The 72089-nt window shown below is 33.1% G+C and overlaps 2 protein-coding genes across 5 annotated transcripts in view; one reads left to right on the top strand and one right to left on the bottom strand.

The window, feature by feature from the left end:
- Nucleotides 1-9878, top strand: part of LOC106742675 (endoplasmic reticulum metallopeptidase 1-like) — a 14065-nt gene extending 4187 nt beyond the window's left edge. For both annotated transcript variants that reach the window (XM_014615871.1, XM_014615868.1), the window contains 4 exons: nucleotides 6950-7155; nucleotides 7230-7363; nucleotides 7932-8107; nucleotides 8228-9878. In XM_014615871.1, the coding sequence (XP_014471357.1) occupies nucleotides 6950-7155; nucleotides 7230-7363; nucleotides 7932-8107; nucleotides 8228-8392 (681 nt within the window). In that variant the 3' untranslated portion in view covers nucleotides 8393-9878. The remainder of the gene's footprint in view (nucleotides 1-6949; nucleotides 7156-7229; nucleotides 7364-7931; nucleotides 8108-8227) is intronic.
- A 24945-nt stretch (nucleotides 9879-34823) lies between these two features.
- On the bottom strand, nucleotides 34824-63908 carry LOC106742669 (glycerol-3-phosphate acyltransferase 1, mitochondrial). Of its 3 annotated transcripts, XM_014615856.1 has the most exons (14): nucleotides 50580-50668; nucleotides 50084-50159; nucleotides 47552-47668; nucleotides 47158-47336; nucleotides 44201-44359; nucleotides 43726-44120; nucleotides 41698-42121; nucleotides 41451-41616; nucleotides 38722-38906; nucleotides 38463-38640; nucleotides 38170-38393; nucleotides 37993-38103; nucleotides 37546-37738; nucleotides 34824-35368 (listed from the first exon to the last, which is right to left on the bottom strand). In XM_014615856.1, the coding sequence occupies exons 4-14, from the start codon at nucleotides 47227-47229 to the stop codon at nucleotides 35181-35183; spliced, it is 2295 nt and encodes a 764-aa protein (XP_014471342.1). In that variant the 5' UTR covers nucleotides 47230-47336; nucleotides 47552-47668; nucleotides 50084-50159; nucleotides 50580-50668; the 3' UTR covers nucleotides 34824-35180. The 3 variants fall into 3 exon arrangements, with proteins under 3 accessions (XP_014471342.1, XP_014471340.1, XP_014471343.1); XM_014615854.1 differs by lacking the exons at nucleotides 47552-47668; nucleotides 50084-50159 and adding an exon at nucleotides 63451-63908 and having other exon boundaries at nucleotides 50580-50698; XM_014615857.1 differs by lacking the exon at nucleotides 50084-50159.
- Between the last annotated feature and the right edge of the window lie 8181 nt (nucleotides 63909-72089).

Genomic DNA, 72089 nt, shown 5'->3' with positions numbered 1-72089 from the left:
AAAAAAAGTGTTCGTCAAATTTTGTAAATGTGCTGAATTGACCGCAAACGTCTTTTTGTGCATATATCTTTTTATTTCAAAATATATCGTAAAAAATCTTGGCATGCATTTTCTCGCTTCTGACATGATTAAACAAGGACAGTCACAGCGAGTAGTTAGGAGCCTTAAGTCCGCGTCACTCGATGCTTGTTTTCATGTTAACTCGCATGCGAACCACCATACTAGATAGTAGAGAGAAATCTGAGAGCAGCCATGCCGGAGTTTTTCAGAGAACATAATTTTCGATGCGCTCCCTGAAAAGGTAACGGTAAAAGTTGCTTGGTTCATGTTTATTTCCACATGATAGTAGGTCCGATAAAGAGTCAATCGCTCTATCTTTATTTCACCATCGATGAGCAAAAATCATACGGCAGTAGGCACGAGGCGAGCTAGCGATAATCTTGTCGCTACGCAAACATCTCTCTATCTCGCCTCTCAAAATGCTGTCCCGTGAACAACGAAAAAGTAAAACGAAAAAGGTGTAATAGGAAGTGATAAATTAGAATTATATTCATACTAATCCTTCACGATCTCAAATGGCCCATATTCCCCATGCACAAGAAAAACAGAAACCGGCAAAACAGAAAAATCCGATTTTCTTGATCATAGTCAATAAAATTAATCTATATCATAAGAAAAATATATAACTATAATAAATTCTAAAAGATTTGGAAGAGTAGATATACACAATTTCATTCGGATACATCCAATCGCAGCGGATCAGTGATTGGATGTGTTCGAAACTGAAACTGTATGCATTCAGAATTCACTCATCTGTTACTCATCTTTTTTCGTAAAGTATATTCCATAGGGAACGAGGCCATTCGAGATCGGAATACATTACTATGAATGTTTCCGATTGGTACACTAAGCGACATAATACCTTAACATTTACTAGGCCTAATGATAATGAGATTTTTCGATCGCGCAATGAATCGACATATTCGTGTATCATGACTGTTGCTTTAGGATCCTTGTCAGTTCACAGAATAATCAACAATCATGATGCACGAATGTATGGATTCATTGTACGTGATTGAAAAATTCCATTATCACTAGGCCTAAAATATTAAGATTATTATACCGCTTAATGTACTCTCTTACTATATCTTTTCCGTTCTGCTTTTTTTTGTTATCCGTGGAACTGCACCTTCGCCAGTCATTCGCGTCTTCTCATCTTCCATACATTATATTATCCGTAATTCGTGAAAAAAAAAGGATTTCGATACTTTAGACGACTTCTAGTAATGAAGTAATAAGACTAACGGCATTTATTTCTTAAAGATTTTATACTCGGTTATACCAGATGTCTGATGCAAGGCATATCAACCATACAAAAAGTATACAACAGATCAAGCTGAGAAATAGGTTTATTATCATTTCGTAAACTACGTAAACTTTCAAATTATTAACAAAAATAAATGGGCGAGTTAGCGCGCATAATGCGATGATAAGCTTGATCTGTTGTATATGTTTTATTATGGTTTATGTTGAACGCTTTATGTCGAACACTTTATATATGAATACATATGCGTATGCATATGTTAGATGGTTGCATATAAAATCGCCCGCAGGCAATAGATAGCGTTAGATACACTATTTCTTCGAATTAAAAGTATTCTTTCAAATTGAAAGTTGGCAATACACACGATGACAGGTTTATAGAGCCAAAACGCCATAGGTGACATTTGTGCGACGCGTTAACATCATATATTTTGATTGTGTTTACAATGGCAAGTTTTGTTCCAAATAAGTCACATTTGCGGAAAGTTATGCTCTATTATTTCCTGACGAAGAAATCACTCGCGGAAGCGCATCGTTTGCTAGAGAAAGTATGTGCCGAACATGCTTCATTGAGTACAACGTGCAAAGAGTGGTTTCGCCACTTCCAAAGTGGTGATTTCTTTATGGACAAGGACCGTGGAAAACCACTTAAAACATTTGAGGACACAGAATTGGACGCATTATTGGACGAAGACTCGAATTAAACGCTAGTGGAGTTGGCCAAAGTATTAAATGTGGACAAATCAACAGTTTCCAGACGACTACAGACGTTGGGACAGGTGCACAAGCAAAAAAATTGGGTACCCCACATCTTGAAGGAACGGAACATTGAACGCCGGAAAGCCATTTGTGAACTGCTGCTTGAACGACAACAACGAAAAGGTTTTCTCCATCGAATCGTCACTGGAGATGAGAAATGGATATATTACGTCCCGGGGAACCAGATCCGTCGACGCCAAAGAGAAACATCCACGCCAGCAAATCATGCTCTGTATCTGGTGGGATCAGAGGGGTGTCGTGTATTACGAGCTGTTGAAACTGTCGGAAATCATCACTGAGAATTGTTGTCGACTATAACTGATCCATTTGAAGCGAACTCTGCACGAGAAGAGGTCAGAATAGGAGAATCGTCATGACAAGTTGATTTTGCAGCACAACAACCCCAGGCCGCATGTTGCTCAACCAGTCAAGAAGTACTTAGAAGGAATGAACTAGGAAATCCTACCCCACCCGCCATATTCCCTAGACATCGCTCCCTCCGATTACTATTTGTTCCGGTCGATGCAGTCAGCGCTTACGGCACAGTATTTCACCTCGTACGAAGGAGTAAAAAAATGGCTGGATGGCTGGATTGCCTCCAAACATGTCTAATCGGAGCATCATGTCTAATAGGACACCAGGCCCAAAAGGAAGATTCATCACTGAACATTATGTTGCTCCAGTCACGATCGATATTTTGATGAGTCCCCACGCCAGACAATTTTCGACATGCTTTTTTGAAAATAACGGCTTGGATATTGTACTACGCCATTTGACATTATGCTTTTCCGAACGACGTTTTAGTGTCATTATACTAATGTTTGCACCCTTTTTTGCCAAAACCGCTTGTCCTCTTTGTAAAGAAAGATTCGAATTTTTCTGAAAAAGTCGAAGAATCACTTTATCTTCCCTGGTTGGTAGTTTTTCGCTTTGAGCCGCGATCTAGAAAGTCATCGACACTTTTTGTTTCTTTATATTGTTTTATCCACTTCCTACAAACTGTGACGACTTATGCAGGTATTTAGCAGCACTTGCAAAATTCATTTTTGGCCCTTTTGGATGACTACACAAGAAAACCGCCTCAAATCGTTTTGTATACGCAGCACTAATCTCTGAAGCTCTGTTCTCTTTAAAGACGCAAACATATCTGAATGAAACTGAGCTAACGCGTATTCAAGAGGACTGTATACATTTAGATTATCGTGGTCTCGCTTTCATTGGGTATCAAGTTTCAAAGATATCGCCGACATGCTCTTGTGACACTGTGTAGATTGTACGTGCCGAGGCAACAAAGACGGACACTTTTCCTTTTCCGAACGCGTTCTTACCGATAAGTGCTGCCTCGTGCGATTGTTCTTTTTCCTCGATCTTTTCCTTTCGAGGTGCATTGCCTTCAAATCATGGTCGATTATGGCGACGATAAATTCTGAAAAAGCTGCTCAAGTTGTTGCTTTAATTGAAGATGGCAGAAGTCGAAGGTACGTTGCTGAGACACTTGATCTGTTAATGTCAAACATGCTTATACCAGGTACTTAGACACCAATTCTTTCCGGAGAAGGCCTGTTTTCGGCCCTGGTTCGGGTCGCCCTCGATGTACCAATGACAACGATGACCGATTTATTGTTTTAAATTCGTTAAGAGAAAGACATCAAACGGCTTTTCAAATTCGCTTTTCAAATTCGAAACAATTTAAGGGATGTCCGTAACAGGAATGTATCCGTTAACACCGTTCGGAGAAGATTAGCGAAACAAAATTTGTTTTTATGCAGGCCAACGACTGTACCTTTGCTTACACGTCGCCATCGCATAGCTCGACTCAATTTTGCAGTTGAACATAGAGACTGGACTTACGCAGACTGGAGCAAAGTGCTCTTTAATGGTGAATCTCATTTTTGTCTCGATTCTCTCGATGGACGAGAACGAGTTAGTTTATCGTCGTGGTGGAGAACGATTTGCAGATTGTACTGTAGTGAGTGAAAGGCATAGCTATAATGGAGGAACTCTGTAATGATTTGGGCAGGAATTTCAGCGAATGCTCATACAGATCTGCATTTTTTTGACAAGAACACAAACACAGATGTATACGTGAAAAGCGTATTCATTCCGTATGTTTATATCCGAGAACTTGTTTATGCAAGACAATGCTCGACCACACATCGCGAGAAGAGTGCTTGATTTCTTCGATGAAGTTGGCGTAAATTGTCTCGATTGGCCAATAAATAGTTCAGATTTAAATCCAATTGAACATTTATGGGACAACCTTAGCAAGAAAGTACGAAATTACGTACCTATTCCTCAGTCACTGCAAGAACTTTGAAGAGTTCTTGAAAACGAATGGAATACAATCACACAGGATCAAATTGAAAGACTAATAAGGAGTATGCCTGATCGCATAAATGAGGTAATACGCGCACGAGGAGGTCATGCCCACTATTAATACACACGCATGAGTGCATATGCGCGCGCGCGTACGCGCGCACACACACACACACACACAATAAAATGCAATTCCGACCAGTCAAACTCTATGCAGTTCATATTGGGAAGAATTACAACCATAATTTGAGTCAATGATAGCAGTCTTAACACGCAATTCATCTTTATTTCGTAACATTGATTACGAAAAATGAAGAACTTGAATTGAATTTTGCCTTCACTTTTGCTTTCCTGGCCTTTAAAATGATTAATGCAAATTATTGAATAGAGAATCGTGCAGGTTGTGCAAATTATTCGTATAGAGATTAATGAAATTGAAATTATGAAAAAACCAAACCAAGCGCAAGGCCTCCTTAGGCCTTGTTGAATCGACGTTGTTACAAATTCGATATTGAATATCTCGGCAACTGAATATCCTAGCACAAAATTTCAAAAAAAAAGTTTGAAAGCTTTGAAACCCTACTTTTCGAAATTTAAATCGCAATTGTGCACGACGATTTTTTTCAAAGTGGCGGATGACAAAGGAAGAGCATGCAAAATTGATAAATAAAAGTTCGAGCTTGTGACGGCGCATGGCGTAAAGTAGATGTCGCAGTCTAATGGGACAAAAAGCATCTAAAAGTATAGAGTGTTTTCTTTAGGGTGCTTCTTTATGGGGCTGGATGCGATAATTATTCGCTGAGTTATGCAAATTGAAAAAGAAAACTGTTTTTTTAATTAAATTTGGAATAACTCAGCGGAAAATGATCGCATCGAGCTCGGTAAAGAAACATTTTAAAGATAACACTCTATTTTTTCATGTGCTTTTTATTGCATTGTACTGCGACATCTCATTCATGCCATGCAGCGTCACTAGCTCGGACCTTTGATCATCAATTTTCCATTCTCTCACTTTACTATCCGCTATTTTGAAAAAAAAGTGGCTGAGCATAATGGCCATTCAAATATCCTTAAGATGGACATTTGAAGCTTTATTTTACATTTTTATATTTATTTTTATCTTTATTACTTACCTAGTTATAATCATTTGAAATTTGGTCAATTTTTCCCAAATTTTTAATGTACCGTTTTTTTGGGGGACTAAGTGTATGTACGTATATACAATACATTAACACACAATACGTTACAAATAAAAAATGTAATATTATTTTATTTACAAAAAAATATTATATTGAGGAAAGAAAAATTTTAATAATAGATTGGCAGAGGCTACCTACATATTTCTTACTCGGGGACGCTTCTGAGACACTCCTCACGCGGCTCGATCTCTAAGGCTTAAGCAGTAGTGGGGAAATCGTGAGCGTCGCGTCTGAAATCGGCTCGAAATGTGCAACTATTTTTATTAATTCTAAGCCCTAGTTTAAAGCTTACTGTACTTATTGTAGATCCGGGCTAATGATATCTTAAAGGCCATCTACAATAGCCATAAAGTATGCAATAAGACATAACCAGTGAGCTAATTGACCAATTGGGTTCATACATTCCAAAAATAAATCGACAGTGATTGGTCAATTAGCTTACTGCTTATATCTTACTGTATATGTTACGTAGCATAAGTTGAGTCGTGCACGACCTAGGGTTAAGTAAGGGAGCGAATCCGAGCAATACGCATACATATATATATATATTGAACATATACCGCAAGAATTCTTAACATGCGTTGTTGTCACAAACACAAATTTTTATATACCGAATATTATTGACAGATGTCAAAACTAAAAATGATGCCTTGTTCAACCATCACAATTGATGATTGTCAAAGCTACAGCTATTTATCGCTAGAGGGCAGGTTTCAAATTATAGACCTAATATATTTATCGAAGGCACTACGTGGAGGCAGTTTATTCCATAATTCTTTTTTATTTTTTATATTTTTCATATATTTGTTATGCCTACTCGGTGGCAACTCGTGGCGCGGCAGCTCCGAATAACGGTATGGCAGCAAGCCGATGCTGTCTGAAGTCTAAACAACAAGAAAAATTAATATCCGATAAAAAATGTAGTCTGAAGACTTACTTGGACGCACAATTCCAGAATTTCTCCGGCGGCGTACGGTGAAAATTGGCGAGTGCGTCCGTGCAAAAATCTATTGCCGCTCAATGTGAGCAGGTGCAATGTTATTTTCATTATAATCATTTTATCTTTAATCATCTCAAAGCACAAAGTTTAAGCTTTAATTGAATCCCTATTAAAAGTTTCTATTACATCATGTTCATTCGCAATATGTTTTAATAATGGCCAAAAACGCGTTTTTTGGCACTTTTGACTTCAATTTTCTAAAAAACCTGACGTGATGCAAAAATTTCGTTACTGGATTTGTATTCAGCGACCAAAAATCGATGGAAAATTATATGTCTTATCCATATAGCATGTTTAATGTCGATCTATATAATTATTATTTAAAATTATTAAAATTATGTTTAACTTACAGCACAGCCAACGTCAGTATTACAATGCAGATGGTAACCTTAGGTACTCCGATACAGGATATTGGATAGTAGATTTAGATATGAACAGTCCACACAGCGTAGAATCAACAGTACCTGAAGTGGCTACTGCGATACCAACAGCTAAAGATTGTGAGAAAGAATTATATTGTGGTTTTCCATATTTAATGCCGGTTACAACTTTCTTATGGTATATATACAATGAAACAAGTAGCACGTTATCTAAAAACAAACATACGAGTTGAGAAAGTATCATTTTACTAGGAGAACAAGTTGGATATCTGGACCCGCCCCGCTCATAAGTGTTCCTACAAATCTCGAGCTCATTTCGAAGACACGATACGCCAATGTCGTCTTAAATCAACAGCCCCTGGTTAATTTCACATTCAACGTTACAGGTAACCAGTTCGCTAACAAACATTTATTAAGAGACACAATTATGTCTCAAGCCAAACGCACGCGCGAAGTAACGGGCTCGCGGCCGACTGTGTGCATTCACGCAATGACACTAGTTGAATGCAGGCAAGATTTCTCATTTTCGATTTTGACTATAACAGCTAAATATCGAAGTCAATCGAACAATGTCGAAATTTAAATATTTAAAGCCATTTTGTAACAAAACAACAACTCATCTACACTTAACATTCTAGAGTTTTAATACACTCGCCGAATTCTATATTTTAAACTTACTCTCATCCAAAAAGCGCATTTCCGCTTATGGTCCTCTATTTGTAAGTTTTTTTTTATATTTTCTTGTGTGTAGAACAACTATTACATGAGAATTTTTTTAATTATTCACGAATATAGTTATTTTGAATAATGTTTCAATATATAAGTAACAATATATATATATATATATATATTATTATTATTATTATATATATATATATAGAGAGAGAGAGAGAGAGAGAGAGAGAAAGAGAGAGAGAGAGAAATTTATATAGATATTAATCTCTAAATTTTTAGGTCCCGATCACATAGGTATAATTTTGTCTCCATACAAAGGTGTTCATCTAGAGAAATGGACTGTATCCGAAGGGAAACCACTTCAAGGTCCTATGTGGAACGACAGAGAGACTTACTTCATCTATTATGCGTGTGCCTCAGATTGTGTGCCATATATATTTTCTATCGAATTAAGTGTAAGTTTAAACAATGTGAATATCTCTATTTTCCCTCTTCAGCATATAGTAGTATATCTTGTGATTTTATCACGTATGATTCGATGACGTTTCGTATGATTTATTAAATTATACATCCAGGTGCCCGCAATGCAGAAAGGGCCGTGTTTATCCATCGCATTAGCTGGCCACTTTTTACACGGTGAACACCAAAGATCTCTAAGATTCAAAACCTTTTTAGCACAGTTCCCTTCATGGGCTGTCATTAATCCTTGGACTGCAACATATACATCATGGGAATTTTAACAAGGATCTTATCGAAGATTTCAGCAAGATGGTATGGTAGACATGAAGCAATATTATCACATGGCAGAACAGCCCGTGTTAATTAACAAACCTAACTAAATGGTACTATGTTCGAAATGGATAACGTAATTTGGTCGCTTAAATATTTAGACTTGGCGTTTAACATTTCTTAGATTGTCGACTTACTGAGTATCGGCGAACATGTTAACGAAATGTTAAAGCCGTAATGAAGAGATGTTCTCTCATTCTGAGTTTATATAAATTTTTACTAGTGTTAACAAAACATTTTTAGTGTTAACAGAATGATGTCAAATTAGCATAAGATGTTAATTTTTATCGAAAACGTAAATAATGCAAACGGGAATATTTCCCCGAATGCTTTTAACAGTGATAATTATCATTACTTTTTCTAAGGACATACGGTAATATTGCATATCATAAGCACATTGTAACAAAATTCTATTTATCAATAGTAGAAATTATCAATCGTCTAAGATGGGCTTGAGAGCACATTATTCTATGCGTTATTTGTCAATTTCTCATAGAAAAAAATAGCGCCACGAAAAATAATCTTTCATCTAAATCTAGAAATTACATACATAACATAGCAACTGTGATTGCATAATGTGCATGCATACATGCATTGATGCGTGAAACACTCTCTTAGTAAACTTCACAAATTTATAGATTTTATATTATATATCAGTACTAAATAATTACTAAATTACCTTCCTAAGTAACAATTAACCATTGCATGAATAGCATGTAATAAATTGAGCATGAATTACACGAGAGCTATTTAAAGTAGACCGTCTTATTTCGGAATATCTTAGAGCAATGTTCAGAATTATTTATTTAAATGAAGCGATTTTCAAAAGTTATGTCTTCTTATTTCCTCTTGCCGCTTTAGCTCGCCTAGCGGGCTATGCAATTGACAGTTGCAGTGATCAGCTTCAGTCAACCGTTGACATTGTGCGAAGTCTGTTCCTAATATCTGAAAAGTTCTTATCGAAACAATTCCTTTATATATAATATAATTAATATATTATAATTTTAATAATATATAAATGTATATTGTTAACGTATAAAAATATATATGAAGGAGTTGTTTTGATGAGTTAATTTGTATGAAGTTTCAGATATTAGGAACAGACTTCGCACAATGTCAACGGTTGACTAAGGCTGAACGCCACAACTGTGAGTTGCACCGTCGAGCCTCCAGCAAGAGCAACAAACTGGAGAGACAAAGGAAAATAAAGGAAACATAAAATCGTATCATTTATATAAATAATTCCGAGCATTCTTAGAGCTTGCGTAAATTCGATAGTTCAATATTTAATCAGCTATATTTGTTATTTGATACGAAATGTGATTCAATGCTGTCGTTTACGAACAAAGTACCTAACAATAACAGGCAGTATAAATGACAGCACGAGAATAATATTTTACATTCCCTTTGTCCTAGTTTTAAAAGAAATGATAAAAATCCTTCATAAATAGAGCATATCAAAAAAATAAAACGTGATGTAATATTTTCAAAAATATTTTATTTTTAATATTTTATATTATATAATTTAACTTTCAGTATTTCAACGTTTTGCATTTAGATATCAATTACCGTATTTTTGGACATAATTGGACATGAGCAGTGAATTTGCTCTCAAACGCAAGTTTTTGATTTCCGTTTCTTTCTGCAACTTGGTACTCCGTGTGAAAATATTTTATATCTTCGCTCATATTAGAAACGTTTTCAACAATTATGTGTATTTGTTGATACACGCGAAACATTTATTTCACAGTAATGTACTTCTCGCAATATGTTCTGCACAAATAATTGCTATTTTGTTTTATTAAATTTTGCTTCACATCACTTAATGTGCAACGTTAATTTTTGTAATTTGAATTTCAATGTGTATTGCTTAATAACTATATTCTCTATGTTCTCTATAAATTTGCAATTAATATCAGTTTCTCCCATGAACACCATTTTAAGTGAGATTTTGTTAGCTGAAGATAACATTTACTAGCAATATTATTGCTACTTAATAGTTAAAGCAATATAAGATATAAAATTTATATTTTTTATGCAAATCAAATTATTTCCATCGATATACTTGCATAGTTCTCATTGCTTAAACGCTTATGCCTATGCCACAAGTAACTCCATATAACTTAGAGTATTATTCATTTTCCGACGCTTCACGAAACACACATATATTGACATAATTATTACTATGAAACTTCTTTAAAGTCTTTGACGAATAAACAATTATCATTAATATTGACTAATAAACGAATATTATAGTGATAAATAGTACAACGTATTTCATATTATAAAACAATAGTAGTTTTATATGAAGCAAGATTATATAATGGTAGTAAAATATATGACGGAATTTTATCGATGATTCTAAGGAAAATTTCACATCTGAAGCATGTTAAAGAGAAAACTTATAAGAACGTGTACGCTCGCGCGTGTGTGTGTATGCGTGTGTATGTTGTGTGTGCGTATGGTATATTTGTATGTTTTTTTAAATTGTTTCTCTTATTGTTTGTTATTATGTGCGTTTACAGGGTGTCTGATGCAAGATATGCCAATCATCACATATTTGTATTTTAAATCAATATGAACAAAAAAGTTCTGTATCATTTTACAAGTAAAAATTCGAATTATTAATGATTGAAAATGGCTATGTATAAATACTTCTATAATTAAAAACTCAAAAATTTACGTGTTATTTGCAAAACGATAAAGGACTTTTTATTCAGAGTGGTTTAAATTTACGAGTATATGACAGCTGTTCTATCTAGCGATAAATTTGAGATTCGAAGTTTAAGGTTCAATATACTGATGCCCTAAGTATAACAGCTGTCAAATGCTTGTAGATTATGTTATTCTGAATAAAAAAGTTCTTTGCCACTTTACACATTTTTTAGTTATTAATTAAAAAGCCTTTATATATGTCCATTTTTAACCAATAATAACTCGAAATTTGGCATGTTTGCAAAATGGTAGAGAACTTTTTTGTTCACATTGACCTAAAATAAAGTATGTGACAATTACCACACTTTGCGTCAGACACCTTGTATATGATTAATACTTTTATATTAGTGTTATACAAAATGTCCAGAAAGTTTTGACGGAGCGGCCATGTATAAATAAAATAGGTTTAAACTGAGTAAGAAAGTCATGTACTATTTTACAAAATTTGCAATGTTAATGAATAAATTAATTTTGTGTGAGTGAGCGCACGAGAAGCGATAGGCTAGACTCCGTAGGCATACAAAGAAAGATTAATTAATTGCTCATTAATTATTGCAAATTTTGAAACATAATATATAAGTGTCCTGTTCAGTTTAATCCATTCTACCTGCATACGGCCGCTCCGTCAAAACTTTCCAAACACTCTGTATAATTATCCATATCTGTTACACATATCTGTTATTTTATGTAACTGTTTATTAATTTTTTTGTAGTGTTTTTGCTGGATAATTTCAATTTAATTAACGCAACATCTCTATTACACAAATCCATATCCATAATTCTACTTGATTTTTTGTGCACAAAATTACGAATAATAATTATCTTATAATTTATAATTATAAAATCAATAATTATAAACAATTTGCATTTTATTCAGACAACTTTAATACAATCGAATGTTGAGATTTATTGTTTCCTTTGCGTGCTTTTTTATATCTACATAAAGCACTTTTATGTGTTCTGTGATTTCTCGATTAATTGTCACGGTAATCACCATCGATAAGTTAGCAATAGGCTGATTATTGTATAGTAAAAAGTTTATCATGCTGTTAACAGGGTTTTCGTTTTATTGTTAGGAATAAAACGAAGTTAAATATTAAATTAACGAATTTCTCCGTCGTTGTTTGTCGCTCGAATGAATTCCAAACGAACGAGCGCACTAGTTTTCGATGTGAACAAACTTTTGCATCATGCACAAATTGAAGATAAAATTGTATTTCGATAACTTCGTTTTACGCCAAATGTTTTCGCCGGCCAAAGGTAAAGAATCCATCCATTGCTAACAGTTGTATAATTGTGATCGCTGATCATTTCTATCGTCCTACTTCGCCCTACTACGGGGCAGGATAATACCTTTGCGATAAATTGCGATACCGTGGATCGCGCCATTTGATTCAAGGGATTAAGATTTGATAAGCGATGCGATGCATAGTAATATATGATGCCACTTGTTCGCGAATTTATACAGACATATGTTCCTGCTTGTGTTCGAGCTTTAAGTTGTTGATATATATATTGCAATATTGTTATTTGGCAGTTGTTGTTACATGATTAAGAGATAGTTCGAAGAAAAATAAAGAATTAACAATACTACAAGGAAAATCCATTTTTTTTATTATAATGTTTCATTACATTTTACTGTTACCATTCAATTTATCATGACAGCAGCATAATTCGAACTTTTGATAAATATTGTACACACAAGTATCATGCTCTGATAAATTAATATGTACATTATATGAACTTTAATATCTTTCGTCTTTTCATGCGTATTCATAGTATTATTCGTAGCTTTTTCTCGAATCTTACGTAAATTAAATTTCGTACCTGTATTAACGTTACGAGTCTAATCAATGCAAAATTGTTTTTGGTTTTTGTTACTCAATAAGTCTTTTGTTCACCAAATCAATTTTCTGTTTCCCGTAGTTGTCACAATGACAATGACGCTATCTAAATGTTACGATCGCTCTTATAATAAAAGAATTGTATAGTGGTGGACAGAAAGGTTGCAACACTTTTTTTTATAAGTTTCGAAACGCATCTCGTGTCCAATATGAAAATTTGTTTCTTATTTTTATGAGATACATTCTGCTCTTTGGATGAGATGCGTTGCAAAAAAAAAATCTTTCTGTTCACTGCCGTACAATCAATTGTAACAATAAAGGCGTCCAACGTGTTGCGACACGTTGCAAGTAATTACTATGTTTCAAGTTACTCAAGTAAAACTACACACATGGACGCGCATGTGTGCATAATTGATATATTAAGTGTACAAATTTATTCTCGGCCCTAATATTAACCACTTGCGCTGACAAGAAATTCACAGACGCGTGTGCCAGAACGGTCCAGCGTAACTCGCTGGGAGGCGTCACACAATGTTCGATGCCTTAGAGAAATCGGAGAAAGACTTATATCTTCTAAACTAATTTATTTTCGACCTAGGACTTCTAATAGTTCTTTGAAGGGAATATAACGCATCGATTGATGATGAAATTACATAAATACGAATAGTAAACTTGTTTATTAATAATCATGCAAAGTGTGGTATCTCTCAAAACAGTCTAAAACATGTAATGGAACGAGGCATTTCTTACATTCCCATGTAGTTTCACTGCGTTTTTTGTGTTTGGCACACACTCTACACCTTCGCTGTGGATTTTTTTTGGCATTTGTGGGTGGAATATTTCTCGGGAAATGTCCCCATTGCTTTACCTCTAAACGATTGGGTGTGCTACCAACAGACATCCTTCCACGTTTTTTATAATCGGGAATACATACAGCTTGTAAAATTTGCTCTGCCACATCTAATCGAAACTTCGAAAAGGAAAATTTCTTGCTTTTTGTTACATCCATTTTCTTACGGAATAAAACATAAGAATTAAAAAGCGCAATATCCGCTAAGTAAAAAAATGTTCTTTTGTAACTTTTTACATATTTTCTCATGAAGGAAAAAGAAGATAAGTAACTATCTTGTAAATTCACCCCACCCATGCCATCATTATACTCTAAAACAATATTGGGTTTTGTAACAGGGCTATTATTATTATTCCACCTCTTCTTTTCCACTTCCACCATCTCTATTTTCGAATGCTTTGTGGATATTACATATATGTCTTTTTTGTCTTTCCATTTGGCAATTAAGATGCCATTAGACGATCTTGAAATCACATCAGATCGTTTCAGTTTTGCCTCTGCAAGTTCTTTGGGCATATTCTTCCTATTATACCTCATTGTTCCTATGATATTAGTTTTTATAGATTGCAACTTTTCAAATAGTCTTGGCGAAGAATACCAATTGTCGAGAAACAGAGTGTGTCCGTAACCAGATATTAGTGTGCACATAAACATCGTGACATTTTCCGATGCACTTGTGTCTGCATTTTTATTTCTATCTTGACCCATGTATATCTTAAATTGAATGCAATATCCCGACTTTGATTCGCATAGTTTATAGAATTTCACTCCAAAGCGGGCTCTTTTCGATGGATTATATTGCTTATATGACATGCGGCCTGTATACTTCATTAGCGATTCATTTAATGATACATTTTTCTCGGGAGTGTAAATAGTCTTAAATTTTTCATTGAAATAATCGATTATACTTCGCAATTTCCATAAACGATCATTATTATTGTCTACAACTTCGTTGTTAATAAAGTGTAAAAAGCGGGATAGTTGGGCAAATCTCCAAAATGGCATGGTTTTTCGAAATATCGGAGTTTCGATTATGCTTCTTTTTGACCAATAAGCTTGAATATTGTTTTTCTTCACTTGCGACATCAAAATGCATAAAGCAAAATAAGCTTTTATTTCGTCTACATTCGTATCTCTCCAATTGTCTTCATATTTTTTTAATTTGCGAGTTCCATTTTGGAGTGTCTGACTCGCGTAACGATTTGTTTCTGTCACAATGATTTGCCAAAAGTCTTCCGTTAGTATTTCATTTGCCATTTGTAAAACTGTGACATTTTGCCCAACTGGTATATTTATTTTTGAAATTCGTGAATATTTCCATATTTTAGCTATATTTTGGGTGTCTTCCCATATCCATTCCTTAGATATAGGATTAATTTCACAATCTTGATTTCTGCTTTCTTCCTCGTTATCAGATAATATTCTACGCCGATTTCGAAGTGGAAAAACGATTTCATCGAAATCACTATCACTCTCACCACTATCTTGTTTCCTTTTTTTACTTGTCGGAATAATATCGTTAACTTCACTATCGCTTTTCATTTTAGAATATAGGTTATATATTGACAACTGTACGCTATGCAGTGCAATGAGAATCAGTGCTCTGGCAAAGAATCTCAGCCGAAGTGCCACGCACGTCGTTTTTGTTTCTGTAACAATTGCCTGACGACGTGTATACCACGTCGTTGGCGATTTTGCGACAAAAGTATAACGACGTGAGTAGCACGTCTTTCCAGCGCAAGTGGTTAAATCAATTGTAACACTTATTTAAGCGGAAAGTTTTTGTCGCCAACTTTAGGGCTGTATAGTACCAACACAATAAACCATAAAACTGAAATATATAACTGACATAACCTCAAATACTTCACCGTGAGCGCAGAAAACACGATGGCGTCTGACAAGCAACACCAGGCATTGTTCTTCGCATTTCAATTAAATAAAAACACGTCCGTGGCAAAAAAAATGATTTGTGAGGCATTAGGGGAAAGTGCTGTATCTTCTAGCACGTGTAAAAAATACTTTTACAGGCAGTAAGCCTAAGCCGTTCTACTGCACGATAACGGGAGGCCACACATGGCGAAAACAACCGAGAACACGCTTGATTCGTTGGGCTGGGAAATTTTGCGGCACATTTGGCGTATTCACTAGATCTAGTTCCGTTAGATTTTCGCTTGTTCTGGTCCCTCCAACACTACAGATTCCCATTTCAAAACGTTCGAAGAGGCCGAAAAATGCATTATCGATTTTATTGATTCTAAACTGGCGTCCTTTTACCGAAAGGAGATTCGTCATCTACTCGAAAGATGACAAAAATGTGTAGATGCTGCTGGAGATTACTTTGTTGATTAAAATGTATTCTGAGTTTATATAAATAAACGTTAATTTTCATTTAAAAAGGCCAAAAATTAATCTGTATACCTAATATTTAATCGTAAAATCACATTTTACATTAATTTTGATTACATTTACATTAATAATGATTAATTATGTCACATTAATAATTATTAATTAATTACATTTAATTATGATACGCCTATACATATTGCATACAAGGAATAAAAATTTGGTTGAATTTCTCTGGTAATGAACAAATCAAACGCATTTTGACGAAAGAAATCGAAAAATTTTTAATTCTTACAAATCAAATTCGGTTTTTATAATCAGAAATTCTGTTTCCGTCAACTAAAACGCGTTGTTCATTGTTAGGTAAATTTAAACAAACTTTTCTCGTACAATAAAGTCAGAAAGAAACTTCACATTTTTTCACATAGTGAAATCTTAAATAATATTATTTAAAAGTTACAAGTTAGGAATATTCACTAGGGAAATCCATATCATGATCCTATTTGCATATGATCTTTTTAATATATCCATGGGATCCATGGTGATCAAAGACACAGAGCCGGCAAATGCCTGTTTCTGTCTTGCGTTTCGTAAGAAATGTGTCAATATTGACACATCGGCATTCTGTAAGGCAAGTATGATTTCCTGGTCCGTTAAAACGATCCGCGACCGTCGTGTCGTCGCACTGATCTCTGCGTCGTGTCCGGAGGATTACAATTGTACATTAACTTTTTATCCGCGTAAATGTGGTGTTATGCGTACCGAAATTACAAACCGCTCGTGACAAGCAGATTTCGTCCTGGTGGAGCAACTATTTGCTATGCAATTATGAGAAAAGTTAATATTAGGTGAGAAGAGAAACTGACTCTTGACGGTAAAGTTGTTGCAGCAACAGCGATCTTAAAACGAGACTCTTCGGAAGAATCGACCAGCGAAGTAAGTAAAACATTGTTTATACGTGAAATCACGAGGAATATATTCTCAAAGCACATTTCTAATGCCGAATATTCTTATCATTCTTGTCCATCTTTCCTCGAGCTGGCCATCCCATCGACATTCAATACATTCTTTGTATCAGACAAGTCGGATTTGAGAGAATATCGGCCTCGAACAAACATGCCGACATTGTTATTATGTTATCACGTGACATTTGATTACATATGCCCGATTACGATAAGATGCGAGTGGGAGCTTGGGCGCGGTATTATTGCGATAAAGAAAAGCCTTTCCAATGCCGTGACGTCACTCTCATGTTCCTCACTCAAGTTTTACATTCAGAATAACAAAAAACATAAGCACTACTTTTTTCCGACGTTCCGTGATTGAATTCTTATTCCGCACGTTCTCACCAACATACTGACGGATTCAACAAAATGTGTTGAAAAATGGAAGAAATTTATTTAAATACATAAGCGACTTCAATTTCTTATGGTTCAGTGCTCTTTAATTAGAAAACATTACATACTGTAGAATTGAAATATAAGAGTTGAAGCAGGAATTTCCCCAGCATGCACGTTTAAAAGATGTCTTTAAGATATCTTAAAGATGTCCTATTGTCTCAAAAACATCATAAAGACGTCTTAAAACTTAATGTTCTCTGAGTTCAAAGATGATGAATCAGACGATATCTGATTTCGGGGCTCGATGCCCAGAAAAAAATTAATCGAAACGATTCCCCCGTAGGTGCTACAAGCTATTTGGGAGGACTCGTTTGGTATTCCGGTGAAACGATAAAAATATTACATAAGTACATTTGCGTTGTTGTGTCTCGCTCGCGATTTGTATTGACTTATCGCGTTCGATCGCACAGCTATACGTCCGCTGTACGCGAACCAAACACGAGGTGTCAATTGTAATCACGACGATCGTAATCCGTTTATATCCATTCATATTTAATCCATTTATAACTACGCGTAAACCGAAGAAAATAAATTGCCATTAACTAAAATTGGATAATCACACACATAGACTTTCTTCGTAACGTGAGCGCTATGAGACGCAAACAAATCTTGTCTCCAGAAAACCTATAAAGCAATTTGCATGATTTACAAAACGATTATATGTAAATATGCCACGGCGATTTCTCATCATCTAATGATCCAATCAAGCCATTTTCAAAATGAAGATGGTACACAAACTCGGCTCTGCTGACGAATTTTCGGGAAGGATTCCCACTGTAACAGCGTTTACTGGACTAATTATTCAATCTGCCGTTCAATTTTCGTGTTCGTGCCCGTCTGTTGGTTTAACATTTTCATGAGAAATGCGATTAGTTGTGTACGATGCGCAGCAATCAAAATGTCAAGTGTCTCGGTTAAACTGGCACAAGAGAGTCTATCGACTGTTCGCTAATTAAGACACCGTGCAATTATGAACGGCTTGTAAAATAGTTTGTTGGCCATGGATAACGCAGGTGTGCTGTTTATCACCTGGTTTTCAACTGGACTTAATTACCGCTCCTTTAATTACTGGCGCGCTAATAACAGACGACGACGAGACATATCTTTCCATCGGAGTGACGTCGGTTATTTTGAAAATCATAATACTTCGGCAATGATTGTATTTACTTTTTAGACGACACTACCTCATTTTCTGGCCTCATTCATCATCGCGAATCCACTTCCCCTTTTCGATTCCTCGCGGAGCAACGTCAGGCTTCTATGTCGACACTCGCACTCTACATAACCGTAGCTGCTTGTTCTGTAATTAGCACATGAGCGGTCGTTTCGGTTTAGAAAAGCTGTTCCACAGAAACCTCATTTGCACGGTCTGCTTGTACCGAGACTTCTGCCCTCTTATGCAAATTTCTATATTTTCCTTCTCGTTAAGCTCGCCGATTTTAGACATTGTTCCAATGGAAAATGGCAATTCTAAAGATAATTATATAAAAAGATATTTTATATAGTTTCATTTCAAACGACCGACTATTTTTCATCTTTACTTTATCTTTGTTATACTCTCTATATACGCCTTATTGCAATTGTGCTGCACTATTCGTTTATTTTATTATTTGTTTGTTCATTGTTAATTTCAATCTTTGTAACCCTCTTAAACGCGATGTGTCTCACCTGCAAGAGACAAATATTAACGATCAGAGTTTCACGAGTAATATATGCGAAACGATTCTCGACGAAGCGTCTCGTAAAATCTAAAAATACATGTCGAAAACCATACGTGCGCACGCAGCCTCATTTATTTCGCCCGCGAAATTCGCGAAGGCCTATCGGACTTTTCCAATTAAATTCGCAGCCAAGAAATGCCGTACGAATATAAATATCGGCTCGCAGATAGCTCGTGATCGTTGGCAGCCGAATATTCCGAGCCGGATGGAAGGTGTACACGTAGGTACGTTCCTTCGAGCGACTGTGTGCGTGTTTAGTCGTTGAGGTAGCGTATGCGCGCACGTGTTTCGCGTACGAATTAATTATTTCTCTAGTGGCGCTTCTCTCTCTCTCTCTCTCTCACTGTTGAATACGGCGCCGACTATACGGCGATGATGGCAGCTGTCGCATTGTTACCAGCGGAAACTTTCTCCTCAACGAAACACTGTCATTGTCATTCGAAAGCGTCTTTGTTAATCGTTTATTAACATAAAGAAAAACAAAGTTATATTTATTTGTTAACACATTGCGTACGGCACTCTACTCGCTCAACACGACAATTATATACACATTTATTCGCTAACCATTTGTTTCGAGAATACATGAGACTTCGTTACCCTGGTAACGTAACAAGAAAATCTATTTTTAATTCCTTAAATCATCGATTAAATCGAAGAAACCTGAAAACGAGATATCTCGTCGCCCGGCCACAACGTTCGGCTTACTAAAAACGAGATTTCTCGTCACCCGTACGCAATGTGTTAATATACGAGACTCAAGAATTTCTTTTCGAAGCATCTTAACACGTTTTGAAGATGAAGATTATATTGCAAAGGTATGAAAAGCCTCTCCCACGATTGTCTCGAAATAGATTTATTCTGTTCAATTTAATTGTACAAGGTGAGCTGTCTGGTTATATTTATCCTGCACAAGTAAAAAAAATAATATGTAATAAGAATAAGTCAAACGAAGTTATTCTCTCAGTATTGTCCTTTATATTTATAAAATAAACATTAGGAAAATCTATAAAACTGATCTCATTAGAAAACTCTGATGCATGATTATTACGATGAACGACTGATCGAATCAGTTATCACTATTAATTCATTTTTACAGCTTGGAATATAAATAGAATATGAGCGTACTTCCACACAGACATGGTGCATTTCGTCACACGATAGTAAAAAATGTTTCCAATATATGCACCATTAGAGTTATAGTTTGCATAAGAGTACTACTTCCGTACGACGAGTTATCGAATGTGGCGAATTAGTTGTCGTTACACTAAAAAAATATTTTATTAAATCCAAATAAATTTCATTTGTTTCAGAAAAATAATTTATTTCAATACTCCTAACTAAATAATTATTTCATTGAAATTAATATATTTTATTAATTAAAAGAAATGTTTCTTAGAAAAATATTGTTTCAGATTGAAAAAATGTTTATTTGAAACTTGAAGAAATAAATCTTCAAGTAGAAAAAAGAGGTTATTAATAAAAAAAATATTTTTTAATATAAAGAAATATTTTTTAATATAAAAAAAAATATTTTTTTAACTACTAGCTAATTTTTTTAAATCAAAATTCTTATTTATATTACATTTTTTTTTGTTTTTTCTTTGGAGGTTAATGCGAATGGGAATTTATTATTTCACGCGTTGCTTGATTCAATTAAAATTCTATTTGGAAAATTTACTTATCACTGTAGAAATTCAATCTTGAGATCTCTGACTCTTGAGTTGTTCACCTTACTTATTGCCTCTATCACATTTTGACTGACGGATTTCATTGTATATATGATATGTACAATGAAATGTCTGTCAGTCAAAATGTGACAGAGGCAACGTGTGCAAAAACAAATTATTTCTTTAAAAGAAGAAAAGGCGTTCTATTAATAGGTTTTATTAATTTCTATTAGATATAGATGAGATTTTAATTTGTTCTCACGACAATATACAAACTCCTGAACGTTTTACAGCGTGCAGCTGATGTAGATTGTCACAAATGATGATTTAATACCTAAAAAAGAATGAAACAAAATGACTAAATATGTGATACTTTCTGCAAAAAATGTCGATGAAATTACTAAACGAGTTGTAGAATTATTAAATATAATATGGACCAGGTCCAGTTGAAGACGGCGTATTCGCGCTTTAGACCAGGATCGAGACGGTGATCAAGGTGCATGGTGGTTACATCGAGTGGGAAGGAAAATTCCTTTAAGATTAATATTAAAGCATTTCTTTGCATCTTTAATATTGGCTCTAATAAACAACTCTTCCGATAAAAAATAATGAATACATGAAGTAGCCCGAGCTTTAAAGAAATAAAATCGGAGAAATTGTATCGAATCTATCGAAAATGCTTGCTTTTTTTCAAAATGCTAAGAAGACAATTTATAGAAGTACAAGCAATTCAAATTGTTGCCCTCCTACTGGAAGATTTTAACCAACGTTATGTTGCAAGACGTATGGATATAAGTCAATCAGTTGTTAGTTGAGCTTAATCTCGTTTTTTAGAAACTAAGGATTTTGTTAGACGAAGAGATCAAAGTCGTTGACGTGTTACTAGCGGGAGATTAGACAGACAGATCGTCAAGTCGGTTCTCAATAATTTTGTTATTATGTTGTGCGAATCAAGTGATAAACGAAGTTATCGTAAATTAACAAAGAAATCGCGTTAGTGATTAGACCATATGGCAACGACTGCATGAAGCTGGTTTAAGATCTAGAAATCGCGTACGTGTTTTAGCATTAACATTAATTTACTATCATGCTCGTCTAGAATATGCAAATTCATACATAATGGACTGTACAACAATGGACGAGTATTTTATTCACTGATGAATCGCGTTTCACCTTATCCGAAAATGATCGTCGTATTAGAGTTTGGCGTCGACGCGAAGAAAGGTATGAACGATGTTACGTGGCAAGCATAATAGCTTTTGGAGATAGTTCTATGATGGCTTGGGCAGGAATTTCTGTTTTCCATCGCACAGAATTTTTGATGGATCATCACTAGGGTTTACTTTTACGCGTTATGTTGGCAAAATTCTTCGTTCCTACAGGATGCGCCAGCTAAATTGGGACTAAAGTTACAGTAAAATTTTACAGTAAAAATTGTTTATTAAATAATAAATGAAACTTACAAAAAATGGCTTATGTATATTTTGTTTATGGGATACTTTCTATAAATTTTTTCTTTATATTGCATCAGCTGCCTCCTGCCTCGATCACCGCCTCAATCTTCGGCCTGAAGCGAGAACATGCTCTCTGCATTTGATCTCGGTCTATGTCTGCGAATGCCTATTGAATTGCGGTCTGTAGAGATGCCACATTAGGGTGTCCCGAATTATTATTGACTCTCTCAACAACGCTCCAAACGTAGTAATCCAATGGATTAAGGTCTAGACTATTTGGGGGCCAAAACGCTTCTTGAGCGAGCACAGCAACAAGCGGCGGCGGGCAACTCTCTTAGTCTTGGCGTCTTCCGAAATGAAGATTCATTTGTCGTACTTTAATGACGTAGGATGTGAATCTCAGATCCTCCTCAGCAATTCTTCGCATGATGGTATTCCTCACACCCAAAATCGAAGCCAATTTTCAGAACGATATCCCAGGATCCTTTTGAAATCAAATCCTGGCCTTTTTCCAATGTCTTAGGGGTCCTTGATATCCTTTCACCTGAATGTCTCTTCCTTACCGATGATATTATTGTGTTGGATCATCGATCCGCCATTAAGTCCAAATCTATCTGACCGTCGAATCTTCTTGACCGTCAATTGAAAGATTTTCTCAATTAGCTTCAAAATTTATAAGATATGGGCGATATTCTCCAACAAATCTAGTGTGAAATTCCACAAAACTTAATCCAACGATTTATCAATATACGGGAACGCTGTCAAAAAGTGATTCTTTGCAAAAATAGTAACATATGTTCTTAAGCGCGCGTATGCACATAAATATACACACGCACGCATACATAATACAATAGAGTGTGTTTCGAGTCATTAAATACTACGGAAGTGACGAACTATAGGGTCCTTATCTCTGCTGTGACACACACATATACACGCACATACGCACAAGGTGAAAGTCCGACTGCAGTAACTTCCTTGTAATACACCTTAATACACCGTAATGCTAATATCGGCGGCAGAATACAGGTTTTCAGCGAAAAGATCTGAAAATTTACTACTCACTTCCAATTGTCATAATTCAAGAATCGTAGCGTAGCATAATAAAAGAATCGTAGCGTAATGATTGAAAAAGAGAATTTTAAAGAAAAAATGTAAAATTTTACAATGCAATTAAAAAAATTTGGAGCAAAAATTTTGTTCTCCCCGTATATGTCATCAAAGTTGAATTTTTATCTTCAATTTTGTAAGGTTTGTTTCAAATTAATACCATTTGTAGTAAAATATTTGCAGAGTAACGTATCTCAAAGTATTCAAAAAGCTGAGCTATTAAGCTTTACAACATTGTTTTGAACATCGCTTTGCGACTGTTTTTCGCAAAAAATTATTTTAAATATGGTTCTTTTTAGTGTTGATTTTAAGTAATATTTTTTTGTTAAGAAGTATATAAGTTGTTATTTGAGAAGTGTATACATATATATAAGTTACAGAAATCAGAGCATTTGTAGAAACATCAATAGCTATCCGATCATCGAGATAAATCGACCGTATTTAAGAAGTATATGGGTGAGCCGTCGGACGGGATTGAAATTACAGAGCGACGCGAACGTGTGAAGTGAATATTTTTTCTCTTTTCATATTACAAGTATATTGCAGTTATGTTCTCTGGGAATTCTAAAGGCTTTCTTCCTTTAAAAAAAAGCGTTTTTAATGGTTTCTTATAATAAATACTAAAACATTTCTAAAGCGTTCTTTTGTCGGAAAAAAAACGTTCTAGTGAACGTTTTTCTAATAGACATTTTAATTCATGAGAAACGTTTCCAGATAACAATTATAAAACGTTTCTAAAATTTGTACATGTTACCTGAGTTGTCTATTATTTTAACATGTAAAATATGTCATCAATATTCAGTAAAATTAACATCCATAATATCGACACTTAAATATAAAATCGAAGTATGTGTTATTTTAAAACTTGCATATATTGAATATCGACTCAACAGAAAATATTGAGATAATATGAACATAATATGTTAAATTAACATACGGCTATGTGAAAAATTTAACATAGTTTTAACAAAGATCGATTTTAACACAAGTACAAAATTTTTTACCGTGTTGGAGCGACTAATCCCGAGTAGCAAAATTAATTTCATATACGTTCTTCAAATATATGTAATACGATTATAAAATTAAACGTTACTTATGTTAAAGAACGTATATAAAAAAAAATCTGCTATCTGGGATGATGTAAGCTCCCCGTCTAGCTCATCACAGAGTTTGCAACATCACTAATCACTGCCAGAACGATTCGAATCTGTTTTAGTCGAAAATTTGATTTCTACTCAAGACTAGGAAAAATTCCAGTATGTCAAAGTGTAGTGCTGCAGGCGTACAAAAATGCTACGTCCTCCCGTAAAATCTCCGTATTCCTGATCATTGATAAATGTAGAGCCCAATATTAGCGTGTGGAATATATCGAAAGCTAAATATATTAAAATTATAGCGGTTTCAATATTTTCGTTTATTTATTATGCTACTACAGAATGACGTCTCTATCTATCTCTCTCTCTCTCTCTCTCTCTCTCTATGCGAAGACGTGCACTTATGCGCACGAAATAAGCACGAATGCGAGCTATGTACACGTTATGTGCACAATAGGTATGATGTCATCGGTTTGTGCTCGGTATTTGGTACACGGGTTACGCGTGATTGGCATGAAAAGATCGCGTAGAACGATTTAGTCAGCCGGTTCTTCGCCATATCCAGCTACCGACGGCCACACGTGACCCCTCGACGGCGCGGCGGGTCCACTCGGTACCGGAAGTCACGAAGAACATTAGGATCCCGCGGGCGTGCGTGGCGTATGCGTATGGTGAGTTCTTCATTCCGGTGGGGTCCACCGAAAACTGCTTTTCGATCGCGTTTCCGGTTAGAATTCAACCTCGTTACCCGTTAAAAAATCATTGCTACGAAGAAATTTCGCAAACTTCCGATAATTTTAACCCCGTAGAAAGAAATTCTCCGAAATTACATTGAAAATTAATCGATTCTGGTTAAAATGGATCTCAAACATCACACTGATAACATATCTTTTTTTTATTTCATAGAGCAGCCATAATAATCTATAAGTAATACAATTAAACTTAAAATTGGTTCTTTAAATTAGTAAGGTTAAATTATTAAAATTAGAATTAACCAGGTAGTCTACAGGATATGTTTTGTTTAATAATCGTTTACCTTTTCATTCCTTCCGCTCTTTTCTGAAAAAGATTAATGTTAACGCATGAATTAGGATGATTTTTTTTCAAATTCTAATTAAACTAATAAACTAAATAAACTAATCAACCAATCAAATTAACTCAGTCAGTAGAGTTACCAAAAATAGAAAATAAAAGACATTTTATTGTTAAAGGGAGTTCCTGCTCTGGAAGAATAAAAAATCGATTTCTTTCTTTTTGTACTTTTTTTAACCCTTTATATGTCCAGTATAAGTGTATAGAAGGATTTTATAAAGTTTGAAATATTTTCAGAACTTAACTTTTATAACTATAAACTTTTGAATAGAACGAAGTGCAGAGTTAAAACATTGGTGCATTTATAACGCGGCTATAAGATGGCTAACGTCCTCGAAGGAACGTTTGACATGATATCTTATGATAACATCAAACCTAGTTTTTAATTATTTGTATAGCCAGATAGCCAGATATGCAGAAGCAGATTTCGCACAGTGTAATCGTCTACTGTAAATTTTGTTGGCAATTTATTAGCAAAAATTTAATAAGATCTATTAGTAAAGTATGATGATAGATTGACGGCAAAATCTGTCGTTCCGTAATCACTTAATTATATTTAAATGTATCATATTACAGGTCCTGCTCGGTTTCTGTCACCAATCTAATATGTCAAGCTATATTAACAGGCTCCATCATCAAAACATGAACTTAATGCAGACACAGATAATTCAGTAAGTAAGAAATCATTAACATAACGTTATTACAATATTTTAAAGTTTATAGAAAGTCACACTTAACATCGCTCATGATTGTACATGATGATCATTAGGAAGGAAGTTGCTGAAAGTAAATATTTATAACTTTCTTCTGTCTAACTAATACGGATATAATCATGTACCCAAAATTCGTCAGTTTTATTTCATTTCGTTGTAAAAACAGTTTACGAAAAGAAATATGAGTGATCTTACAGTCGTTTTTAGTGTTTTATGTAACGGCGCGTAGATATTACGCCTCTATCATATCGCGTTGTGTTAATTGTCCAAGATGTTCTCGATTTATCTTTATACAGAATTATTGATAATTTTGTCACATATGGTACATTATATGACCGAAGGCACGATTTACCTGGACCCTCGTATACCGTAACGACAGAAGAAGCTATTGAAAACATCGAGAAATATTATGAAACGAATCCAAATTCTTCGGAAAGCTGCTCAAGTTCTTAGATTAAAACGGGAAAATTTAAGGAAAATCGTAAAAAATATTATAAAACTACACCCATACAAATAAACGACGCATCAATTGTTAAGCGCAACAGCTATGGAGAAGCGAATACAATTTGCAACGCAGTGACCGAAATATTTGAAAACGGGGATCTTAACGAAAAACAAATTATTTTTATAGACGATGCCACTGAAAGTCTCCAATGGCCACCCTATTCACCGGATTTAAATCCTTGCGATTTTTTTCTTTGGGAGTATATGAAAGACAATTGTTATGCCCAAACACTGCAAACACTAGATGATTTGAAAATATCTGTTCAAAAATGTATTCAGGTCATTTCTCCATTTATGTTAGAATATGTTTTCCGTAGTTTTCGAAAACATTAATTATTGTGAAAATTCAGATGGTCATCATACCGAAAACATATATCACTAAATCACACCTATATCCGATTTTTCATTCTTTTCTATTATGTTTATTTTTATAAATTTATAAAAAATATTTTGTTTTGCATTACACGGCAATAAAATGACGGGTTTTCTTTACAAAATAGTGTTTAATTAATTTAATTCTGTCCACTTATTATAAAATAGCAGCTATTTAGTTTCAGCAACTTCCTAATGGTCACCTTGTACCTGTGGAACGAGGATTCCTAAGAATGTCGTGGGTGCAGGTGGCCGTGTATGCAAGAGTGTGATAGTTTCATTAGCACCTTGCTTCTGACCGTACGTTTTGCGCCACCGGTGAACAACGAAAAGCGATGATCCGCGATGAAGAGCGGTGAGAAGAGAGGCCGGTCCGAAATGCTTCGACTCCAGCCAATAGGATAGAAAGGTAAAAGACTTCATCTCCCCTCTTAAAGACTACTTTCGTGTACGCAAGTACACATACGTCCTTGCTCCGCGTCTTCGAAGGTACAACGCCCACGCAATCAGTTCTTTGGCGAACCTCCAACCTCGTGCAAGTGTAGGTGCTTTCAAGAGTACTCGAATCGAATTAAAATGGCTTTTCCAAGCTCACCATTATCCGTCGTCAAAATCTTCTTTGTGAAATATTATTGGGATTTCAGCCGTCAGGTCCCTTCGATAGCCCTTATTGATATGTTTTTTTTTAATTTAGGAGGGTGACAAAGTCGGTGGATGTTCAGCAACTCGGAAAGTGATAGGATATCGTGGATTTATTAAATCGTAAGTATGAACGAGAATAACAAGAAATCTAAAAAAACAGACTTATTAGACGAGAATAAAATAAATAAATAATAAACTTAATTCGTGATAATAAAATATTATATGTGAAAAATAAATTTCGACATTCACATTTTACATAGCATAGTGTAAATATTCCTTTTTTATTTAAACATATGTTATCGATTAAGTTTGCTTTTTTAAACTGATTATTGTCATTTTATAGAATACATACAAAACACAAACATTGTCGTTTTATGCAATTAAAATTTCGTAATAACTCTTTCTTTGTTAACTGGACGTCTAGAAGGCAAGATGTCGGCATAGACGATGTTGTTCGAAATTCGGCTGTGTCACATCCAGCCAACCAAACGGCCAGACGACAACATACGTTTTTTTATAAAAAAATAAATGCGAGAAAGTTATCTTTTCTCCTTATAGTGCCCAAATATAACATGTGACCGTACATTCTTTCACAAAAATATTTCTCTAACTATCGCGCACTAATATTCGGATAATAAAACATTAAGAATATCAAAAATTTATAAGATTTTTGAGAGATTGACTACATTTTCCTATTTATCAAATGCTTAACAGAACTGAGTTTTTATCACTATTCTTTTTTGCTCAATGTTTACTTTTTCTTTCAGCAAAGAACATTATGTACAAGAGGTAAGATTATTTAAAACTTACCCATTACTACAATAAACGCTAAGTTCAAGAATAAAACAACCCAATCGCTTAACAGTTTCCCTCAACTTCTTATAGATATTGTTCAAAATATTGTCCGAATTGGACTATCAAAAGACATAGTTGTGTCTCAAACCAAATGCACGTGCGAAGTAACGGGCTCGCGGCCGATCTTATGTATTCACGCGATGACACTAGTTGAACGCAGGCAAGATTTCTCGTTTAACTATAACGGCTGAATCAATGAGGTCCTGGATAGGCTCAATCGATTCATTGTGTTTATATTCCATAATAAAACTATTTTTACTTTTGCCTTATGTATTCAAGAAGTTGTACTATTTTAGCTCAAAGTTCGAAATTGTGAATTTACGCTTGAGAAACATCCAACAAATATCAATTTATTTCTCTTACTCCTTATAAGAAAGTGCCACGGCTCAGCCTAACTCGAAATCTTGATCTCGATACGAATTGTTGCCCATTTCAACTCTCTTGAATCTCGCGCAGTTTTCGCGATCGGCTGTCATTGTCGAGGTTAGACATTTTTATTTTGACAGTTTGTACATTCACAACACAGACTTCTGTATAATGCATTAGGCCACGTACTGCTGCTTATCAGATATGCCCAATCTTTATGTACAGAGTGTTTCAACAACAAACGACGAGTTGCTTGCCCAAAGGCGCGCAGGTACAGATGATAATTCCGGATTGGTCGATATAATCACTCACATCTTTCCAACGAAATTCTAATGTTCCTAGTTATCATGATTTCGGGTCCGCATCATGATCGGTTAGGAGCCGAGCAACATTGTGTATATAAAATATTTAAAAGTATAAATACGAAAAAGGTATGAGGATTAAATAGAATAATTAACCCTTAAATGCATGAATTTTTTTTATTACTGAATTATTTTTTTTAGGTTCATAGGTAGTCCCAGAAAATGAGAAAAATATTTAAAAAAATCTGAGGCATATGTTGAGCATTGCCTTTGTGCCTTTTGGATTATATATTTCGTTCTAAGGAAGAATTTGGTCTTCCACGTTTAGGTGTGCCTTTAATCTCGACAAAAAGGAAAAATAAATATGTTGCAAATTTGCAACACTATACATTTAAGGGTTAAAAATAATAAATAATTAAATAGAATAATTAAAATTAGTAAGTAGGTAAATAAAGCAACAAACTTTCCTCTTTCATATTTTCTTTATCATTTTTGACGTTGCCAACTTTGACAGAAGTTAAAGATTGCAAAAAGATGAAAAAGAAACAGTTATCCTCAAACAAATATGCAAAAGTATGAATCAACTACAAATGTAGCATAAATGAATCACAATTTAACTGACGACCACTTTTAAATATTATAAGCGGCAGAGATTTTATTTATCCTCTCTAAATTTCTTGAAGATTTACTCCTAATAAATGAAAGTATCATTGTGATCATAAGAGCGAATATTTTATTCATGCTAAAAGTATATTTCTCTCTGTATGCGAATGCATGTAGCAATAATTCATTAAAGTGGAAACATTCTTATTGCACGAGACATATATTTTACCAGCAGTTAAATAAAATACATAATTAATATATTGCTTATTGAAATTAAAAATAAAAATAAAATATAAGTATAATAATAAGATAAATATGAAGTAATTCCTAAATAAGTGTGCTTCTCCAGACCTTACATGAAAAACACGATAACGACATTATCTCGAAATTCTTCGTTGTTTTATAACATATTACTGATAATTGTCATTTTGATATATTTTTACACAACTATTTTATGATATAATTATATATAGGCAACGAAATTTACGAAATCGACAACTATCAATTACGTAATATAAGATAGTTGCCCTGGCGCAATTACATTTATGTTGCGTTTGCAGTTTATTCATATTTTTGCATATTTGTTTGAGGCTGATAACTGTTTCTTTTTCATCTTTTTGCAATTTCTAATTTCTGTCAAAGTTGACAACGTCAAAAACGATAAAGAAAGTATGAAAGAGAAAAGTTTATTGCTTTATTTACCTATTTACCAATTTTAATTATTCTGTTTAATCCCACGCTTTTCATATTTATATTTTTTAATATTTTATATATACAAAATGTTGCTCGGCTCCTAACCGATTATGATGCGGACCCGAAATCATGATAACTAGAACTTCGTTGGAAAAGTATACGACTATATCGACTAGAATTATTTAGACGCACACATCTTTGAACAGGCAACCCTTCGTAATGAGTCATACGTTGATGCAACATCCTATACGTAATTTGTACATAAGTTAGAGTGTATGTGCGAAATAAGAGCACAAAGAATAGTGCTGTCTTCTTGTACGACTATAGGTTATAAAAGGTTTAAAAAAAGATATTTTGCAGTCTTTATGGTTTATACATCGACATTCTTTTACCACAAAATGTCTTAACGGTATTTTCTTACAAAAAGCAGATCAATTAATATTTTAAAGTTTATACAGAAACTTCTTGTCACATGTTCTTGATCTTCCATTACGTGAATAATCTTTTACACTTCTCGTTCTTTTCAAATACAGATTGGATACAGAATCGGATGCTTCTTTTGAATTGCTATTTTTAAATTGTCTAATTGTTGACATTATTTGTCAGAGTTAATCGTTTGGCCAACAAAGAGCAACTTGAATCGTATTTATCAATTCCTGTTCAGATATCCTTATATGGGATTCAGTCCGGGGGGTTAGAGGAGCATCTGTTTTTGAGTAACCAGTGTCTACATCGATCATTCTATTATTGCTGTCAATGTTTGGTGCAAAGACCTAACTAGGTGAGTAGTAAATGTTTCAGCTTTCTTCAAATCGTTCACCGTCCAACTCTTGTCAGCTTTCCATAAAGATAGTGAAATTTCTTGGGGTTGTTTTATTTTCCTCGTCGCCCTCCACAATGAGTAGCCCTGTAGTCTTTGTGGCATCAAGATTACTTAAATAATGTTGAACCCCATTGTTTCTTTCATTTACAAGCATTATCTTGTGGTCTTTCGTTTCTAGGTTCAGTTGTTTTTTGATTTTTGGACATCTTGTTCTCTGCCACAATTTACTTATTTTCCTATTTTTGGCAATTTTTTCCCTGATATTCTGTGAGCATTCATAGATACAACTAGTCTCAGCAGGTTCAGGAGTAGCTTCCCTGCTGCAGCCTGCTACACACAATCGTTAAAGTACTGTACTACCTCCATTAGTTTATTGTCATTATCTGCGAGCATATCAATGTTTAGAATGGTCGATACAAGTTCGCGGAATAGACACCAGTCCGTCCTCTTATTGTGGAGTCTGCAGGGATACTCTTTAAGTAAAACTTGGCTGCACAAGGTAATTAGAACAGGAATATGGTCAGACAACAGGTCAAAGTTAATTTTACAATCGATATATTGGTTGGAGATGCCCTTGACAACTACAAAGTCAATGAGATCAGAAACTCTATTTTTGTCCGCTGGCTAGTAAGTGGGTTGTCCAGTAGAAATTACTTTGAAGTTCAATGCATTAATTGTATGGTATAGCTCGCACTCTTTTGGTGTAGTTAGCTTAGACTCCCAATGTATATGCTTGGCATTAAAATCTCCGCCTCCAATGAAGCGCAGCCCAAGTAGTTCGAATAGCGTTTTGTAATGTTCTTCCTTATTGCTAAATTTAGGTGGGCAGTAAATCGCCAAGAGTGTAGCAGAACCATTCCAGTTCGTAACGACTATATTTGTGGCTTGGATGTGATTTTCTCTTAAGGACTTTGCTGCATGGTGTCTAATGTTACCTTTAATTATGACAGCTGACCCGCCATGTGCAGAGCCACTAGGGTGCATAGTATGGTAAAACTTATATTTTGACATAGAAAAAAGTTTTTATTAGTGAAATGGGTTTCAGTTATCAGCATAACATCAATGTCATTCATCTTTATGAAGGTTTTTAGCCCAAGCGCATGCTTGGCTAGCCCATTGGCATTCCACAAGGCAATTTTTATTAAGTTGAATGTAACTACATATTGACAACTAAGTTTGTTATTAAATTTGTTATCTTGTTCATCTGGTTCATTAGTTCCTTGATTAATGTCAGCATTTCATCATTTGTTCTATTGCCGTCTTCTTTGACTTCCATAGTCTTATTGTTCGTTTGTGATTTTCCCTTGCATATGATATCCCCGGAGTACCTGGTTCATCTTTAACTTACTTATATTATTCTCCGTATTTTTTTGGAAGGTTTCCTGTACCATATTTCTCGCCCTAAGTGGGGGAAACTTAGCTTTTTGAAGTAGTTTATATACGGTGCAACCCCCAATTTACAAGATAGTTGCCTTGACAAAGCACACACTCAATATTATCAGATCTGATCTTCCTAGGGCAACTTACTGTTGGATGATCTTCAGCGCATTTTACGCGCCTAGGTTTCCTGTAGCAAAATTTTTTCATATATCCATAGCGCTGGCAATTTGCACACTGAGGAATTTCTCTTCTTGCTCGAGGTGGTTCAAAAATTACTCGGCAATACAAAATGGATGTGATATTATAAATATTTTTATTGTTAGGCCCAGGTTTCAAGTCTACTATAAATATAAGCAACGGTACCTTTGTTGTCCTATGCTTTATATTCCATAAGTTGTCCACACTATGTCCTAAATCTTCTAACTCTTTTTTAATGTCATCTGGATTTTTTGTAAGGTGTATTCTTTAAGATAAGGGTATTCTTTAAGATAACTTTAAAGCTCCTATCTTGTTTTAGCTTATATATGTGAAATTCTGTGTTTTTAGTTTTCAGTTCTCTGACTATTGTAGTGTAGGCTTCTATGGTCTTTGGTTGAATTTTAACCTGATCGGCCCTCAAAACTTTTATTTCATAATTACCATGTGCTTTGCAGTTGAGTAATTCTATAAGAGGCTGGGTGTTGCTGGCTCCATCAACAAATATGGGCGGAGATTGGACTGGTTTTTCTTTGGGTATTTCAGCTTCATCATTTGCATCATCCAGAGCTTCAAATCTATTCAACGTTTTGATTGGAGCACTTAGCCAATTAACTTTTGCTTGCTTGAGAGTTTTAGTGGTCTGCTCTGGACTATTTCTTGGAGTCTTCTTGGTGTCTCTCTTACTAACTTCTGTCCACAGCAGACTCCGTCCTTCTTATAATTTATTAATTCTATTAATTTATTAATTAAAAAAGAGTGAAAACTATATTAGTAAAAACACTAGTATATAAGATTCTTTATTCACTAGATAATTATAAATTCACAAAGCTTTCATGTAATATACACAACTAAGTTTTCCAAACTGCATTTTAACTTTGCATCTCTATATAATACTCTTTATTATGAAACAAAACTTTAAGTATTTCATTGTGAGTATAAATTGCACGCTTGCAGAAATATTTATAATATATTATAACGTACTATGTTGTAGTTTTTTTATAAATTTCTTTCTGATAATAAAAATATACCATATATAAAATGTTTATCGTTAGTGTCTCATCCGCTATATATTTATAATTTAGGTCAATGTGAACAAAAAAGTATCTTGTATCATTTTACAAATAGTAAAAAGTCTTGTATCATTTTACAAATAACCATATATATTTTTGAATTATTAATTAAAAAAGATAGAGGAAAACAATCACGTCCTCCGCCATTTGTATCTTGCCGCTAATCGCATCGCGCACAATTATTTACCCATTTTCTTTAATTAATAACTTAAAAATGTAGTTGTTTGCAAAATGGTAAAGGACTTTTTGCTTACATTGATCTACATTTTAAGTATATGATAGATGAGACACTTATATAGCGACAAATATTCTATAAAAAAATATATGTAATATTATACACACAAATTTCATATGCTTGGCAAATTCTCCTTGCTAATGCACAGATGATAAAAGGAAATTCGATATGTTATGTATCCTAATTAATTTAATTTACAAATATATTATTTCATGAAAATCGTGTGCATTATTTATAAAATTTATGATTTTATGTTCCTATTCTCTTAAAAAAACTTACTATATAAGCTTATAATCACAAATATGGGATCAAATATATACTAATAGTACCAACACTATCTAGAAGAATATATTCTCCTTTATCTTATATTCATATAAATCTTATAAACATAAGAGTTCATAATGCAGGTGGTATTTGTCATAGAGTATACATATATTACATATGGTACTATATATACATATACTCTACAATGATTTACATAGTACTATACATACATAATTGCTATTAATTATGTGTAATATATCCAATCCTACCCTAAGCCACTGGGAAAGGAAAAAAGAAAACAAAAATATACATATCATTTGCTAATCTTTTTGCCAAATATGTGTCAATGAAAATCCATGAAACCAAAAACAATAGTGATCAGTCAGAAAGACTTTTCGTTTAGAAAAAGTCGCACAGAAAGAGTCCATGTTTTTAATCCACGTTTCTGGTCCACTTGAAAACCGCTACAGTTTCATATATATTTTCTGCTGCTTGGTCCTTATCATATTCCTCTTTCAAGTAGAACATTTTAAGGCTCTCCTGCATGTAACACTCCAAGACGTCCCATTTTTCAAAAAGCTTAAGGGAATTTTTTATCGGATCAACACATAAACTTTCCCCTATATGAAAAGAAAAATCAATGATATATTCTGTGAGTATAAAAATATTTTAATTTTTATAAGATCAAGAAGTCCGATACAAAATTAATCCTCCGTCGGCAATATGGAGATTTAAAAGATAGCCGATTTTTTAATTTTATTGAATTTCAGGATAACTGGGGATAGCAGAATTCGATGGATTTTATAAATCCTTACAAATTTCTTTTTGATTTTCAAAACCAGAACAAGTTAGCTTACAGCCCAAATCGAGATCTGGCCTACCACTCTCTTCATATGCGTGGTGACGCACACTAATTATACACAGGCATATGGGACTATAGTTTGAAACCCATTTCGAACGGCTATTATTTTTGAGAGAGGTTTTCGAGGCAATAATACTCTTTCGGTGATTTGCCAGACTTCGGAGAGGAGACACAAGCGTACGAAAAATTGGTTGGTTCTGCTGAGGATCGAACTAAGGATCTCTGGCATACCAGACTAGTACGCTGTCTGTTACCGCGACGCTCGCGCTCAAGAAAACAACCTTATAATGATAATTTTATAAGATTTGAAATGAATTAATTGTAAGGTTTGAGCGCGAGCATGGCATAACAAACAGCGCACTGGTCTGCTATACTAGCAGTCCCGGATTCGATCTCGGTAGAAACCAAAATATTTACGCTCGTGTCTCCTCTCGGAAAGAAGTGGCAACCTATCAAGAGTACCTTTGCCATGAACATCTCTCTAGAAAATTTGCTGTTCGGAACTAGCGTTAAAACAGTAGGTCTCACATGCCCATGTATAATCCGCGTGCGCACCACAAGCATGTAAGAGAGGTCATCACAGCCTAGCCACGGGCAAAGGACTAGGAAGAAAGTTCGGTTTAAAAATGTTATCTCCTTAGAGATACAACTGTGAATCCGCAAGATGTGAAAAACGATATTTTAACCACATATTATAATTAATTTCAAATTTTATGAAAATTAAAGATTTAATCAGAACTTTTCAACTGAAACTGTTCGGAAAAAATATTTAAAAATATTCAGGAACACTCGGAAATATTCAGAAATTTTCATTCTTTTTGTCTGAATTTTTCTGAAAAATGTTCTAATTAGTATAAAAGATGGGAAACTTTCTGAAAAAATCTTAAAATTTTCATAGAAATTCTAAGAAATAATATGAAAAATTTTTAAATATTTTTTCATCAGGGAGATCTTCAAAATCTCAGATTGCTGACGAAAGGAATTAAATTATACGTTGTCGCCGGAGGATTAAACATGCTATTTTATAGATGGACATTCTTATACAATACAAAACTATGACAAAAAATTTTACAATGTAGATAGAAAAATTTTTCAAATTGTTTTACAATTTATATTAAAATAAATAAAGATTGTGACAAACTTTTTTTTTGTATAATTTTGCAACGAAAAAATACTAATGTATAAATATAGACACATGTTAAGACTAATGTTTAAACATATATTTATATACAGGATGTTTCAAATAAGCAAATAAGTACAAACATTTCAAAAGTAAAACGGTTTCGTGAAAAATGTTTCAAATGAAAATTATTTGGCATCAAAGGGAATATCAAACTATGCAAACTATGTGTTGTGAAAACTTAGGACATGATTCTACCTCACGACTACACGGATACATACTATATATATGTTAGTAATAGCAGCGAGTTCACTGTTAAGGGGTCCACGTTCCAAGTTTTCACAATACTGAAATTATGACATATATATAACCTTGTACATATTTGTTATGGTCACATCGAATTGTTTAAATGAAAATGTGATTTTTTTAACACAAGTCAAATGCATATAAATATGTAATATGACTCGATTATCATTTTATATAATCGATTTGTTATGTAAAAAAATTATATTCTATTTAAACAATTCAAATATTTTTCACCGAATCATTTTATTTTTAAGATGTTTGTATATATTTTCTTATTTAGAATACCCTGTATATAAAATAATATATAAAATAAAATTTACACGCGCGCACACACACACATGTAAACATACATTTATATATTATTTTAAATATATATTTGAAGCCGTTTAGGTGCAAACTTTTAGCTGCAACCGTTTAGGTGCAAACTTTTAGCTGCAACCGTTTAGGTGCAAACTTTTAAATTATATTTGACTTTAAGATTGCTGAATTTTCATTACATTACAACTCACCATAGCTAAATGAACCAGTATCTAAATTTGTTTTGATTTCACTCAACACTTCCTGAATGAAATCTCGTTCACAAAGTGAATGACCAACCAACTTTCTTAAGTTAAAGGCACTGCATATGTATGTGTCGATTAATGGCCGTAATATTGTATGCAGAAACTCCATGCGCGTGGAGTGTTCCGGCATTAAGCTCAGCTAAAAACATAAAATGATATGCACACAAATATGAAATACGATCGCTTTATCCCACAAAGACAAAATTACAAAATAATTTGTATTAATTTTTCTTTGTACGAAAAAAGTTAATATAAAATATTTTATATCAGTAATGTTTATATTAATTATTAATTGGCATTATTTTTTATGTTAATGACAATGTGATATTTTTTGTAAGTCTTTGTGCGAAAATTCTAAATTTATATTTAGAAGAAATTTGAGAAAAAACTTACTTTATATTGAACTTTTTGAACTTTCTGTTCCCTATAGTATTCTTCGTCTGAACTATCGTCGAAACTTTTTGCATATCTTTTGCTCCACAGTTCCTCTTCAAGATAAGTTTCCTATATGAAAACCGTTATTTTTTATAATAATTTAGATGATATATTTGGTTTGTTGAAATGCCATACCTCTTTCTGAGTGATAATGCCCGTATATGATAAATTTTGTATCGTTTCGACAACTACGTCTCTCAATTCCTGGCAAGGTCTGCAGAAAATAAACTCATACCTCAGAATGTCGCATAATTTGAGTGCTCGTTCGATCAAACTATGTTGATATATTGTAATATTGTTTTCGGCAATTGCGACTGGATCATTAATCTCAGATTGCAATTCAGCATACAAAGCAGTTACTGAAAAATATAATATCGAGTATGTCACAAAATTGCAGTAAGACATGTTAATTGTTGGTTATGTCTTACTTATTATGCTGTCCATAACGTAGTGTACCAACATGGTGTTGCTATAGTAGGAGAGCTCGATTACGTTTGGTAGGGTCAACATGGGACGGATTGCAATGATGGATTCGACGGACTGACCGTCCACATCTGTAATCTCCTGTCGCTGTCGTGTTACTAAATCAGGACCTAAGATATCTAGCTGTAAAAGATACAAATGAACAAATTTATCTCTCATCAATAAAATTTTGCTTATTTTATCTGTTCCCTGCTAACTACTAACCGCATGTTTAATAATATCAATGCTCTCTCCACAAAACGCCACATCCTTGTTGCTTCGTTCCAACTCTTGTCGTATCAAATCAAACGCCTTAATTAATTTGTCTAACGTACAACCGTCTCTAAATCTACTTAATAGTAAAAATGCAACAACATTAGTTGACATGATGGGCGTGGATTTAGATGAATCTGAAAAAAATATGATTGCAATAGGAGTCAGATTATTAGATTTTTTTAAACCAATTAAGAACAAAATTCTTTTATATAGAAAGGAAAGTCTACGATCATTAAGTTTCTACACATGCGTTAGATAGTAATATATAGTCTGTGGGCCAGTCTAATATTGTAAGACATCAAAAGACACAGTCTCGAGCCAAATGCACGCGTGAAGCAACGAGCTCGCGGCCAACTGTATGTATATTTACGCAACGAAACTAGTTGAACGCAGGCAAGATTTCTTGTTGCAGTACTTTCATATACATCAACAATCACTTTCGACTACGTTGAAACAGCACTACTAACCTCTATTAGTCAACAGCGAGAATTAATTTAAGTACCTAATATAATAAGATCAGTAAAGAGAATTGTTTTATGCTTATAAAATACGATGGGTTAGAGATGGGATCTTTTCTATTTTTTTATAACAATGAATAATTCTGAAGTAAATTCAATTCAAGGCAACCATTTATCAGATATCGTGTTCCACACTTAATCGTACAGTCTGTACTTTGTATTGGAATAAAAATATCACATTTAAAAAAAACTTTATTTTCCTAATAATATAGATTAAATTTTTAATGTGGAAAACTATATATATATAGGATATTCGAAAAATTCGTTTCAAATTTCGCGCGTTCCGCGTTGCTATGGCATTCAGTGAGAAATAAAGCGCTTCAGCCGATTTGGTGTTTGATAACAAATATTCCCGGATTTGTGAGCCCCCCAAGAGAAACTTGCAAGTCTTCCTAAATGCAACTATTTCGGCAGAAATCAGGTGGAAGGATGAAAAAGCAAAAGGTTCACTTTCACTACGTGATGTTGTATTGTTTCCAGTGTAGCTTCACAACTTCACAGACCCTGAATGAGATGTCCTTTGTATATGGAGATGCCTGCCATCATCCATCAGACAGTTTGAGAGTGGTATCGAAGGTCCGAAGCTGACTCTTCATCCAAAGAAGTTTCTTCTAAACATCTGGTGAGATTTTAAGAGCATGATGTATCATGAACTTCTTCAGCCGAACGGGACAATCAACGCGGCGAAGTACAGCTTCTAATTGGACGAACTGAAGGTTGACGAAGGCTGCCATCGCACGGAACCGCCTGAATTGACCAACAGGCTTGGAGTTGTCTTTCACCATGACAATCCCAGACCTCACGTCACGATGTTCATGCGTAGGAAGCTGCTTCCTTCGAATGGGACATTCTTCTTCATCGTCCATATTCTCCCGATCTTGCCCATTTGACTACGATTCCTTTTTTTGAAAAATTTCTTCGGGACAAAAAATTCGGGCTTTGAAAACCCTCCAAAATTCGCCTCAATCAATTCCTCGCCAGGAAGAAACCTTCGTTTTGAATCAAGGACATCATACAGATACCCAAAAGATGGACCAAAATCATTGAATAAAGCGGTACATATTTCTTTCAATAAAGTTACTCCTTAAATAAAATATTGCGTCCTAAACTTTCATAGAGGATTTGAAACGAACTTTCCGAACGACTTAATAGATAGTGTTTGGAGAAGTGTTAAAAATTATTCAGAATTCTTCAGTTTATTTCTGAATTTTCCTAAAAAACGTTTCAATTCGTATAAAAAATCTGAAACATTTTGAGAAAATCTTCAGATATTTAGATACTTTGAAAAATAATATTAAAAATTCTGAGATATTTTTTTACCAAGATATATATTTTTTATATTTTTTATATATTAATTTGGCAGAAAGAGAGAGAGAGAGAGAGAGAGAGAGAGANAGAGAGAGAGAGAGAGAGAGAGAGAGAGAGAGAGAGAGAGAGAGGAAAAATCATAATTAACACTTTGCAGTCCGCGGCCCATCCGAAGGCATAATACGCAAGTAGCCGCGCTTATTTGGTTGATTTTCTTCTTATACAAATGTTGATATCTAAAAAACTATTGAACCTAGCGTATTCAAACAACTTTCATCGTGAAGTTCATTCTTTTCTTTATTATTAAACACTATAAAAGTTAACTTTTCTGTGAAAGCTTTACTTTCTGAGACCACCAATATCATGGTCTATTTTGTGCTGGAAAAAAATCAAACATAAATATAATCGACTTTTTAAGCGCATAAATTATATCAAGAGGATTAATAAAAGAATAGAAAACATACTCCTCTTCTCGTTTACATGCGCAAATATGTAACACAAACTCGTTTACTTGCAAACATTGTTTTTTTCTCCGCGGATATAAATTAATATTCTCATCGTCTGATGATTCTGACAAATTCGTCGAGGAATTTTCGATCAACTTGAATCGAAAAACTAGCTCTAAAAGAACCATCCTAACACTTGGAGCGATTGTCAATTGTTTTGACATAGCTACGAATCGCTATTCATCTGTTTTGCATGTTGCCAGTTGCTTAAAATCGCATTTGTTTCGATTTATAGATAAAATCAATGTTGTCAGGTCGCGACGGCACAGTGCCATCGACGGACCGCAAAGTGTTAAAAAATAATAATTGTATAGCCAAAAATAATGATTTCATCATTTTAACTAACCGTATACAATGTGTCTGGCAATTCTGTCTACTAACTGACGGTGCTCCTCGACAACGATGTCTGTACCGTAAATAGACGTACTCGATATGGAGGATTTTAAAGATCCTTCCGATAAAGGTTTTATAATCGCTTTGTTCTGTTGAGCTTGGAAAGTCTTCACCATTTCCTGCCAGGAATCAGAACCTTTTATATTATTTATTCCTGTATGTTATGAATTTTTTTAAACACAAAAAAGAATATCTTTTACCCTAAGAGAAAACGGTTGGCAGAAATCAATCTTGACGATACCATAATGACCTCTTAAAGTCGACCACATGGCCTTGATCGTCGATGCAAAAGTTTCCATTTTTTTCGGTTGCCCTAATTGTTCTCGAACAAAATTTCCATCTACTAATCGTTCATAATTCATTGCTACAGGTATCAACAATGCATCTTCAATGGTACCCTCCATGTACGCATCAATAATGACGCTCAAAATACCACCTTTCGGCATACAAGGCTTGCCAGTTCGAGTGCGGCCACCTTCCACGAAAAGTTCCATGTTGTGTCCAGCCCGTAAACTCTCCATGATGTATGTTTGAAGAATTGTGCGATAAAGAATATCTTTACGTCCTATCACTGCATCCATACGACGTTTGATGAAAAAGGCACCCAGACCTCTTAAAAGCCACCTGTCAATTATACATAAACAAAGAATTAAAATAATTAAAAATATATAAAAAATATAATTTTTTCATTGTTGGGAAAAATAATAAGATTATTTCAAAGCAGATTTTTCGAATTTCATGCAAGATAAATTTTTTATTGCAGTAGGTTATATTATTTATTAGCGCGATGATTGATTACGAATTATACTTACTAATTTAAACAAAACATTAAAATCGAAAAGTATATTTAAAATTTATCGAATTAATAAACATGAATTGTACAGAAACTTGTGGAAGTCAGATATATAAGCGCGCCAAATGCGCGTCACCACGCATTTTGCTTTTCGAAGTTAATCGCCTTAGACCACACGCGATAGAGCATTCATTGTAGAAACAAGTCTCGAACAAAGCAAGACACGCCTTGTATCGTTTTAATAAATCTTTCTTTATATCTGTTAATCGCTTATTCCATCCAGACCACGCAATTGTCTTCTACATTATTTAGAGATGGTCAATGTTGAAGATCTCTTATCAGATCACATATCCGTACTGATGACAATAAACCATACGATCATACGTAGAAAAAAGAGACACATGCTCACTAATAAGCACATCGATTAGGATAAATTCAGAATGGAAGTGGATAAATCAATTCAGTTGAAAGTGAGACTTAAAATCACGGAAGAACTAAACGCACAAGCGCAAAACTTTATAGATAAAATTCATAAAGCTGCGAGCAGCTCAACAACTCCTAAAAATACATTGGCTCAAGAAATTTGCTACCCTACAGAGATCAGAGAAATGATCAAAAAAAGAAGAAAGGTACGCCGAAGCTGGCATCTATTTCGGAATCTGGAGGATAAGAAATCGTTTAACCGCATTAGTAATCAGTTGACTCAAATAATCAAGGACTTCAATGACAAAAATTTTAAAGCATATTTGGAAAATCTCTCTGCTGATATGGAAACGGAATATTCCTTATGGAAAGCAACTCGTAAATTCAAACGACCTCTTTTCGAAATTCTCTCTCTTAAAGACGAAAATGGAAGCTAGGTATGAAGTGATAAGGAGAAAACAGAACTATTTACTCGTTACTTGCCAACGGTGTTTCAAACCCACGACAATCGAGGATAGTACCGAACAAGTCATATAATAATAATATACAGATCAAATATATAACATCCAAAGAGATAGCACAAGAAATTGACAATAATATGAATCCCAAAAGAGCACCTGGCATTGATGAAATCTCACCTAGAATACTAAAAGAATTATCGAGAGAGAGAATAATAACGCTTACGTACATATTTAACGCATGTTTACGACTTAAGAATATGCCTGACTGTTTCAAAACAGCCTAGATCATTATGCTCAGGAAATCAGAGAAACCAAAGGAAGAGGTATCTTCATATAGACTAATATCATTACTACCTATGACATCTAAGCTATTTGAAAAACTGCTCCTTAAGCGTCTAAAGCCATTGTTAAGTATACCGGATCATCAATTTGGTTTTCGGAAACACTTTCGACCATAGGCCAAGTGCATAGGGTCACTTCGGTCATAGAAAAGGCGTTCAAAGAAAAGAAATGTATATATCATATTAGTTATATTATAAACGATTACTCACCCGAAAAACGGGATTCTCAAATTGTCCCCAGCCGCAATTAACGGATTCCTCATATTATTTACGACCATAATGAAACTGATCATTATATAATCCAAATGACTGCGATGTAAGGGCAAAAACACAAGCGGTAGGCCAGTGTCATTTGTCTTCTTCAGTAATTCTACTTGAGAAGGTAAGACGATGGCCGATTGTATGAAACTAGGAAGTAATTTATACAGCAGCCATGCGACTATCTTAAGAAGGATGTCACTACATCTGCTTTCCATCTGCAGTAATATGTTTTTGGCTTTGATTTTTGCCTTTGCAAGTGCTTTCTTCTCGTTACAATTCTCATTGTTAGCTATCTCACAAGCAGATAAATTGATAACTTCTTTCAATTTTTCATTATTCAGTACCTACAATAGTAGTAATCTGATAATAAGTTCAACAAAGTCAATTATTTGCGTAAGAACTTCAATATTACATTAAAACTTACTGTTTGTGTGACCATTGGATAATCGAATCTCTTGAAGTTAGAGACTTGTGATACATAATTGAATACTTTTGAGAAAAATGTAGAACCTGATTTCACCACTAATATATTCAAACCGAATTGCTGCCGCTGCTGTTTAGTCACGGCGCTTACTAATGAATCCTGAAAGGTAGATTGATATTAGTATATTACGCAAAGGTATATAAAACCTGTAAACAAAAAAGACAAAATGATGAAAATACCTAATATATACACCGAAAGTAGATAACTTCTACAAATTATGTTACTTATTTTATACGTTTGCTATTTCATTTTACAAACCCTCATCACAGTCCACTCTGTATTTTTTATATAATAGTGTAAAATAAGCTTAACTCGTTCATGTGGAAAACGAGATTCTTAATGCATAAAAAGATTACCGCTGTTAGATATGTGTGATGCTGGTAGCAAACGTGTTACATTTCTTATTAACTTACATTTTTTGAATATTCACGAACAATCATAATACGCAATCACCGTAATAAAAAACCACATGGTTCTTTATATATTTCTTTTTCACCAAAACATCGACTGTGTTTATTATCATTGACTATATTTATTATCAATATGATCACACATAAAATGTATCGTTAGTATTACTCAATTGATTTCATCTATGATCATACAGAGTGCGTCAGCTAAATCCGGACAAAATAAACAATGTATTTGTTTATTTATTTTATTTTAAACAATGTATTTGTTTATTTATTTTAACAAAAGTTTACTGGTCAAAATTACATAAAACCTTTTTTCGTGTCATTTGAAAAACCATTATAGACAAAAATTACTCAATATAACCACCGTCTGCCGCAATTACTGCCTCGATCCAGGGCCTGAAACGATTGCACGCCAGCTGGTCCATATTGAAGAATGCTGCTTCAATAGGGGCCTGGAGAGATACCACATTAGGATGTCTCGACTTGTTAGTGACCCTTTCAATCACGCTCCACATGTAATAGTCCGGATTTAAATCTGGATTATTCAAAGGCCAAAACTCTTTGCTCCAAAATATGTCGACGTTGACTTTTTTCATTCTAGCAGCCTCAGACAGCATCTGTCATACCTTTATGACGTACGACTTGTAACGTAGGTCCTATTCGGCTATTCGGCACATAGCCTCACTCACACCCAAAATTGTCGCCAATTTTCTGAGAGACTGCTCTGGATCTTCTACGATCAGCTCTTGGGTTCTTTGGACAACTTCCGGGGTCCTTACCGACTTCTCCCTTGTATTTGCTCTTCCTCGACGAGTTTGCGGAACCTTCTTCGGACTTCTCCGAAGCCTTATATTTAGCGGAAACTTCGTAAACTGTCGATCTCGGATATTTGAAGAAAATTATTTCGGCCGGCATATGTCCAACGCGAAGACTTTCAATAATCGCCGCTCTTCGGTTATATTCCATGGTCGATCTTGACTACTCAGTCATTTTGAAGTTATATTCGTTCATAACATTGTTTTAGCTTACTCAAACACAAATATCAACTTAGCAATGAAGTAAAATATGGCAGAAAATTGAAATTGAAATTTGTCCGGATTTAACTAACGCACTCTATATATATCTTTTACACACAGCTATTTTATAACTTTATCTGTCATCGAATATTTGAAATGACTAATTAGAGTGGGAATTATAAAACTTACAAATTCATCTATAGTATTGTTATAATCGCATACTTGTAACTTACAAATTAAAACTTATTAACAAAAAAATACAGAGAGCGCCTCATTGATTTTGATCTCTTTGCACGTAGTGAATCTACATAAAAAGCGTCCAAAATACATGACAAATTTATTTCCACGTGTTAAATGAGAAAAAATAAAAAAAAAAATTGTAACAACACAGATCGATCTTATGTTCTTCCTACTGTTATTTATTACTAGTCTTGCTACTATTGACTGCGCACGCGGCACTACTTAGCTAGCTTCCTTTCTGTCGGGTTCTTGGTGCAAACTATTGAACACTTAAAATTTTAAACATTAAAAACTACTATTTAGAAGGCGCATTGGACAAAATGCTCAAACACGGATTTACTTATTTTTAATGTAGATTCATCAAGCACAAGAAGATCAAAATCAGTGAGGCGTTCACTATGTCCTCTCTTTGCAACTATAATCCAAAATATTTATACGAGAATAAATATTTATCGATGTCTTCTTCCTTTATAATAAAGCTCGAAAGTCACTGCGGAAATTCGTGCGCAAGCAACTACAAAAGAAGTTCGGCAAACTTTTAGAAGCTGAAGGTGAGCTTTATGGTGCTGACATAGCAGATTAGAGATAAGATCATTTTATAAAAAAATGTCATTTGGAATTTTCTTTTGTTTTTCTCAAAATCATGTTTTCCAAGACGGGTGTAAATTTTTCTATGAAACAAATAATCTGATCGACTCCATTTTTGGCAGGAATATTTTTAAAAAGATTATCTATCGTATAATGTACGATTTTTTAAATATATTAATCTGTTTATTTATAACAAATTTTTTAAGTTCTTATTTTAAGATTTTTTTTTTTTTTAATCGAGTTGCTTCCCCATATTTCTCGACAAAAGTCTTACACAATAGCTACTATATCTGTTTACAAGAAAATATTTTATTTTTTGATTTCAGAACGCCTCCGCCCCCGGAATTACACCCGTCCGATCCCGCCACGACAAGGGAACTTTACGGAAATTGTTCTATAGCTTAAAATTTTAGTCAATCTCCTTAAAAATGTGCAAATTTGTAGTTTAAATATTGCATATCATACCCATAAAATATAAATTAATTTTACTGTAGTTAATTTAAAAAAAAAAAAATCTTAAACTTGTGCTTATTTTAGACCCTATCAGGGTCTAAGGAATCAGACCCCTTAAATGTCGATGAAAAGCCGATCGAAAATTGCTGACAATAAATTTGACGGCATATAGACACAAAAAACTTACTCTGGAAGTAGGAGTACAAGTATAACAGCAGTAGCGTAAAAATGAGGTTTTTTGCTTCATCGTAGGCGTCATAGGTTCAGTCTCTTTGATTTTGAACAATGAACTCTGACGTATCTTTCGCGACTGTTCCTTTTCGTGGATCTTCCTTCTCTGGAACTGTTCTCCAGCTCTCCGGAGACCTGTCGATATGTTTCAGACTTAGACAAAGAAAGTTTATTTACGACGTATTTATTTGCACATGCCAACACGTTTTACATTTTTGTTCCTCACTGACTTAAACTTTTAGTCACCCAAAATTTGGAATTTCCGATGCTAATCTTACATAACATTAATAGAACATCTGGGATTCTTCTTATTAAAAATATTAAAAAATACTATTTCGATAGTTAATTACTTGAGGGCTATGGCGGGGGCTATAAGGACTATATCCACAGAGGCGCTAGAGGTAGTCCTCAGTGTATTCCCTCTGGAGATAATCATCACCGGAGCGGCAAATACTACAGCATATAGACTGAAATGTCAAGGGAAATGAAAGAACATCTGATTGGAGCATACTAGGCTCAGATGGTTGCAAGAATATCTCCTCATTTTAAAACAGGACAAATGATCGAAAAAATATCTGTTGGACAAAGGCTTCAAAAGGCTTCAAAACTTGTACCTAGAGTACTTGACTAGAGAAGACTGGCTAAGGCTATGCCGAGCAAACAATCACAACACTAGTTAGTGGTTCACAGACGGTTCAGGATTAAATAATTGAGGATAGATAACACCACTGCGAAAGCTTACATTAATAGAATGGGAGAAATACGATATCCACAGTTGAACACTATAGCTAGACATATTTGGCAATGGTGTGAGAAGAGAAACACATAGATTTTTGCGACTTATATTGCATCTAGAGATAATATAGAAGCAAATAAGGGATCACGTATTGCTAAGATACAGAGTGGGAATTAGCACCATGGATTTTCGATAATATTACTAAGGAATTCGGACAGCCAGAAATTAATTTATTTGTGTCGAGGACAAGTGCGAAATGCGAAAAGTTTTGCTCAGAGAGATCCATTGCATAGAGATCCAGAGTCATAAGCTATAGACGCTTTCACAATAAATTGGAAACTATATAAATCTAACGCATTTCCGTCATTCGCGTTGATATTACAAATATTGAGAAAAGTACAGTTAAATCAGGCATAGGGCATAATGGTAGTTTCGAACTGAAAAACACAATCATGGTTTCTATTATAGAAAATAATGTGAGTATGTCTACCACTTTATTACGGACCGGATAAATCTATCTTACTGTCTCATTGCAGGATACTTCAACATCTGCTAGCGTTAAAATTAGTACTAATGGCCGGAATCTTACCAGGGAAGCGTTCAGAAGACAAGATATTTCAGAACAATTGAAAGAATTAACTATATTTTGTATTGGCAAAAGATATGATGCGATCAACCCGAAGATTAACCAAGTACTTTTATGGTTAACGGAAAAATATGAGAATAGAGCTTCGTATAGAATAATTAATACTGCTAGATCGCTCTCGCTCTTCTCGCTCTGCGGTGAGAAAATAAGCGAAAACCCGATTATATCAAGACTAGTAAGGAGAATCTTAAATAAGAGATCAAGCAAACCTAAATACGATAAGATATATGATCTAGAGCCAGTTCTAGGAAAACTAGAGAAGTATTATCTATAAGAAGATTTAGATATAGTAAAGCTGATCAAGAAATTGATGGTTCTTTTGGCTATAATTATTACATAACATAAATAAACGTTGCACTCCATCAAGATGAAGAACATTAGGAAAACTCAACAAGGATATGAAATTAAAATATCAGACGTAATAAAGACTACGTGCCCAGAAGCATTCTAGTCGTTGCTGGTGTTACTACGGTTTAATAATAAGCCAAAAATATGTATGGCGAGAATGTTAGAAGTATACATAGCAACTATAGAAAAGGTTCGCGGAGGAAAAAAATCTTTATTCATCACAACCAAAAGACCTTATAAAGAAACAACTAAGGGCACAATTAGTCGATGGATTCAATCCTTTTTATTTAAATGCAGTGTAGGAGAAGAGCTCGCCCCACGTTAGGCACGCTTTAACGTCTGCCACGTGGAAAAAAGGGGTAGACATAACTGTTATTAAATGTTTAGTAGAGTGGTCGGAACGATCACGGACGTTTGATAGATTTTATAACCGTCCAATCGTTAATAAGAGAACGACATTCGCTGAGACAATAATAGCACAGAGTTATATAATACATAAATTATATATACGGGGTCTTTGAAAAATATGGAAACGGTCAAATAACTCGTCAGGGATGCATTTTAGAAAAAAAAAATGTTACAAGGGAAGTTGTTGGGTTTCAAAAAACCTATCTAATGGTTAAGGTCCATTTGGGCCCGGACCTAAAACTTGGGCCCTATGAAAACCAAATAGATTTTTTAAAATGGCAGTTGGATCAGGCTCCAAATTTGGGCCTCACTAGATCCAAATCCTCTAAAGGCAGGAAGTCGAATAACTCGTCAAGGATTGTATTTATGAAACAAAATGTTAAGGGGAAAAGTTTTTAGGTTCTAAAAAGTCTGATTGATGAGGTACATTTGGTTCTGGGCCCATTTTGTTCTGGTACTATTACGCTGCAAAGTTGGGCTAGTCTCAACATTTAGGCCTTGCGTAGTCTAATTGGGGGCTTGACCCAACTTAAACTATATATTTGGAAAGAAAAAATCGTCAGGAACACGAATCAGCTAAAAAAAAAAACTGATATTGCCATTTAAAAAATCTACTTGGTTTTCATAGGATTCAAGTTTCGGACCCGGGCTCAAATGGGCTCAAATGGCCTTAAACATTAAATAGGTTTATTGAAACTCAACAACTTCTCCTATAATATTTTTTTCCTAAAATGCGTTACTCACCAGTTATTCGACCGCCCCTGCCTTTGGAAGATCTGGATCTAGTGAGGCCCAAATTTAGGACCTAATCCAACTTAAGCTAGATGTTTGGAAAAGAAAAATCGTCAGGAGCACGAATCTGTCATTAAAAAAATTGGCATTGCCATTAAAAAAAATATACGATCGTTCGATCGTAATTATGCAGAGGGTCTCGTTCAAAAAGATCACTGCCCATCAAAAAAAAGGATAGCTTGAAAATTAAAAGACTTTCCCCGTCCCCCAACAACATAATGCAAATACTTTAAACTTTATGACGAAGAAAATGATAGAACTTAAAGTAGTAGTAAGGTCTACCAACACTTTTTGAGAGCTGAAGATTGTGACGACTTCTAGCGACATAAACGGTATACCGATTTTTAGAACCTACTAATCTTTTGGAACGAGAGTCTCTGCATAATTACGGTCGAACAAGCCCACCGAAGGTACAATTAAGAAGTAAGAAAAAAAATATCTCCGTTACCATCTAATGAGAATCGAGTGGTCGTTGGTTTTGCATTTCGTGTTATATCTGTTCTAGTTTCCCATTTGGCATACACCTCTTGAAGGCGTGTAGAAAGAACATCCACCATATTATTGGGTCTGCAAAATGATATTTAAATCAATTAGATAAAAAGAAAAATTTTAATTTAAATAAAAAATAACTAATATGTATGCTTCTTCTTAATCCTTTAATAATAATACATAATAATACATAATAATACATTTAATAACACATAACTTCGTAATAAAAGTTTATAGAAACAAAAGTAATACAAAAAAATAATAATTTCAATGAATTTAAATCAATTGCCGTTAATATTTAAAATTTTTCTAAAAATTACATGAGGTAAAGATTTAATTAAACATACTGAGACTGTTATATTATATTATAAAAAGATAAAAAAAATGTTGCAATGCTTTTGGAAGACTATCTACATATATCAAAAAGTTAAAACAGAATGTCATGTTACGAAATTAGCTGTTTTAACACAAAATACGCACAAAGTTTGTACAATACAATTAGAATGTACAATTCATAGAACTATTTTTTACAGTCGGTGAATAGGCTCTATGATTAATTCATTGGTTATCGAATATAATAAAAACGCGATACACATAGTACACATCTTGGGCATCTTCAATGATCAATCGCAAAAACAACAATTCTAATGCATTGTATGAAAAATAAAAAAAATATAAAATCTGTCATGGAGCGAATGTTAATTAATGAAAGTAAAATCTTATAAGACATCTAATGATGTTTTACTCTTTCATTAGAAATGAGAAATCGTAATAGGAAAATCCGAGGCATAATTGGAACACTAAGGTTTGAACAAATTTTAAACATATTAAAAATAAATTAATCAATTTGCTTTTACACACAAATATTCTTTGAACTATCCACTATAAAAAAAAATGTTGCAATGCAAAAAACACAAATTTCATAGCGAAAGAATAATTTAAAACGACGAAATTATTATTTTACTGAAAGCATACATTTACTTCATTGTTTCTTATGCGGGGTATAATGGAATACTTCATAAACTGTTTCTTTCTCGAATATTAACGTTCGAAATTTTTTTTAAGTGATTTAGAACATATAATTTATGTAAAGTGACTTTGGTTTTATGGAAATTAAGCCAGAAAGTCTTTGTTCTATGTTAATCATATATTCAGAGAATTTCTTTTCTTGTTCTTCTGTAAATACTGTAAATAGTGTTTTAAAAGCGCTTATATTTGTAACTTTTACTACTTTGTAATTTTACTACTTTCACAACTGTTCTTCATTTTCTTAACATATCGTTGTAATCGTTTTGGGAACTCCAAATATAATTGAAACTTTACGATAGGCCATTTTTCTGTTATACCCCGAAATATATAAGTTTAAGCAACATAAAACATCACAGAAAATCAATATTTACATAGATTCTATACTAAAGTGATAAAAAAATATCGTTTAATAATATAATGTAAATATATCTGCGGTAATAAAAAAATTGAATTTTACTGTTGCTCACTTTATGAAAATATATCAAAGAAATTGCGACTCACGAGAAAAGGACACAGTGGGTGCCTGGCCGATTTTGGTCTTCTTGCACGTGGTAAGTCTACATAAAAAATAAATAAATCCCCTGTCCGAGTGTTTTGTCCGATACGCTTTCTACATAATTTTTAATGTTTGAAATTTTAAACGTTCAGTAGTGTACGTCAAAAATCCAATAGAAAGGAAGTTAACCCTTATTGGACGCTAGCTTTTTATGCGTGATTCTCACTAGGTTGTAGCTAGTTTCGGTAAATATGCGAACTTGTCACTTCCTACGTGATGTACGACCGCAGCGACGAAGTATTGTTGTCACGTGAGAGGTAATTTATGACCGATAAGGGTTAACAAGCGGTGGTGCATAACGCAAGCAGTAGTCGTAAAACTAGTAATAAGTAATAGGAAGAATAAAAAATCGAAACTGCGTCGTGACAATTTTTTATTTTTTTCCTCTTAATATGTAGAAATAAATATTTGGCATATATTTTAGTAAGCATATATTTTAGTACGCTTTGTGCAAGCATTTTAATTAATTAAGTAAGACATTTTTAATATATTTATATATTTTGGAAACAGATTCACTTTATTTTAAAGGTGTTTTTACCGATGATGACAGCAACTATAGCTCAACAATAAAAATTATTCCTCTTCATTGCACTCCGTACTGTCAATCATGCAAAGTTTATTTTTTTTGACAAATAAAAAATTTTATTATATATTTAAAATTGTATTGGAAGACTCTAGAAGTAGTTTTGTAGAAATTTTACAAAGGAAACGACATCTACAAAATTATCTACAAAAGACGATCATTCTGTCCAACTTTCTGCTCTAACCTTTGAATGTAAAATTAAATATATGTAGTTTTGCATCCAAATTAATTTTCGAAAGAAATTTGTTTTCGAATGTTAACACATTAACGGCGGGCGATATTTTGTGTGATCATAAAAACTTTAAGGTACAGTCGAGCTAAATTGTTTTACTACGACTCCCGCCTTTAAGCCGCAGTCGAGCTAAATCGTAGTACTACGACTCCCGCCCTTAATGTGTTAATAAAGTTTATTTTTCCAAAATTATCCGATAAATCAAATGTAATTGCATGGCGTGTGGTTCCTTTCTGTCGGGCTGTCGACAGAAAGGAACCCAGCACAATACTAGATGCTTGAAAACTCAAACATTAAAAACTATTATTTAGAAGGCTTAGACAAAAAACGCTTGAACACAGGTTTATTTATTTTTTATGTAGATTCACTACAAGGGAATCAAAATCGGTGAGGCGCTCACATCCTTTCCTTGTAAACTTCAATCAATAAATAGACAAATAGCACGATGCAACTCTCCAACATTCGCGAGAAATTTATATGAAAAATTTCTCGCGTGCTTTACTACCGCTTACAAAAAAAAACCTCAACAACTAACGAACGTAATAGATTAGCAGAGGTAACAGGTTGGAATGCTATATTTTGGGTTTGTTTTGTCAAGTGTTATATACGTGATGTTAGATACACGCCTATATTTACTTTTCCAAAAATTAAGACAAATGGATCCCAAGGAATATACGTATATAAAGATATATGCATGTATAAATATGTTAGATGTTTTTAATTTATTTAAAAACAAAATGATAAGATTTATTAATCAAATATAAGTCAAAATTATAAAGCTTTTCAGTGAAATAAAAAATTACATGACATAATTATTTTTATGCTAAACAATGAAATTATTTGAAAAATTAAACAATCATATTAGTTGATTCAAGTATATAATGGTATATAATAGTCTATTTGGATTATTGTAATAGATAAATTTCTCCAGATTTAGCAAACTTTATTAAATTCAAAAAAATATTTTTCTCTGTCTATGCGTGATAAGCATTTTATTTGTATTTTCAGGAACATTTGCCGGAAATTTCTTAAATAAATACAGAAATTGGAAATGCAATTATAATGAAAACTATGACTTTTATTTTAAAATATAATATAGGGAATGTAAGTCAAAGAAAACACGCTTTTTTGTTATAAATGAATTAAAGTTTATTTCAAAAGGTTTTCAAATTAATCTACGATCTCTCATGCGCGTGTGTATGTGTGTGCGTGCATGTGCACGCGTGCATCGGGTGTTTATCAATAAGTCAGTAATATTCGGAAGATAAAAAAAAACTTGAGAGAATAAAAAATACCGATAAGACATCGGCTACCGTGAGATAATTTTAAATCAAGAATATTGATACTTTTCAATTTTGGAATATCGAATTAATTATTATAGCAACAGTTGTGTGTATATTGTAAAAACAAATAATAATCATACGTATTACCGATAATAGATCGAGGATACATTCGATGACTTGGTCGTATTTATGGTACATACTAACAAAAGGAAAGAGAGTTTGGACTTGTTCAATGATACTTGTCAAAGTCCATATTGATAAGCCTATCACATGAACAACACATGAAGAAGGCCCGGTTACTGCAATAACAAACTCAACAGAATAAACAGAGCTGGTTAGTTTTGTTCTTTTTCTTTTCCTTCTTTGATGCATGGAAATGTAAGAAACGATTAGTAGAAGATTAACATCGCAATCGTTTATAATTCAAGATATATAAATTGCGGAATTGCAACAAATTAACAAACGGTGCATTGAACAGTATATTGAAGAATAAAATAGAAAAATGTGAACGTGGGAACAAAGAAAAATTCGTTTTTTCTCGCTTATTTTCGAAATGTTGCTAATTTTTTTTAGTAATCTTAATCAAACTTAAGGTAAACACTCAAGAGTCTCTGAGATCCTAATGAAATCCCAGAAAATAAAAATTTAAAGATTTGTTATTCTTTGAGCCTTATAGTTTTGTTGATAATAATCAAAATTTTAAGCGCCAAATTTTTTATAATGTCTTGAAATGTATCCTATGAAAATCATAAAGATTTTTCCACTTATCAACAAAAAAGTTGTGAATTTTTCGAGCAACTTTGATAAAATTACGTTTTCCTGAGATAAAAAAAAGTAATTCATGTTCTGTAACGTATGTTTTCCAGTACTTCTTATGATTTTAACTTATTTCTGAGTGAATAGACATATTTGTTGATTAATTTACGATCAATTACAAAATAAAATAATCAAAATACGATATTTTCTCGAATACTGTAATGGAAAGATTGACAAAGAGCTCCTCCTCCAGACCCCAAGATAGTAACTATGTATACAAAAAATAAATATATATAAAAGCAACAAGATATAGTAATATCGTAAATATTTCTGAAACTACATATAGTATATCCCAGTGAAAAGGTGATTGGTTCTATCTCCAATCTGCTTGCAGCACCATCTCTGAATCAACACATGCGTTACATAGTGACATATTTTAACTATCACCATCAAAAATGTCAAGGCGTTAACACGTCTGGTTCATGAGTTATGATACGAAATATGACAATATCTTTTATACATTTGTCGAAAAAACATGATAGAACAACGCACGAACATTAAATTTTGTTTTAAATTTGGCAAAACTGTCACTGAAACGTTTGAAATGATTCAAACTATTTATGGCAGCAAAGCCATAAGTCGCAAGAATGTTTTCAAGTGGTTTGCAAGATTTCATAATGGCAGGAAGAGCATTGAAGACGATTCACGGTCAAATGCCAATCAAAAATAATTCGAAACGAAGAAAATGTTAAGGACTTCTTCAAAAAAAGTTTTACGATCGTTTCCAGCGGTGTATTGACTCACAAAGAGTCTACTTTGAACAATCGATAATAAAAATAAAATATAAATAACGCCTTGTGTTTCATTTGACATCAGTCATCTTTTCACTGAGATATACTGTGTAGATATGTGGGTGTGGCTGCGAGACAAAATTCGCTAGACGAATCGGTATTTGTTTGTTAGCTTCTTGCCAATTCTCACGGAACGTGCATGCATGCGGAAGAAGGAGTTATTTTCTTTATTTCTCAAGTAAGTTTCATTCAATGCACAAAATCTGATATATTTTTCTTTCTTTATGGTATGTCGAAGGTATAATGTATTATTTTAATACATTTTAATAATTATCTATGTTGACGATTTGCACATTTCAATCGGTTTTCATCTAGATATTTACTTAAAAAATTTACTATCAATCATAAAATATCATGAGAAGGCAATAGTAACACTAATGTCTGGGGAGAATTATAACGTTAAAATCGTTCCCGTACTTGTTTAGTTTTATTTTAGTGTTATTTTTTACAATGTTATTTGTATTTCTTTTCGTAGAATGCTGCGAACAATAAGAAAATGCAAGAAACGTAACGGAACACAAAAGAAGTGTCTTTATACGAACAGATGTTAGAAAATTATAAAAAGCCATCCCTCATAGAAATTTTCCAAAATATAACATAGATGTCGATTAGAATATCTAAAGTTGTTCCAAAATAGATTATTATCCGACTTTGATACCAATTGAGATTCCTATTCTTATCCTAAACTTATAAATTATATTTTGGAATTTAATTGGGATCCTGATTTCTAAAAATAATGATGGATTCTAGTTGTTTTTATTTCATTTTATCATGGTTAATTGTATCATGGTTAATTTCTTTAAATATTTTCTTCTAGTCCTATACTTGTGGCCAGGCGTAAAGTGACTTTTCACACATGCCTGTAGTGTGCATGCTGATGACACAAGCATATGGCACCTTCAGTTTAAAGCCGGTTCCAAACGGCAATGTTTTTAGAGAGGTTTTTACTAGGCAAGAATACTCTCGGTAGTTTGCTATTGCCTTCTGAGAGTAAAAGGCTCTGTACTTTTGATAGACGAATTGATGTTTTTGGCATTATGAGAAAATTATACTCAATAGAGAGTAATTAAATTATTAATATTATATTACTAGATTTATTTATTATTTAAATACAATTATATTTCCTTCTCTGTTTATTTCTAGTATATTCTAACATATATAATGTAAAAAATAAATTTTTTCTTCATTTATCCTTTCTTATTCATAACTGTTTAGTAGATAATAAACAGCAGTTAATATTACTAGTGTTTACGTAAGAGAGACTTTGCCCCTCCCCATTGAGTGGGTAATCTAACCAAACCCTGACCTTTTATTTCTTTTTGTGAAGAAACTTGAGAAGAATAGATAACCTATGGATAATGCATATTATATACAAATACCTTACTAAATAATTTCCAAGTTCTCTCACAAAGAGAAGCAAAAGGGTAAGATTAAGTTAGATCAGATTAATTTGCGGGGAGGGGCGAAGCTTCTAATACTACTGTATACTGTTGCAAATACTAGTAATATTCTCTCCTGAAACTTCATTTTGAGTGATCTACATTGATAAATACGGAATGAATAAATGTTATATTTTTCAAACTTCTTTTTTTTTTAATAACTTTTAGTGAATAGTAACCAATGATTAAATCTCCTAAAGGTTATTCAGGAGAATGATCTCTATAATATATGTTAAGGTCAAAGTCATAAGAGGTGGGTTTCCTTTCGTAAAAGTTTACCTTAGTCAGTAAACAAATTAATCGCAGACTGCGTGCAGATTGGTAAATTTGATCAGAATCCGACATCATAATCATAGCCATCCGTGTTCGTATTCAGCTAATGTTTTGACGACAGAGTTTGCTGACAGGCAATCTGAACAATTAGCAGCAGAAACCGCGCAGAGCTGTCGCCAAACTGCCCACAACAAAATATGCTCGGTTTCTGTCACCAATCTGCAGTCAGATCGCTATAGATTTTGCTCAGTTTCTGCCGCTAATCTGCATGCATTATCTGTCAATAGGCTCTGTCTTTTCTGGCAACAGTTTGGCAACATAATCTGATAGAACAAATCCTGTTAAATTTGTTACTTTTCTGTCATCAAAAACTTATAGTAGGCTCTGCTTGAAATCTGTTGATGCAGGTTTGCTATCTGGTTTGCTATGTTGTTCAAACTTTTTTTGTTCATAACTTTTTAATAAACAACGAGCCGGCTTAAACTCCCTACATGTTAATTAGGACCATGTCTTTGCCAACACATGTCAATATTGTTTATTTTTGAGAAAACTGACTTTATGTAAATATTAACCACAATATACTTATAAAAATATTATTTGAGAACTTATCGATATCAGTAGCTTCTTTAATACTAGAACTACCGAGAAAAAAATAAAGCTATTTCTATAAAAACCAGTCAAAATGACTGGTCTTTAAAAAATATGTAATAATAGAATATTTTTATATTTATTAATTTATTAATATCTTACAAAAGGAACTTAAAGTTATGAAATTACAACTATTTATAACAACTGACTGACTGATTATAAAATATAAAGTAATTATTAGATATCAAAAGTTATGATTCGCCACATTTCTTACAAATGTAGTTTTTCTTCAAAGTGCATTTTTCGTATACATATTTTTTACACATATTACAAATGATGGTAGTCTTATTATTATTACAATACCCTATTTAATACCATTTGCGTGAACAAGGTGAGCTTTTTAAAGTATTTTGGATATCAGCCTCTCATGACTCCATTCCTGATCTTACATTTTCAATGGCAAGTTCACTTGCTAGTTGAAATATAAAGTCTTTTCTATATATCTTCTCACCTGTTGTTTCCCTATACAAGATCCAGGCACTTATGTCAGCTAAATCTAAAATGTAAAAAACTTGGAGTGGCCATCTTCTTGATCCTGATTTGACACTGTATTTTTTTGCCATTGGTCCGTAATGTCTACGCCAAATTTAGTTTTATTATAAAACTCAACTGTTTCAGGTAAGCTCCTGTTACTTTTTTCAATTATGATGGATTTATGTTTCGAACTCAATATAAAAACTTTCTTTTTCGGCTTACTTTTGTAAATTGTAAGAATAATCTCATTTGATCTATAAAACAATGATGAAAAACGAACCATTGTATCCTTCTTTGTTTTACACATTTTTGGTAATCCTCTTTTGTTGCCGCGTATAGTGCCAATCAGTGTAGTTCTTTTTGAAAGCAATTTAGATGCCAACGGTAAGCTTGTAAAAAAATTGTCAGTTGTTATGGATCTTCCCTTCATAGTATACGGTTCGATAAGTTTGAGTACGACAAATTCACTAAGAAGTTGCGATGTTACTCATATTTCATCTCTTCCTAGATAAAGAAGCTCATTTAGAATATATTTCGTTTGAACATCAGATGCCAGCCAAAATTTAATACCAAATTTGTCAGGTTTATTCGGCAAATATTGCGTAAAACGGCATCTGGCTTTATTTGGAAAGAGTTGTTCATCATTCGTAATATTTTGTCCTGGCTTGTAGCAATTCTGACTATTTTGAATAAACCTATCTCATACTTTTGATATCAAAGCAAATTTATCATTTTTTAAACGTTGACTTCTATCATTCTTTTTATCGAAGCGAATAAATTTCAATATTTCGACAGATCATTTCGACTCATGGTATCGGAAAAGAAGTGTCGTCCCCATTTTCCATAAATATAACAGTTTCAAATTATTTGCTTCGTATGCTCCCCGTGCATACAAAATTCTAATAAAAGCTTTAAATTTTGGTGAAAATTTAACCGCGTGAAACGGCATCCATGCTATTGTTACGTTACACCACGTCTATGTTTATATGTCTATGTTGCATCGTCAGATAAGCCGTGGCGTGCGATAAAATTTTCTAACAAAGAGCTGATAAATCCATCTAAATATCTAATCAACGGTTCGAGAAACAGATTATAGGATACTTTTCCACTTTGAAAATTAACAGTCAAAATGACTGGTATTGGTATAAGTAGCAATGTTACAAAATTATTTGGATTCAATGTACAAAAAAAAATGAAATTCATTATATTACACCTTTAGTTATCCCTGCAAAAGTCATTACATCATTGAGGAAAAAAAGTATAACATGAAGTAGAAATTTTATAATGAAGTTGTAAAACCAGTCATTTTGACTGATGTGGTAGTTCTAAACGGTCTAGTGTTAAACGCCAAAATCATTTAAATATAAAACATTACACAATGACGTTGCGATATATTAACGTCTATAATATTACGCTGACATGGGCCTTCAAGATGGCAATTTATTTAAATTATGTGCCCGATATCTTGAAAACATAATCGGTATGTATTCGATAAATATGAGAAAGAATAAAATCGATTGATACTTATAAATTGAAAGTACTCTTTTCGCATTAATTTCGCCTAATATACACATCCGTAAGAGTGTTATTTCATCCGATTTCAACGTAAATAGATCAATAGATCAACGGTTTTATCTACATAGTGTCAGGTCAGGTTATCAACATCTGGATTATTGACGTAACTATGATATGTACTTATTCGTTAGTTTTGTCAAAAAGTTTAACTTGTCAAAAATTATCAGTTATATATCAAATTATTTACAATTATATACAAATATTTACAATATATACAAATAATATATGCAAATAATGATTATCCTTGAACGATATTCATAATTTGATCCTATACTTAAAATTATCTTACGTTCATCTTATATAATGCTATATAACCAATGAACTGCCCTTACAGCATCTTAAGATAAACTGAAGATGATCTTAAATTATAAGATCGGATTATAGCATAGAGAGAGAGAGGGAGAGAGAAAGAGAAAGAGAGAGAGAGAGAAACGTATATTCTATGTGCGTTGTTGCGCATAAAAACTTAAGTTTCACTTCTTATTGAGCTTCTATAAAAATACTTGCTGCGTAACAATTAATAGTAATGCTCTCTTTGTTTTATTTCTTTTTCAATTCTATCTTTCCAGGAAGAATATAATAGCATTTTTTAGAAAAGTGCGTTAAAATGACTATAAAAGTTTTTTAAACAATATTCTATCATTCGAGATTAGTGAAAAATCTATTAGCTTCTGTTATTATAGACGGTAATGCTATTATAAATTAGTGTTCAATACTAATGACCGTACTAACACGCGCAGCAATTACGTATAACACACGTCGCGTCGCCATGAGAAACGAAAATTGCTGTACCCTTGTACCAACATAGAAATTATGATCAACGATGATGATGAGATAAGGAGTAATAATGACGAGGAAGGTCAAGCCGCATCGATCGGCAAAATCACACGTAATATTCTTTTCGATATTTATTTCAAGCATAATCAAAAGCACCATTGGTAATCGTCAACAAGAATCAAAAGTGTGTTTGCAAAATTATCCAGTCTTTTTTTCAACAAAATTTGTGCTGTGTTGTGTGGTACTACAATAAATAGTAATAGTATTTCAATTTTATAGCAACTTATAAAATTGAAAAATTGTTTGCAAACGATCAATTAAAATAAAAGAGAGATAGCGATAAGTTAATATAAAACTGTGGATTTTAATTATCTGAGATACTTCAAAACTTATCACGTTAACGATGTTCGCTTAGTTATTATAAGCGGTAATTGCATAATTTTTTTAAATTTCAGTTACTAGCAAACATCGCTGAGGCAATACCGAATACTACTATTATTTCATATACTGTTTTTAATGTGTGATGTACTAGTAAATATTACTAACGTGACATAAAATACCAGCTTCCAATGAAGCTTCTTCGTCGACCGCAAACAGGCAATTGAAATACCTTTTAATGCACGACTGACGACAATATGGTCGAGAGTACATTTGCACTTAAAAAATCAAGTTCCCCTGTCAGATCTACTGGATCTTCATTCATCGTGCTTCAAAACAATCGAAACACTTTATTTAACAAATGTTAATTTTAAAAACAGTTAATTTTAAAAACAGTTTCTTAATAAGATCGTTAGCACGGCCTGGAATTTGATGACTGAAACATTATTAAAAGTAAAACTACAAGATAATAACAGGCAAAAAACTTTTGCAAAACAAAATGAAATTTGGAAAATGCTAGTCAATCATTTAAATGAAGTGAAATTCCTATGATTGTTTATTTATTGTTCATATTATCGTGCGTGAATTCCTATTCATAATGGGTCATATAAATCCAATAACACGTTCCTGTATCAGAGTGACATTTTTCTTATTTTTAATGTTATTTAATATTTAATATTAAATTATTATAATTATAATATGTTTAATATTATATAAGTGATATATTGTATAATATCGTGTATAATAAAATTATAATAAGAATATTATATCGCAACATTGTTAATAAATGGCTGGAAATGAAAATGACGGAAAATGGTCGAAAAGCAATTTATGATAAATATATGTTTGAAAAGATAATAGACGCTTTGTATTAGCGTTATATATAAGTAAAAAAAAAATGAATATGTCGTCATTAATAATCGCGACATTTTTGCATATTGTTAGTGATAATGCAATAAACACTCTGATTGCGTAAATTGTAAACAAAGTAAAAAGTGTCGACAAAGCAATCGAGTCAATAGGTTTAATAAGGAAGAAACTTCGATCAAAACACAGAAATGTGAGATTTATAACATCGTCGATGAATTTCGAAGAATTTTCAAAAAAAAAAAGATCAAGGGATTTAAAAAAAAACGTTAAATTTATCGCTAAATAAATTACATATTATATCATTTTATACCTTGGTAAATATTAGATANCCTTGGTAAATATTAGATATAATATCTTTATATAATTTAACATTTTGATTAACTATATGCAAAACTTATTTATTATTAATTGAGCAACATTGTCAACAACAATGTGTGTATATGTGTGTGTGTGTGTGTGTGTGTGTCAATAGACACAAAATTACACAAAATCGGTCGTATATACGTAAAATTATCTTATAACACAACAATTTTCCTTGTATATAGATTTATAAATTTGAAAGATTCTAATAGAAACACAGTGTATCTCATATTCACACTTACTGTATCTTTTTTAGCTATAGATAATTTCAGTCTCAATTAGAGAAACCTAAAATATGTTTTAACAATATAACAATATTGATCACTATTAATACTTATTTCACAGAGAAGATTGAAAAGTTTCAATAAATCATATTGAAATGTTACAAAGAGCTATAATTCATTATAAACGAAAGACATCCATGAAGCGTAAAGAAAATATCAACAAGCAATGTAACAAACAATAAAGTTTCGCACTTCTTGCGAATTATACGATTCAATTTCAAACCAAGTAAAAAATTTCATTTGGTAATATTCTTTAAAGTTTTAGAGAAAATAACAAGTATTGTCAATTAATCGATGGATTAATCGAAGTAAATGTCAAATCAAATAACTATATTTAACATTAAGCGTCATGTATATACGACGTACGCATTATAACCAACACAGTCGAAATAGTTGCTCATTTTATTTATTCGAATTATTGACACAAATCATCATTGAACAAATTGCACACAAATAAATTACCTGAAATTGAAGAAGTAACAGAGCACCCCGCAAAAAAGAAAAATCTCGACGAGACCATCCATTCCCGACTTTTCGGCGCTTTCTCGCAGTTCGACGGGGAATGACAAAATTCTTGTCCTGTGCACTATGCTGACATCAAATCAGGTGCTACTTATTGCCATGATCGCTCTCATGGTCGACGGATGAATGATATCAGCGTCACAGCAGAATTACAATCGTTGCAGGTGGCGGAATGTGCATCAGGTCGCGGATTGTCAGCGCGAAACGGACGCTATCGATCGCGCGACAGAGATCCATGGATCGTCTTCAATGACAAGAGAGGAGTGGGAAGAGAGGAAAAAAAAAGAAGACCGACTATACCGAATTCTCGATACGATGACACGTCACGATCTGACGTCGAATAACGTTGATTTTATACTGCAATACGTTAAATAATCACTGGCAGACTACATTCCGCCGCCACTGCACTACTACCACTGCCGCTGCCACTGCTGTTGCCGCTAACGTCACCGCAATCGCCGCCGCCATTGTCGCCACCACCGAGGACGGTTCACTGACTTACTGAATTCTACGACTCTGATGGTGTGTGCCGATGCGTGCATGCAGTACGTACATTCGAAAGTGTTTTCAAGATACACCAAAAAAAGAGAGTGTTCTATTCATATAAACGCGTGACTTTTCAGAGTGATGCGATCGAGAGCGAAACAAGAGGATCCCTATAAACGCGTAATATTATTTATTATTAAGTAATATTATATATTTTTTTAAATATTCAACTCTATGTATATAAATAATATATATAATTTATTTTTAGTATAGTATAGTATAGTTAAAAATAAATAAAAAAACTAAATAAATAAATAAATTATATATATTATTTATTTATTTAGTTTTTTTTATTTCAAATGTATTACAATACCAATTGTTTTATTATATAAATAAAGTCGAAAGAATTTTGTGTAAAAATACGTTTTATACTACAAAAATATACACATACACATATATACATATTATTTATATTTTTTTTTCTATATTATTATTATTTTATTTCTTTTTAATATTCTAAGGACATTTTCATAATACTCCAGAATATTATATGAAGTGGACATAACATCAACAAAACATTCCTATAATATTAAAAAATATTATATAACATTCTTAGAATATTATAAGAATACTATTTTAATACTGAGTAATAATCATATAATATTTTAGAAATATTACACGTTATAGGGATGGAGTTTTATCGTGCGAATTTTTTTAGAAATGAGTCCGCTTCTAATAAAATCAACTACTGTAATATTCTGAATTCTAGACGTTAACTGAAATATCCATCTTTCTAAAATCGCGAAAAATTATTTATTTATCGCGACATTATTTTTTATATAACATGAAAATATTAAAAAATTTTGAATGATAAAGATGAATTTGGAGATAAATATCACATATAAAACTGCTTTACATACATTTCAAATTCCCATAAAATGTTGAAAAATAACACTAGTTGAAAACGAAGAAATCTAAGATTACAAATGTTATGTTTAATTAAAAAAAGGGAAAGTGAGATTAAAAAGTTGCGCTAATTTAGAATGAAAAATTGTATGCATATCAATCGTAAAATTCAATTATTTCATTACAATACATAATAGAATTAATAGAATAGAATTAAAGAAATTAAGAGGCATGCGTGACAATAATATATCGCACTACGTACACGCTAAAGTGCGCATAACTGGCGCAACCATATATTCGCTTGGATAAATATTTTGCCATTTACTAAAGGTGCTTTTCAGTATAAGAAAACATACAGGAATTGTGTCACACAATAAACAAAGTGCATAGATACTTGATGAAATATTTTAATTTTTTAAATAATCAAGTTCTATAGTCTATCTAAAGTAAGTTGTAAAGTTTCGAGGGGAACATAAGGTAGTAATCTTAACTTTGTTGTATAGTCAATAATTCAAAATCATTCCGAGGTCAATTTCATTGTTTTAAATGAAACCATATAGTATTTTAACACAATTCGATACCTTTGTTCATTATGTATATAAAAATTCTACGATAAGATCATCGAAAAGTGAATATATTTCGAGGTATTTTACTTTTTATTCTGATATTTTTTATCAAAAGATATGAAATATCTCATAAATACTCACTTTTCGATAGCATCACCATATTAACATTTTTATATATAGAATGACAAGTGGAATTGATCATTATAAGCAAATGTAAAGCAATCTTAAAAAAATTTCTTGTAAGCAAACGAAGAACCTTAAAAAAATTGATTGCATTTTGCAAATGCATCGATGCATAAATGTGCAGTGATGAATATCATTAAGTATATTAATTAATTCATGCCGCCCAGCTTTGCGCAAAAATATAAATCATTTAAATTTAAGTTATTGTCGCGCACTTTTGCTATTTTAAAGTATTGACATTCAAGATTAAAATATGCCATATAGTTTGACGTTTAAGCATAACGTTAAAAATCAGTAGTAAACATCATGGCCTACGATAAAGAGTATATTCAACACTGCATGCATTTTGCGTTTAATCTCAGTAAAAACGCTTCTTTCGCAGCCGAAATGATTTATTCTGCTTATGGAGAAGGTGCAGTGAGTGAAGTAACGTGCAAAAAATAATTTAGTCGTTTTCGAAACGGTGATTTCATTGTTGACCATCAACCACATGCTGGGCAGCACGGCAAGTTTAAAAACAAAGAACTGCAGGCACTCGATAAACACTCGATAAAAACCTGACTCAAGCATAAAAAGAACTTGTCGAGCAGTTTGGAATTACGCAACCAACGCTTTCGGTTCAATTGCTCGGAAAAATTCACAAGGAAGGAAAGTGAGTTCCACATGAGCTAACTGCTGACAACAAAAATCGTCGGTTGGCCACGTACATTTCTTTGCTCGTCAGAGTACGAAAAAAAAGTTTTTGAATACAATCGTAACTGGTGATGAAAAATTATGTACGATAACCCTAAATACAAAAAATCATGAGTGGATTTTGGCCAACCGCCGACATCAACAGCAAAACCTAAACGCTTTGGCAAGAAGGTTTTTTGTATATGATGGGACCAAAAGGATGTGTTGTACTATGATCTCAAACCAGGTCAGACAATTAAAGCAGAGTTCTATCAACAACAATTAATCCGTTTGAGCGATGCAATTGAGGAAAAACGGTCATTTACTGGACAAAGCAGTCGTAAAGTCATTTTGTTTCATGACAACACTAAGCCACACACAGCAGAAACGACGAAGGAAATCATCTTAAACTTGGGCTGAGAAATTTTTCCTCACGCGGCGTATTCGCCAGACATAACCCCTACCATTTGTTTCGATTGACGTAACACTCCTTATCGAATACACACTTTAACTCAATTGAAGACGTTCGAAACGTCGTCGATGACTTCATCGCTTTAAAGCCACCAAATTTCAATCGCGACGAAATTCGAAAGATGCCTGATAGATGGCGTAAGATCATCGACATTAACGGAGAATATTTCAATGATTGATTAATGTATTCATTTTATTGAAAAATAAAGTCAAAGTTTGCAAAAAAACGGCACGAATTAATTTATACACCTAATAGTGATGAAATCCTCTCATATTATTATATAAGAAAGTGTTAGTCTTTCTCATTCAGAGGCCTAAAAATTGACTGTTTTTTTGGAAATGAATTGTGAAGAAACTATACAATCGATTATTATGAAACTTTTTATTTGTTTTAATAGGAAGTTTTATCTTATAAGTTGTAGAGTTAAAATGATGTCTCCCCTTCCAACCCACTCTCCGGTCCAAATGAATTTGGCGTTGAGAAAAATATAAAAATCGCGGGAAGTTCCCGGCGGTTCTGTAATTGAAATATTTTAATAATTCTTTTTTACTGGTATTCTACATTGGCATACGCAGTTACTGAACCAACATTTAAGTTAAAATAATAAAATTTAACAAAATGGCGGCAAAACGAAAATCATGTTTTGATTTTCTGCATTTTTTCAAGCACTATTTTTATAAAAAAAAATAAGGATTAAATAATTGATAAATATAAACAAACTTTGGTTCACTAACTAGCGAAATAGTGTCAATAATAATTGTGCAAAGCTCCAAGTCAATTAGTCAAACCGTTTTTTTCGGGAGAGTTTCCTGCGATTTTGAAATAATGGTTTTGAGAAAAATGACTTTAAAGTTTTTATAATTGATTTTCTACGCATATAATCCAAATGTTTTCTTAATAATCATTAATTCGCTATCCTAGGACTATAAAGTAGACCTCTTACTTCTTTGTACATATTATGTAAGGCTTGTTGCTCTTCTCTGCAAGACGTTCCGGTTTTGTCCCTTTTTGGAGCAAATGTTTCTGTTTGTGGTTTGATTTTTACACCCATAGTCATTATTATTTTCAGAATAGCATCATATTCTTCATTGAAGACACTCGTAAAATTCATCATTATCTTTAGAATAGCATTATACTCTTCATTGAAAACAGCAGTAAAACTCGCCAATCCTACAATTTTTCGATTCATATATTTATTTTTAAAAACTATTTGCCAAATAGTCGCGTGGAAACTTTCATTCATTCACTCTGATTTTGTGTAAGACTTCCCAAGCATTTTTGTAGTAAATTGTGATCCGTTAAATCTTTATACTGGTCAAATGGTGTCGGTAACTCAATGCAGGTTTGTGATTATATGATTCCAGTTTGCAACTTCGGCGTGGCCACATATACTAACTAAGTTAGGAGGGCAATACATATGGTGAGGTTTTTCATTCATGGAATATTTATGATAATATGTAATCCATATAACTTTTTCTATCTTTTCCACAGAATCGCAATTTCTCTTTATTAATAATCCATAATAAGTTGTGACGTCGCAGATTATTTTATTGGTTAATTTTCCTTTTCTTTTGCCTCCAAGACCTTTAATATTTTTCTTCACGTTTCTCAGTCAGAGACTAAAACTTACTCATTCTTTTCTGTACATGACGGATACATTCTTTTCTATGTCAACATCAACATAAAGTTCTAAATCAACTATATCTTTAAATGTCTTTGAATCACCATCACCGATATAATAGAGATACTTGGCATCATACTTTTCTTCTGATCTTATAAATTACGTTCTTTGCATTACGATCTAATGTTACACACTAATTATTAAAGCTTATTGACAGTACTTTCATATACATCAACAGTCACTTTCGGCCATGTTGAAATAGCACAACTACTGACCTCTATTAATCAACGAGAATTAATTCAAGCACCTAACAGAATTTTAAGTGCATCCAAACATGGTCCCAGGAACTTATGCACAGACCTGATAAATACCATAAACAGAGAGAAATATAAAATAAAAGGTCGCAATACTATTTGAAAATTTTTTGATTGTCTTGATATGATTAGGGTTAACTTAAGATCAAATATCATCATTAAATGAGCTGTTTAATACTTTAACACTTTTGTATTTAATATTGTTCGAGATATATTTTATCTTTGAAATATTTTAAGATTATTTTTCAAAAAGCATGTATTCGTGTATATGTGAAATTTCTGTTATGTAGCAAAGTACAAATTTTTTTGTAATATGTATGAAATTTGTAACTAATTTAACATCTAACAAAACGTTTAACAAAACGTCTAGCAAATCTGAATTTGTACTTTTCATGTAAATAAAATAAATGAAATAGACTCACGTTATTTGACAATGACAATAAATCTGTATTTCTAAAAATGATTGCGCGTGAGCAAGATGATCGCAAAGTTTTGTAGTATCGTAAAGGTAGTAATACGTAGAACCATTCGTGTATGATGATAGAGAACAGTCAATATTACTCGTTAATTAAGATAGTATGGCGTTACTCGGCACGACCAATCAGATTACACTGTCGTTTTGGCGCTTGCGATAGAAACGTACTTTTAATTATGCTCTTCATGCAACATTCCAAACAGCACGTTATCGTAATTAATAGATATTAGCACCAATATACGACATACATATATTGTTATACGAGATGTTATAATCAAATTTTTTACACGTATTCACTCGTCGACGATCAAAATCTAAACTTATAGAAATGGAATATAGAATTTTAATTGCAAAAGTAAACGGTTTTCTTTTATTACAATTAATCTTTGGTCAAATATCAATCGATTATTATATTCTAATAATTTTCACTATTACTGATGGCTATAGTTGCTTGACAAAATCGTTCACCGTACGTAATTGACGCCTATAGAAGTTCTGGACTAATCGCTCAATGTATTGATGTCATTGAGATCTACAAGTATACCGGGTGTATAAAAAGTACCGGGACCACAGAATAGCTCGCAAGGTAACGAACAAAGAAGAAAATTTAAATATGAAATTTGCAAGGTTTAAAAAGGATCATCTGATGATGATCTTGGTTCCAGCGTAGAGGTCAAATTTAGAGATTATTTTAAGGTCAATTGGAAATTTTTTAATAGGAACACCTATTTTTGACTTCAGAAACGAAAAAAGCCGGAAATTCTATGTTCAGATAAACTATCATATCATGGAGTCAAATTGATCCGTAGAAGTCATTTCAAGGTCATATCAATTTTTCAATAATAATTCTTTAGGAAAACAGTTTAGAGGAAAATGTTAATACAAAATTAGCAGAGTTTAAAAAAAAGCGACTGATGATAATCTTAGCTCCAGCGTAGAGGTCAAATTTAGAGATATTTAAACTTTCTTTTTTATTCGTTACCTTTCGAAATATTCTGGAGTTCCGGTAATGTTTATACATCCTGTATAACCTCGTAAAACATATCACACCCAAATAAATAATTAAACTTACTTAATTTCTGAATAAATTTAATAATTCTTTTTTTAGAACAACGTCGACTGTTGCTATAAATTCGCTATACACAGAACGTGCATCAAAATCACTTCCAATAAGAAAGAATTACTTTATATATAATATACATTCCAAATCTATTTTATTTTACTAGCGATTCTATATATTGCACAATTCGAGAATATATAAAACACTGAAAATGCTGACGATTCAGTACTCGTCATGATTTTTGTGTGATAAGTCGTAAATGAATCCTATTCAAGGCCATTAGACGTTTTACAATAGCATATATTATACATCAATTTGCGAATGTGCATTAAAATCGTCGCCGGATAAATCCCGGTTCATCCACATAGATAAAATAACGTTTGAAACGATCATCATGACACGTACGAATTTACATTCACGGTCAAAATTACAGGATTGCTTTCCAGTAAAAAGTACAAGCCGCATAGTAACCATATGTGTGATACATTGCTTTCTTACAACCTGACATAAACTGACATAAGTATACAAAGCTAAAGAATAGAATCGGCATTTATTTGTCACATACATTGACTATTTATCATTTTTGAAAAAAAAAAAAATGTTTTGTTGGAACTATTAAATGAATCTCTTGAAACTTTATAACTTTTGTTGGAAACATTTTCTTTTAATCTATAGTTTTTGAAATACCAAAGCATTCCATTACTTTTTCCCCTTGTATTCAAGGTGAGGAAAAAATATGGAAACCTAAAAAATCTCGAAAAATAGAAGTCTTGCAGAAGTGTTTCGGGTAAAAATTGTGGAATTTAAAAAGATCTATTTACTCATCTTATCAGTTTGACCTTGGATGGTGCTGCCAATGTCAGGGCAAAGTCAAGTTGAATTTTTTAATGTGACCCCCTATTTTTTATTGCATGTTATAGCCCTTGTTGAGATGCTTTCACATTATATTACATATTACATAATACATAATAAAGCTACGTTTATTTAAGAAGTTCCTGAGATATTCAAAAACTTATAGTGATCTTTTTTAATAAAAAATATATATTTTTCTCGCAGAGTTATATTTGAACGACACTTTAGCGGGTTAGTAGCTTCTATTGCAAATTTCTGCGAAACCGAAGGTACACCTAATTCGGCGATTAGATATTTATAAAATATATAACAAGGCGAGCAATTTAACACTAATATCGATTGTGCATCTAATTTTTTAAGTTGACTTGTACTTAAGACATAATGGCCCAATTCTTTTTTTTTCTAATAAACGGTTTGGTTTTTATCATATTTCTTATTATATTCTTGAAGCATTTAATTAGCACTTAATTTTAACTTACTTCGATTTTTTATTTATTTTCGATTCTTTTTTCTATCTTATTTCGATTTTCTTTTTGTTTATGTTTTTTTTTTTTAATTGAGGGAGGGGGCTAAGTTAACGTAAAGCTAACCCCCCACCCTTCAATATTTTTCTCATTTCCCGCCAAACCACTGGAGCACCAAATTTTTTTTCCAGCACTAAATTAGCATCTAATTAGCACTTAATTTTCATATATATTATAACTTTATTTTCGATGATTGGGGAGAAAGTGGGCTAACTTAATAGACGTATTCAAAACAGTCATTCGCAAAAAAAGAACTCAGTTGACATGTTAAAAAATGATATTTTCCAAAGAGGAATAACGTTTAAAAGCTATAAAAATCTATAAAAATGTATATTATTTTAATAAACATTATTGTTTTACATCTTACATTCTATGTTTATAAATAATTAATAAACGATAGGTTGTTCTAAGTCTTTAATATTAAGAAATATTGTATAATATTATGTAT

This window comes from Dinoponera quadriceps, unplaced genomic scaffold, assembly GCF_001313825.1.
Source record: "Dinoponera quadriceps isolate SergipeBrazil2010 unplaced genomic scaffold, ASM131382v1 scaffold827, whole genome shotgun sequence".
Classification (NCBI taxonomy): domain Eukaryota; kingdom Metazoa; phylum Arthropoda; class Insecta; order Hymenoptera; family Formicidae; genus Dinoponera; species Dinoponera quadriceps.
This window is presented reverse-complemented; position numbering and strand designations above follow the sequence as displayed.

What these genes read in the sequence shown, in the direction of transcription:
- LOC106742669 (XM_014615854.1), bottom strand. Translation starts at nt 63,512, where the DNA reads ATGGATGGTCTCGTCGAGATTTTTCTTTTTTGCGGGGTGCTCTGTTAC. An exon ending in TTGAGAATCCCGTTTTTCGG is followed by an intron (nt 42,122 to 43,725) that starts GTGAGTAATCGT and finishes TATAATTGACAG; the next exon opens with GTGGCTTTTAAGAGGTCTGG. An exon ending in TGCCAGACACATTGTATACG is followed by an intron (nt 38,907 to 41,450) that starts GTTAGTTAAAAT and finishes TATTTTTTTCAG; the next exon opens with ATTCATCTAAATCCACGCCC.